A 55808-nucleotide genomic window follows, 5' to 3' on the forward strand; every position below is an offset into this window, starting at 1 on the left:
CTCAACATTGTTAAGTTTTAAATATCTTATTTAACCAAGAGAAAATGTTGTTGTTGTTGTTGGTAAATAAATAAATTCATATGCCACCCTCTCTAACTGTAGATCTCATGGCAGTTCACAGCATAAAATTACAATATAAAAAATATAAAATGCACAATAGAAATAAAAACCGAAAGAAACCAATAACCCCCTCTTTCGCAACATATTTACAGTACTGTAAAAGGGCACTGGATGTCAATCAGCCAAAGGCCTGGTTAAAGAGGAATGTTTTTCCCTGGTGTCTCAAGGTATATAATGAAGGTGCCCAGAGAGCTTCCCTGGGGAGAGCATTCCAAACAAGGGAGCCACTGCAAAAAAAGGCCTGTTCTCATGTTGCCACCCTCTTGTGGAGGAGGCACATGAAGAAGGGCCTCAGAGGGTGGTCTCATGGTCCATGTAGCTTCATATGGAGAGAGGAGGTCCTTGAGGTATCCAAACGGAATCAACAACTCACATTCTCAAAAGGGAAGAATCACAGGAATAATCAACATACACATGTAAAGATGTATACAGTAGGTACACATTGAAAAAGTGAGCAAAAAAATGATGCGATTGTTCACCAACTTGAGGGTCATTTTCCATAATAATTACATATCCTGAAATACTTTCCATGCACAAGATCACAAGAATCCCAATCTAATTATCTAATCACATGGGGCAAATTCCCATGCCTCTCTTTCACTGGGCTGGTTCAGACATAACACAACATTTAGCACTGCATAAATAAGCCTAGGTAAGTCTTAGGGCTCAAATGCATCCCCTTCATGCTCTGGCTATGAGGAGATGAGAAGCTTTCACTTGCATTTTAGAAGAACCATAACTTGCCATGTCATCTAAACCTAGACAAACAGTGGTTAATTACAGTGTACTGTATAACCATTGTCGGTAGAACAAGCAGTTTCCAACCATTGTTCATGAAGCCAATACACTACCGTGTTTCCCCTTTTTTAAGCCGTAGTCATAAAGTAAGCCATGGCAGGATTTTTAAGATTTTTAAAATATAAGACATACCCCGAAAATAAGACATAGGTCTACCTGCAGGGTCGGCGCCCAGCAGCGAAGGTGGGAACGGGGCCGAGGACGCCTCTGGCCAAAAGTTATGGGGGGGTGTCGAGAAGTTCCATTTGGCGGGGGGGGGAGTTGGAGGGAGGGAGGCACTGCTGACTGGGCTTGTTGCTTCTGTTTTCTTTTCACGTTGTTTGTTCCTGTAAAATGGCAACCCCTGGGCCAAAGCAATTGATCCTCGCCTATGTTGCTTCCCAGGGTGGTGGGAGGGGGGAAAGAAAGAGGGCAAAGATGTCGGCGGGGAGAGAAAACGCGTGAGTCCTCTCCCTTTCTTTCCTGCTTAGCCAGCTTGTGGGCAGGCCGAAGCAATCGAGCCAACGTCTCTAATAACAGAAGCTGTTCTGTCATTAGAGACGTCGGCTCGATTGCTTCGGCCTGCCCACAAGCTGGCTAAGCAGGAAAGAAAGGGAGAGGACTCACGCGTTTTCTCTCCCCGCCGACATCTTTCCCCTCTTTCTTTCCCACCACCCTGGGAAGCTTCCAGGCTGCTTACCGTACTTGATCCGGCGGCCTGCCGGGTCAGCACTGATCAGCGCTGCACAGAGCACCAGATCGAGGATCCGGTCTGCAGAGTCAGCGCTCAGCAGCGCCGTGCTGGATTGAGGAGGCGATGCTCCGTGCGGCGTTGCTGGGCGCTAACTCTGCAGACCGGATCCTTGATCCGGTGCTCCGCGCGGCGCAGCAATAGCCAAGCGCAGCGCGCCGAGCCGGCCAGCACCCTCACCCTCGCCACTGCTGCGGGCACAGGCACGGGCATGTCCCCCACCGGCGCCAGCCTCAGCAGCAACGCCAGCAGCGATGCCTGCATGGTGCAGCTCAGCCCCACGGCAGCCCCTGCGCTCCCGCTCCAGCCACCTGCGTGAGCCATGCTCTACGGCCTCGGCCCCCCGCTCAGCACCGCCAGCAGGTCCACCGCAACGTCGGGGGAGGAGGGGAGGAGGGACTTTTCTGCCTATGCCATCCGTTCTCGGCTTGGTTTGCTTAGCGTCGCCTTTGTCATATGCCACCATTGTCGATGATGTCCTCCGGTTTCACAGAATTGTGGAATTGGAAGGGACCGCGAAGGCCCTGCTATGGAGGACTATTGTGCCTCCAACTCCCCCCTGCCAAATGGAACTTCCCGACACGCCCCCCTTAAACTTTGGTCAGAGGCGTCCTCCTTGCTGTGCACCCTGAGCTAGCGGGACCCAGCAGCAGCAATGCTGGCCGCGGTAAGAAGGGGTACTTACAGTAATATTTTTTTTAAAAAAAGACACCCCCCGAAAATAAGCCATAGGCGTATTTTCTTGAGTAAAATTAATATAAGACGGTGTCTTAAAATGTGGGAAACACGGTATGTTAATCTTGTTGGTTTACGGTTTGGATGACATGCTATATTCCAGTTAATCTAAACCAGGGGTCCCCAAACTACGGCCCCCGGGCCGGATGCGGCCCAATCGGCCTTCCAATCCGGCCCGCGACGACTCCCGCCGCCCGCTGCCGCCGCCCGCTCTCACGGCGCGCGGCGCAGCGACGATCTAAAAAATCGGCAAAAAATCGCCGAAAATCCTTTGTGCGCATGCGTATGGGCCTCTCCCGACCCGGAAGAGGTCATTTCTGGTGCACTTCCGGGTCGGGGGAGGCCCATACGCATGCGCACAAGCGTTTTTTGGCGATTTTTTCCCGCCCATGTGCGTGTGCGCATGCACACAGGCGCGCACTCCCCCGCCCTCCGGCCCGCTGCGCGCGCACTCCCCTGCCCTCCGGCCCACCGTGCGGTCGGCGCGGCGGGCACCGGCCCGCCGCGCAGAAAGTCTGGGGACCCCTGATCTAAACCATAGGCATTCACCTGCCCAACATAGCTGCCAAGTTATCCCTTTTTTAAAGGGATTTTCCCTTATGCTGAATAGGCTTCCTCGCGAGAAAAGGGAAAACCTGGCAGCTATGCTGCCCAAAGGTACTTTCGAGGTGCTGGCAAATGACAGGCAGAAGGGATATCCATAAGGGCTTCCTACTACACATTCATGTGGGGAAAGAGAGGTGTGCATTCATTATTTCTAGTGAAATTTGTGCCATGGGGAAATTTGTGTTACAAATTGAGTTACATGTGCTTTTAGACTGCTTAAATCAATTAAAAGGGTAACTAATCCACAAATTGCTATAATTCCATACCAGTTGCTGGAAACTACAGGAGGGGAGAGCGCTCTCGCACTCGGGTCCTGCTTGTGGGCTTTCCAAGGGTACCTGGCTGGGCATGGTGAGAACTAGATCAGGCACCCCCAAACTGCGGCTCTCCAGATGTTTTGGCCTACAACTCCCATGATCCCTAGCTAAGAGGACCAGTGGTCAGGGATGATGGGAATTGTAGTCCAAAACATCTGGAGGGCCGAAGTTTGGGGATGTCTGAACTAGGTGGACCCCCCTGGCCTGATCCAGCAGGGTCTTATGTTTGCTCATAATCAAGCCATATTAAGCTAAATGGGGCTTACTCCTAGGGAAATAGGCAAAGATTGCTGCCTACATATTTACCTCAGATTAAGCCCCTTTGAACTCAATGTATTTAACTTTTTAGTGTAACTGAGGAGTTGGAAACAGCTGACTTCTAAGACATGGTCACAACCAGGGATTAAGAGTTACACAAATCTGGCTGTTAAAGATTGCCTTGTGTACTTACCTGAGTTTTGAAATTAACATTTTAAATCTTCCCTAGTAGGTACAGCGCTCTCCTTTAGGTTTCATAGGATCAAAGAATCGTAGAGTTAGATATCCCCCCTCAAAATAATATTCATGACAGTTTGGGGTATATATTGTGAAAACCTGGGGACCATTTTCATAGAACCCTAGAGTTGGAAGGTACAGTCAAGTGCTGGCTTGACATATAAGCTAAACAAGCTATAGTTTAGAGTGGGGCCCCCCAAAAAAATTAAAGGAAAAAAAACTGGATGTAGATTTCCAAAATATAAGATAAAAAACAAATAAAATAAAACCTACCTTCAGCAACAGTGTTGTGTAGGCTCCTATGATGTAAGTAATGGGACCCACCTGCTCCCTAAAATATCACTGTTTGCTCATTTCTATATATATATATATATATATAGGGTGCCTACATTCTGCATAGACTGGTTGCATGGTAACATGTGTCAATGGCTTTAGATACCTATTAGGTCCATAAATTACCATATACCATATATTCAACACAAAAAACAGCGGCAATTTGTTGTTGACAAAGGACAGCTGGACATATAAAGGGCCCCATTCCCTTCAGTAGTTTAGGGCCTCATCAAACCTAAATCCGGCCCTGAAGGTACCCCAAGAGTTATTTAGTCCAACCCCCTACAATGCAGGAATCTCAACTAAGGCATCCAAGACCGATGGCCACCCAACTTCTGGTTATACTGTACAGGTTTCGTCCATTGCACAGTGAAACTGATTGATCTGCCTTCTCCAACTAACAACATCGTGGCAGAAGCTCTGCTGAGTTTGGGGGGGGGTGCATAAGCGTTAATCCGTCCCTCGGAACGCTATGCTATGTTAGCCTTTAAGGCGCCACGGGACTTTTCCTTCCAGGAAAGCAATGCTCCTAACTGTTTGTCCTTAAGCGCACTTCTTTTAGAAACCCGGCTGCTCCCTGCCAGCCTCTTCCTCGCCGCTCACTGGGCAAAACGAGGCGGGACCAGCTGGCGCACCAGCGGCTGTGGGTGCTCTGCGGACTGAACTCCAGCAACCTTCGGATCCGGCTTCTTTCGTTTTCGTTTCCCGGAAGGGTAGTGCAGTAATCGGAGACCGCGTTCTCCTGCTTTTGCTTGCCAGGGAGGGAGGGAGAGAGAGAGGGAGAGGGTGGCTAGGATCGGGGGGGGGGGGCCAGAAGACTTGCTTTGCACCCAGAGCGCCCCAGCCCCCAGAGCAGCGGCTGCACCTTCCACTTCCCACCTGTAATGCAGGTAAGAGATGCTGGGAGCCTGTGGGACACCCGCTCTACACTCATCGGACCACCTGTCTGTCTCACCGGACCCCCTGTACCTCCCCACCCCCATTTTCAGTCCTCTGCGCCCAGTCTCCCGCGCCAACTCCGTTTTCTTTCTCTCCTCTCCCTCTTAACACGCATCCCAAGTTCATCGCACACGTGGTCCCCATCCCTCTTCGCGTCCCGAGCGTCAGGTTGTACCTGAGACCCTCCCACTTTCCAAGTTCCTCGTGGACAGTTCCAGCTCCCCAAGTCCTCAGATAAAGTTTTCTGAGTTGTTTCTGTTAATTTGCTTATTTCAGGCTGGAGAAACTCTGGAATTCCCCCACCCCTCCCTTCCCAGTTCATTTCACAAGAGGGAAGGAAAATAAGCTAACGTTCTAGAAGGAGAAGCATTTTGGAGGAGAAAACTGGAGGGCCAGGGAGGGGTATAATTAAATTTTAAAAAGCAAAAATGTATGTTGAAACTTAAACAATTTCTTTTTTTCCTTGGCTGAGCCGCTAAAGCTTTTCGATTGTTTTCACAAGTGACAAAGACAATTTTGGGCTGGAATACACTGTATGTCATTTGTGAATGTTGTGACTAGGCTGGAAGAGGAAGAGACCATTTTTTAAACCCAGCATTTATTTTTAGGCAGTGAAGGTTGTACATTTGAATTTCATATACTGTATAGGGAAAGCAAAGAGAAACTCGAGATTGTTCTTGAGGATGTATTGCCAGAGATGGAGAAATAAAGTGTTAGCTGGACAGTCTGATTAATATTATGTAGCAGGGGGGGGGGGAGTGTTTGTTTTTGGTTAATCATTGCTGTTGCCATGCCTGCACAATGATTAATTTAGACCATTATTTAATTCATCCTCTACTTTTCTCTATTTGTAAAAATGGGTGGGCATCTTTCAGTTTTATTTTCACTACGTGTTTGAATCTGAAACACTTTTTAAACTGTTGTGTAAAGAGTGCCTTAAGTGTTTTGTGGCACCTTCAAGACTTATCACATGTATTCTGTTTTTTAAACGCCAAATTAGATGGATAATAGACTTCAGTTCACAAAAGCTTGTTCAATAATCAATGTATAAACAATACATAATAAGGTGCTGCTGTTTTTTTGGGGGGGGGAGAGAGAAGGAAGATAACAACCAATTAATACAACATTTTGCTAATTAAAACAGCTAACAAGCCAGTCTATGTGTGTTCAGGCCATTTTTAAAGACACATAGACTTGTCTATTTACTTTGGAACAGACTTCTTAGTGTCAGTGAGAATACACAAGTATTTGAGGATTTGAGACTTAAGTTTCAAATACTGATATAGTAAAGACTTCATAAATCCATAGAGACATAGGTTAATTAGCAGAAATATGGCTTAAAAGTAGCTATAGCATCTGACATATCAGCCTCAGGTTAGCTTTTAGGTAAAGGTAAAGGGGCCCCCTGACCATCAGGTCCAGTCGTGGACGACTCTGGGGTTGCGGCGCTCATCTCGCTCTATAGGCTGAGGGAGCCGGCGTTTGTCTGCAGACAGCTTCCAGGTCATGTGGCCAGCATGACAAAGCTGCTTCTGGCGAACCAGAGCACCGCACGGAAACGCTGTTTACCTTCCCGCCAGAGCGGTCCCTATTTATCTACTTGCACTTTGATGTGCTTTCGAACTGCTAGGTGGGCAGGAGCTGGGACCGAGCAACGGGAGCTCACCCCATTTCAGGGATTCAAACCGCCGACCTTCTGATCAGCAAGCCCTAGACTCTGTGGTTTAACCCACAGCGCCACCTGAGTCCCTCAGTGCCACCTGGGTCCCTTTTACTAGCCTTACCAGATTGCAGCTTTACAATTCTATATGTCTAGTTACAGGTAGGTAGCCGTGTTACAGGTAGGTACAGGTAGGTAGTTACAGGTAGGTAGCCGTCTGACGTAGTTGAAACAAAATAAAAAAATTCCTTCCAGCAGCACCTTAAAGACCAACTAAGTTTTTATTTTGGTATGAGCTTTCGTGTGCATGCAGATTTGCACAAAACTGGGTTTAAAAAACTGTGTGCCATGTGATATGAGAATGGCGGCAGATTATAATACTATGACCATTGCTATTCATAAAGCTCTGCTATCCATTTTTATCTCACCCTCCCTCTGAGGGGATCAAGGTAGTATTTGTGGGGTTATCTCATTTTATCTGCACAACAAATCAAGGATGTGGAGTAGGCTTGGAGACAGTAAGCAGCTCAAGATCACCCAGTGAGCTGCATGGCTTAAGTCAGAGGTTGGCAATGTGCGGCCCATGGGCCAGATGCGGCCCACAAAGACTGTTTTACCAGCTCATGAGCCGCCCCTGAACTGAGCCACCCGCTCGGCAAGTCCCCCATGCGCTGTGCTAAACCAGCGCAGCATGGTGTGGGGACTTGCTGAGCGGTGCCGGAAATCGCATCTGCGTATGCCCAGATGCCAGAAATCGCTTCTGTGCAGGCACAATTTTTGGCGTCTGAGCATGCACAGAAGTGATTTCCGGCGCTGCAGACATGCGCAGGTGTGATTTCTGGTGTTGCGCTGCGCTGCGCCGGCCCGGCCAATGGATGATCTCCGTGGGAGTGATCTGGCCCATGGCTGGTAAGCCGTGCCAACCCCTGGCTCAAGTGCATGGCCCTGTCCATCATCCAACAAATGTCCTTCTACACTGCTCTCATCGTCAAGCTGCCATCGAAACAGGTTCAACTTGCTTCTGTATAGCACAGAGTGATATAAATCTTGCAGCGGGGCATGACTCAAACATAGGGAATCCAGTTTGTTCTCCCGATCTTCGGTATGTTTCTCCTTTCTAAAGGGTGAAGTGGCAACTAGTTCTTCAGGTCCCGTGGCAACATCTGCTTTGCCCCTGCAATTCCAGCCCACATCTGTTCCATCCTTACTCTACGAGGGACAAATCTGCACATTACCAGGCTGCCTCAGTGAGTAGAAGGGTCATGATGTAAGGGACCAGTGATCAATACAATTTTTTTTAAAAAAAAAGCAAGACCTGCAACAAAATGTTGCAGTGTGAGGTGCTTCTGTTTGGATACTCCATTTCTTTACCTCTCTCACCCGCTCTTCTGTCCCCCCATAACAGACAGACCACATTCATTGGCCAATGAGTGTGATCTCCTTTTGGGGGGAAGGGCACCCCGCACAGGATTTCCCCTGCAAAGTTTGTACTTCTGCAAATCTTGAGTTCCCCCAAGCCTCCTGATACAGTATCTCCCTTTTACAGATGGATAGTTTCATTTTTGGCTGCATAAGCAATGACACTCGCTTCTGATCATCACTTCTCATATGTACAAATATTTTTATGGAGCAGACCTGGGTCAGGTGATGCACTGGTCAAGCACACCTACTGCCTGCCACATTATTAAAGCACTCCTAGTGTAAATGAAGACAGATATAAGATTTTAAGAGTGGAGGGGTTGGTCTGAAAGCATTCTCAACATATTCTGTGCAAAGGCAACTTTTCTTCTGCTGGAGTGAAAAAAAAACAGTTCTGGAATTTTGCAGCTTTTCAATTTGAAGCAGGAAAAAGTTGGGGGCGGGGGGAGTGAGGAGTAGATGGACAAGAATGATGGCTGAACCAGCATTCAGTGGCTTCAAACCCAGCTTTTCTTTATACACGACATCTGTCTTCTTCACCTATTAAGGCAAAATGATCTTAAGAATATCTTGTGATGTAAATGAGAGAGAAAGCAGAAGGGGAGCTATGGTTAAATGGGATATACACTCTAACCAACGTTTCATTCAATTTTAGAGATCCAGGAAATAGAAAGCCTATTTAAGTGCATGTCTGAAGCCAGCCTGGCTCAGGGTTGTGTATTTTGATTCCAGGCATGGCCAAACTTGGCCCTCCAGATGTTTTGGGACTACAGTTCCCATCATCCCTGGCCACTGGTCCTGTTAGCTAGGGATGATGGGAGTTGTAGTCCCAAAAACATCTGGAGCGCCAAGTTTGGCCATGCCTGCTTGTACTATGAGAATGCAGAATTGATTATTTGATGCACAATTCAGCATTATAAGGACCTCACCCTTAGTTTTCTAAAAAGCTATTTCCTAGTCCACATGGCTGTGAATATAGACATGAAAATGTATAAGAACTACGTGGGAAAATCTCAGAAGCTGGTTGGTGGGGGGGAGGGGAGCATTGCCTTGTTATTTTAATGTAAATATCAGTCTCCTTTGGTTGCAGGAATCCAGCCCTCTCTGTGGAGCAAAGATGATGTGAGTCACTGGCTGAGATGGGCTGAAAAAGAATATTCACTCAGGGAAACAGAGGAAAGCAAGTTTGAAATGAACGGGAAAGCTCTGTGTATTCTCACCAAGGAAGATTTCAGATTGCGGGCTCCTAACTCAGGTTAGAGATGTTTCCCCTAATAACTCAAGGGAAATGAAGGAATTCTTACAGGGAAAGAGAATTAGAAAGACTTGGCTGTAGGTATAACACTAAAGGGAACATGTGGAAATAATGTGCAAAGCCTCTGCACTCAAAAGATGACAACATCAAAGGGCAGGAGTAAAATCATTTTGAGTAGGTCAAATATTTTGTTGAGTTTAACGGTGGGTCTCAGTTTCTCAGGTACTCAGAAACTGGGCTGTCTCGCAAAGCAAGATGGAATTTCCTGACTGACAAGGGTGTCTTTTGAGTCACCAAAAGTGGACTCTCCTTCCTTGGAGGATTTTAAGCAGGTTGGATGGTCATCTGTCAGGGATGCTTAGTTGAGATTCCTGCATTGCAGGGGGTTGGACTAGATGACCCTTGGGGTCCCTTCCAACTCTACGATTCTATGAAAATGGTGCTTAGGTTTTCACAACATATACCCCCAAACTGTCATTAATGTTATTTTGGGGGGGGGATATACATAGCGTGGGATTGATCTTTCTCTATTTATTTTCCCACAGGAGATGTTTTGTATGAATTGCTCCAATACATTAAGACAAAGAGGCGAGCCCTTATTTCTAGCCCTTTCTTTAACTCTGCCCTTCGGGATGCAGAACACACACGGGCCCAGAGTGCTCCAGAAGGTGAGTGCTATGGAGTTGTGGATTCATCTTGGTAAATTACCCTTGGCTGGTACTCCAGCAGCCATGGATTTAAATCTTGGAGTCTCACATACTAGGAGGCAGAAACTAGACTCTAAAGGTAGGAGGGGACAAGGCTTAAGAGAACCTGATCAGCAAAGTGAAGGTTCAAGTACAACCCCTGCTAAAAGGTAAAGGGACCCCTGACCATTAGGTCCAGTCATGACCGACTGGGGTTGCGGCGCTCATCTCGCTCTATTGGCCGAGGGAGCCAGCATACCGCTTCCAGGTCATGTGGCCAGCATGATAAAGCTGCTTCTGGCGAACCAGAGCAGCGCACGGAAATGCCGTTTACCTTCCCGCTTGGAGCGGTACCTATTTATCTACTTGCACTTTGACGTGCTTTCGAACTGCTAGGTTGGCAGGAGCTGGGACCGAGCAACGGGAGCTCACCCCGTCACAGGGATTAAAACCGCCGATCTTCTGATCAGCAAGCCCTAGGCTCTGTGGTTTAACCCACAGCACCACCTGCATCCCTACAACCCCTGATAGCTCCAGTTAAAATGGTCTGAGCCAGTGGGACACAGCACAAAAGGAAAAGGAGATGGGGAGGAAGGAGGAAAACCAGAAAACTTAGACACCAGTTCTTAAGAGTTCAAAAGCTTAACTCTCTAACCATAGGACTGATAGCCTGGCAGGGAGTTCCACAGAAGGGTTCAAGCAATGCCAGGATATTGGATCCAAATAAAATAAACTGCTTCCTTCAGTTTTCTTCTCTTCTGAGATAATATTTGGGATTCTTCCCATATGTGCCAAAGTCCATGCTAAATACATAGTGCTAGGAAAGAAATTTAGCCAGTTAGTCTGTCATAGTTGCTTTGGGTCCTGGGCTTACTTCCTGTTATAAGTTCATTTCATAGTATTCAAGTGACTGAGAATATACTGAGAATACACCTGGTCTCCTCACAGGTGTGAGATGCAAGTTAGATGGTCTTTCAGCTGATGGCCATTCACACCCAACAGAAAGGTTGATCATCCCTACAAGTCATCCAAGCCATGCAGAGCCGAATAGATCTCCCACCAAGATCTTCTACAGCCCTGGGTGCATCAGTCTCTCTGATCATAATTTGGGGATCAATTACAGAGGAGATATTATTTGCTCGTTTCCTGGGACACCAGCTCCAGTCAGTGGTAAAATTGCAGGTAAGCATGAATTTTCTGTGTTCCTTAGCTCTGTTGTAATAAATCAGATTATATTTGTAATTTCTGTGGAACCTTTTCTACAAACTCAAAGCGCTTTATTTGATTTTTTTTTAAAATTATAGAGTCTGTTTCAAACAAAATGTTTCCCAAAGAGGTTTACAAAAATATACGCAAATAAAACACAAGACAGTTTTGAAATATGGGGAGTAGGCAGCACTTTCAAAGGGAAATATGGGAGGGGTATTCAAGGAAGAATAGGCTGGTGGAAGGGAAGGCTTCATCCTCTTCCCTTGTCCTGTTTTCAAGCTCACTGTGAATATCTCCTCAGGGCCAGGCTCTCAAACTGGAAGGCTAAGCAAAGGGAAACACAGCCAGGGGACATTTTCAGAGGATAATTAGTGGGAGAGGTCAAGCACACATCCTACCGGCTTTCTGTTTCTCTGCTATAGCTGAAGAAGTGTGCATCCACATGAAAGCTCATACCAATAACAAACTTAGTTGGTCTCTAAGGTGCTACTGGAAGGAATTTTTTTTATTTTGTTTCCCCTATAAAAGCTTTCTTTGCTCCTGGATTACCTCAGCAAACACTGCTATGGGAACCTGTGTTTTGCTGAGGTAACATTTAGTTCCTCTCTTAGCTGCAGGCCACACGGGGTAAATGCTGAACTTTTCACCTTCTGAAAGGAAGAGAGGTCTGCTGTCGGGCACAAAATTGCAGTGTGGTAGCCCTGCTCTTCCTCACATCGTTGGTCACTTATTTGTGGTAGCTTGAAAATGCACCCTCTCCTAAATGAGTATACAGAATTGCCCAGTAAAGATGCTAACTTGTGTCATCCTAGCTGATTGAACCACAACCCTCTTTTTCTGCAATACTACAGACTGCAGGTTACTTTGGGATTACGTCTACCAGCTCCTCTGTGACAGCCGATACGAAGCATTTATCAAATGGGAAGATAAAGAGGCCAAGATATTTCGTGTTGTTGACCCCAATGGACTAGCCAGGCTCTGGGGTAATCACAAGGTACCCAGTAAGCTTCTCATGTGGAATTACGTAGATGCAGATTTTTATTTTAATCAAAGTTGTTTGGGCCGTCCCTAGTCCTGGTGAAATAACTGAACAGAAGGGATACTTCCAGGTTTAAAAACCCAACTAATAAAAATAATGCACAGTATAAATGTTATTATTGAAGCTGCCTTTAGGGTGCATTGTGTGAGCAGGCATATGGAGATATCAGATCTGCTGGTTGGTAAGAGCTCCTAGCTGACAGATCCATACCCAAGTACCGGTAAGTACCCCTAGAGTACTTACTCATGATGGGATCCCTTGATTTAGGTACAGTGATCAGGCCATTTTTTTTACTGGAAAAGTTGGAAGATTGTCATAGATTTAAAAAGTGGGTAAATTTATTTTACCCTGCCTTGGCGTTTCCACATTGCCATCAACAGCTATTATTCTTGAAATAAAGTCCACTGTCTAAAGATCTCAGCAGGTGTCCTGTTCAAGCAATAAACATAGTTTACCAGTTTATTTTATTCTAAATTCTTAGCTACAATCTAAGAGGGATTGCAAGAGGGAGCTTGGTGGGAGAGCACTAAAATTCTAACCGCAATCTGTTTTAACTCTTGCTAAAAGGACACTCAGGTTGCAGGAATGGGAAAGAGCTGCTCCTGATATGATGATGAGCCACAGCCAATTGGAATAGACATCACTGGGCTAAATGTACTACTGATGTACACTAAGGCAGCTGGTTTTTTTTTAAAAAAAATCTTATTAACTCACACTTTCAAATGAAGTTGCTCGAACCATTCGCTGCTCAACTCTGTTTAAAACAGTATCCGTTGCAATTTGTTAAGTTTGGAATTGAGCGTTCAAGCATCTAGTCCAGTGACCACTGAAGTACGATTCGGCAGGAAGATCCTATGGTGCTTTTTAGCTAACCGAGCCTCAACCATTCCTATTGCAGTCAAAGGAAACTGACTGCCAGGTGAATGAAGCCCATGATCTTTTGAATTTACAGAACCGTAGGAACATGACGTATGAGAAAATGTCAAGAGCTTTGAGACATTACTATAAACTCAACATCATCAAAAAGGAACCTGGGCAGAAACTCTTGTTCCGGTAAGAAAATAAGAGTTCAACCTGTAAAGTGAGCTCACTGGGGAGTTACTGCGAGAGAACTGCACGTTAGCAGTTCACCCAAAGGACCTTCACCCAAAGGATTAGCCCCTTAGTCAGCATGAAAAAATCAGCTATGGGCCCAGACCTACAGTGTGCTTCCAATCCAAACTGGGGACCCATACTTGTTTTGTGCAGTTTTCAGAAGACTGCTGGTGTTGGTCCTTAAACTGGATTGGAAGCATGTTCTGGATCTGGTCCCTAACCACTGATTTTTCTACAAAATAGCCAAGTTAAGCTCGTTTCCTAGGACACTTGAATGTGTCGTTTGGCCCAATGACTGTACCTTAAAGAGTGGGGTTGGAAGTGGGCCTGAGAACCAAATGGGAATATGGATTAGCTCAAAGTGTGCATGTTTGTTTCTTTAAAATTCCAGATTCCTGAAAACTCCTGGAGAGAGAAAACCTGACAAGTCTAGCGTATTTGAGCAGCTGGACAATGAAGAGCAGGAAGGAGAGGACTGGAAAGAAGATGTGCTGGAAATCTCACCATAGAACATTTGCCAAGCCACAGAAGTACTCAGAGGCTGCGTTGTGCAATGGAAAAGCTTTAAATGACTGGATGATGTGAAATAATGTTTCCAATCAGTTTTTAATCTGCTGCTGAACTGTAAGCAAATTCTGTGCTTATATAGCAGTCAGCATTTCTGTTTGAAAATGGCAGTGCTCAGAATCACATATCTATAGCCACTGCCCAGCTTGTTGCTGGGTGATTTGTAAGCCACTTTTTCACAGACCAGCCTCTTAAGATCTATAGATCCGTAACCCCATAATTCTGTTATTTTTTTGATAGTGTGTGTGTGTGTGAATGCACTCTCTAAGTTCCAAGTTCAAGTTTATTACAGCCATAGGCCCATATCTACGTAACAATACAGCATTCATCATACAACTAACAAAAGACTTCGATGAGTTTAAAGAAGCAAACAAATTAATTAAAATTAAGATTAATTCAATTAAAACAACCAAATTCAATAAAATCCAAATCATCCAAACCATAATTCAGCTTCTACCAAATAAAATTGTAAATGCACAGCACAGTTCTAGGTTCTTTTAATAAGTGTTAATATTGGTAGACCATCAATAATCATAGAGAAGTCAGTTTTCCTTTTTATAGAACAAGACTTTAGTCAGAAATCTAGCGACCATAAGGGATCTGGACGGGTCCTCATCATTCAATAGGTATACCAATTGGGTTTCCTGGGTTTCATCCGATATGTATTATAATATATATATTATTTCACAAATTGTTTTCTTCTTTAGCTTTGACATTGCTATTCCAATTTTCTGTTTGCTTTTTTACAAATGGGAAGTGGAGTCCGAGAGATAAAATAAAGGTACTCTTTTAGCATAAGCACAACTTTCCTCCCAGCCGCACAAGTATAGAACACCATCCTTCCATTACTGTGCTATGGTAGGAAGAATCAAGTCAGTCTCCCAGACACATTAATAGCAAACGCTGAGCCTTTTGCTTGCAATTCTTTTTCTTTGAAGTGCTTTCTTTTTGAAAGAAAGAGCGAGAGAAAGAAAAAGCTGCTTTTCTCTTATGACTATCAAACATTTAATTTCCAAACTAGGTGGCTTTCATTTCAGTTGCTGATAATAACTATATTGAACTCCGATCTGGCTCTGGTTGCATGCTACTATTCCTGCAAAACAATTGATGACCCTGGATAAGAATGCACATTCATGGCTGCATTGAAAGATGCATGCAGCCAGTTCAGTAAGGTCTAGACGAGCTCTGCAGTGTGGATGCAGGTGCTTACCTGAAGCAGTGATGGCATTAATTTTAGCCTCTGGACCTATTGGTCTTGCAGCCCTGCCTCCTCTTGTATATTGCTTCATTTTCTTCAAATTCTGGCAAGGCCTTCCTGCTCATTCTGCCCAGCTGGGTCCTGAACATACACCTCAAAGGAACTGATCTGAATGTACATTACTTCCATGCATGCGATCTCGCTTCTCTCTTTGATTTATTCAGGTGAAGGGAGTGGCACCCCAAACCCCCCACACGAAGGGGGGGCAGCGACCCAAAGTCTAGGCAAAATTCTAGGGAGGAGTAGGATCCTAATACGGCTAACTACTCCACACTGGTTATGTGGGGGTGACTGTACCCTTGTTAGTTACATTAGTGGCTTGCGTCCAGTGCAAAATAAATGAAATGTGACACAGTGGTTGGGGCAACTCAAGTCAGATGGAAGTGTACAAATAGTATGTTATTATTATTATTACTAGGGAAGAAGGGAGCCCAGAAAGAGCTGCTGATTTCTTATTTTGTTTTGCCCTGTGTAGGACTTTAGGAAGATGCCACAGATCTAGTGCTACCACTCTTCTAATGTTTGTTTTGGGATTAATACCTCAGACCGCAGAACCTCACATGCTGCAGCAGGATCTCTGCATACCTATTAAGCAGAATGGCATGGTATGTTAAATAGAGGGTGGAGAATGGGAATGAAGCTTAAAAGGGAACCAGAATCTGGATGGATTTGAAAAGTGCAGGGCTGGGTTTAGAGATGAAAGCTCATTTTGGATTTGAATTCTAGTGATTCTTATCTGAATTAAATACAGCCTTGTGCTAAAGTGTGCACTTAAAGAGCTCTGTTGCAGCAGAAGAATTGTTGCACTGATACCTAATGAGGATATTATCTTTTGTGTTTTCAAAACATGGCACTATAAAATAAAACGAACAGGAAGCATGAATCAAAAGATTTGTTGAGAGTGTGAATAACACATTTTAAGCATGCAAGCTGATTCACCATTCATAGATAGTGGAATTTTGTTGTGGCAATGTTCCAGTTTTACAGATGGGAATCTGAAGCTGAAAGGCAAGGACTTATGAGAGCTAATGAGCAAAAACTCCTGAGTCCCAAGTTTGACTCAGTGGACTGCACTAGCTTGCTCAACAATGAAGTAGAGTTAACAGCAAATAAAAAAATACATTGCTATATGCACTTTCATAATCAGTTGTTGTTCAATCACCATACCAAACTGCACTTGGTACCTCTAGTTACAGACACTTCAGGTTACAGACTCCACTAACCCAGAAATAGTACCTCAGGTTAAGAACTTTGCTTTAGGATAATAACAGAAACGAATTAAGTTCTCAACCAGAGGTACCACTGTAATTACTATTACCGGTATTTACTACTGTTATGCAGCAAAGCATTTGAAGCTGCTGTCTACTTGACAATGATGGGGAACACACAGGAAACAATAGAGGGGTAAACCTTGTCAACATTGAATGCTTCTGCATGTGTCAACTTGCACATCACATAGTCCTTAAAACAGATGACCTGTTTCCACAGCAGAGGCATTCTATACAGTTACACACACTATAAGACTACAGAATTATGTGGACTCTTCAGAAATGAGAGTTTATCCAATTAAAAGATATTACCTTGGATTTTCACTTTAACTGATGTAACTATGACTTCTCATACATTTATTTCTTCTGCCAACTATTCCCTCAGGAACAGTTAAAGGGGATGGAAGATAAGGAAATAGAAGTCCAACAGAGCAAAACCACAAAGTTTGTGTGGCACCAAGCTGCAAGAGAGGCAAGCTCTTGGACAATCTTTCAAACTCCGAATTCCAAAAATGTCTCTTGTAAACCTTTTTTATTCTATAATCTATATTCCATTATAGTTTGTGAAATTGCAAACCACATGAATGAGAGGTCACGCCACAATATTTTATAAAATGGATATACACCCATATATCAGACCCTAGTTGTTATACGTCACAGTAGTTTAAGTACATGATTAGATGACAAATTCATCTACTAGGCTCTTGCATTAGATAGTTCTCCATACCTGTTTTATATATCCTATCCATCAATGCTAGGCTTTAATATATTTGTGTGTTATAAACGAGGAGGGATAGGTATCAGAACAGCTACTGATGGATCAGAAAATAAAACAAAGCAGCAGGAATTCGTCACCCTGATTCAACTTGTGCCTCAAGCTGACACCTAATGCCTGAGACCGATGCGATGTAGCTCTTTCTGAATTGTTCCACTCCAGGCTACTGGTGTGGGCTTTAAAATTTTAATGCTTCTCTCTACACCCCAAATCCCTTTGCTCATGAGGAAACAAACTTCAGTTTCCCAGCATGCTATTTTGAAGAGAGAGAAAAGGAGGTGCAATCAGATGGTACACGCCCACAATGCAAGCCAGTTGCTCCTATAACTTTGCTGGAATCCATTAGCTGCAGTCAAAGTCTTATGCTCAATGCAAACTATCGCATGTAAAAAACAAATGAGTGATTACAAATAATGATAAATAGTAATCAGACTCGAAGTCAACAGCATATTTTATAAACATTTTATTGGCTGAATAGTGTACACAGTACTTACAGTTGTATCTATTAAAGACAAAATACACTTCAAAATGCAGCATAAAAAATTATAAACTTTTGAACTATGTACAAACTTTGCCTTACAGTTTCACAAATATCAATACTCCAGTCCCCATTCACAACCCAAGAAATTGATTTTTTTTTACATGCAAAATATTTGAAGATGTTTAGCCTTGGGGGTTTCTACGCCAACCCTTAAGTATCAAACCGCTTTAAATGGGCTCAATGTTCCAGTGTTTTATAGGTCAATAGAAGAATTTACATTTTTTTTCAAACCCACTCCAGCTTTATCCCTTAAGTCTACCCCCAATTAAGTATTTCATCATAGCCTGATTTTAAATTTCCAATTAAGAGTTTGCACTTGGCATTACTTCTGCTTTTAGTTTATTATCCAGGAACAGAACATTTTATTAACAAATATTTTGAAATAAGTTTGACCTACACACATGAAGTCTAAGCCATTGGTATAAGAGATCCTATCAGGACATTTTACACCATTACAGAAAAACCTAACTATAGACCAAAAATTAAAAAGGTGTCTGCACCATCTACATATAGGTATCAAAGAGCATTTTTTGTTTTTGTTTTTAGGTTGAAAAAGGTATCAATGGCTTGGTCTTTTAAAGATGCAAATGTCATATTATGATTTTACACAAAGAATTAGGAGAACCTTGATTCCCTTAACATCCCAGTCTGCAGTGATAAAACTGATAACTGAAAAGGGAAACACATGGAGAAACATCTTTAATTCAGACTATACAGTATTTCCTCCTCACCATGTCTATCAGTATCTCAGAACGTACCAATGCTTTATATTTACAACTGAAAAACAGTATTAAAAAAAGTATTCACTGTTCCTTCACTAAGACTGGATATTTTATTGTAAAACCAGTGAAAATAAACCCTAGATGACATGGAAATAGCCTGTTGAAGAAAACCACAATGGTAATCAAAGGCACCCAGGATGCTGGCAAATGCAGAGAAGCAAACAAAAAGGCTACTGGAGATTAAAAACAAAAAGGTTTAGAAACATGCAACCTGCACAAAGGCTTAAAAGGGTAAGTGCAGTTGATACAAAAAAAGCGCACACATTTGCTTACAATAACTTATGTTAGAGCACTGGGAACACCATGTACAGCATGGTGATAAATAGCTTAAACTCTGCTCCACATCTCACTTTACGTTGTTTTCACCAAACTCATTCTAGCGTTTGACATCACACTTGCGTATCAGTTGTCTTAACATTTCATTGGCTGGAATTAAGTTAGCCAATCTGAAAGCTGCACTGTTCTACTCCACCGGATAAGCAATCTCTGCTGATTTACTAGTACCAATTATTTTCTCTCAATTCCACTCTCCTGAATTATTATCTTTTTATGTCATGAAAAAGGGGCCTTGTGAAGGTGCCCATATCCAAGCTATTTCAAATCAAGTGAAGAATGATTTCTACTTTTTTTAACTAGGGCGAGCCACCTCCAAACATCATGACACCTGTTCAGATGCCATGAGATCCCTCTTAAAAACTTAACAGTCAACTTCCAGGCACCTTCTTTTTTTATGCAGCCCCTCAGTCTTGCTACTGTAGTTCGTCTCCCATCTTTCAGAGACGAGCCTCCTCCAATCCTCCTTCACTCTCAATCTCGGTAAGCAATGCAGGCTTAATCATAAGCCTGTGAATATAAAAGAACATAACATAGTTCTAGCTGGACCTCATGGCATTGCCCAAAGTAAGTAGCAATAAGGGAAGAAAATAAATCTTGGGAGAAGTGAAAAAGGTAGCAGGTGATGCTTGGCAGAAAGAAACTCCATTTCTTGTTTTGTCACTTCTCGTAATGATTAACAATCCAATAATGATAAACATAATGATAAACAATCAAAAGGAGGAAAAAGTCCCTCAGAACAGAAAACGAAGGTTACAGAATTAAGTGCCATTTTACAGAGATTATTAAATAAAAAGCTTGAGAGGACTGTTCATGTTAATTCTCATGGACAATGCAATCTGAGCTGCAGGAGGATGTTAACAACATAGGGTTTGGTTAGGGCAAAGTATCTCTCACATCCTGACTAATGCTCACAACACCGTATTTAGTGCTCTGATATTGGAGAAACAACTGCACCAACGACAGCGGCAGTATGCGCATTTCATAAGATGTGCATTTCTCAGCCTGCAGGAATAGCATGTCAGTGAACTTTAACTGACACACATTACTAGTTCTGACACCGAGATCTATCCCCACCCCCACCCCCTTCCCCCTACTACCAGTGATTGTTCCCTGGGCCACTATACAATTTCTCTGCTATCCACTGGAACATGCATGCATTACCCCAAGTCTTCTAACTTCCCAATACTTTGTGATAATGGATTAATTCTCTCACAAATAGTTGGCGACAGTTTACGTAGGACAGTATGCTGAGGAAAAACTTTCAGTGTCGTGTCAAGAGTTCTATTACAGAAAATGCTTCTGCAGTGGAAAGATGCGTTACAAAATCTGAGGTTGTGGGGAGCAGAGGGGACCAAGAAGGCTACATTGAGGGAAAAAATGCACGACAGCTCTGGCTGCTTCAAATATTATCATTCCTGTGTGGTTCAAGAGCCATGGTTTCCAAATGGTGTAACTAGCCCTATTTCAACCTGCTAGTTATTGCTGAGGCAGTGGCAGTTTCAAGCTGTGCCACACTTATTGTCAAGGATGTTAAAGCTCTGTTGATTCTGACTTTTCAACTCCCTGGTCTGAACTGGGTGGGTCCATAGGTGTCTCCATGTGCTGAGTCCACTGCAGTTAAAAGTCTAAGACAAACCACTCACTGAGAGTGTGGCATTTGTTCTTAAAACGAGAACAGGCTGTGCATATGGCAAATTTTCCCATTCAGAAGTTTGTTTGATAGGTAGGATAGGGAACAGTTCCAGAGACACAAGATATTAGTCCAGACGCTCTGTTCTGTAGCTGGCTGTTAGGATACTCTAATCATCTGTGTCATTGCTTCTTCGTTTGCCTGGCTAGGATCCTATACAGATGAGGAGGGGGGAAAGAACAGTTTTGTAACCTGCAGCCTCTTCATAATAGCATTTAAATACAAACAACAGCAGCCTGCCCTTTAAGGTAGACACCCAACTGTTTAGTGCTGTGGCTATAGCACTGAACTAGATGTGGAGGAAAGTATGGGTTTATTTGTGTTATTTCTTTACCCGCTCTTCACCATAAGGTGAAGGTGGGTTACAGCAACTTAATCATGCAATTAAAACAAGTAAAACAGTTTAGGTTAAAAGGCCTCTTTCAAGTCATCATTCTCTGCACTTATGAGGGTGTCAGAACTACCAAAGGAGTCTCTTTGAAAGAAGAAGTACCTAGTAAGAGTTTTGTGCTAGTTTATATTTTGAAACATGTCAGTCAGACAGCTCCTAATATACGTTGGCCTATCTGAAGCAAAAGGAATCAGAATATTTCAAATCAACCATGATGCAGCCCATGTAGCTAATAAGCAGCAGTCAGACTGCTTCCCCACCTACCGTGAAAAGTAAAAGCAATTCTATAAAACAAACCAGATTAGCTTGTCATCTTTAAAACTGGGGTTGAATCTTATCAGCGACAGCTTCAAGCCACAGTTTTGTGGGTCACAAGCTTGTCTGTATGATTATGCAACTAGTATTGTACAAGAGCATTATTAAGTTATTTTAAAGAGTATATTAGAAATTAAGAGTATTTTGTGTGTGCCAGATTAAGTGGTATGCACCAGTGCCCACAGTTATATGTTCCAGAAAGTATAGCCTCCAAAACTTGAAATGCTGAACCATCCCAGATCAATTCTAGTCTTTACCATAAGAGGAGTATTTTCTAAAGTGGATCACATCTCCACAGAGGGCAAAATCCAACATTGCATGAACTGATTTCCATTTGTTCAGCAGGCCTTCACCACCCTCTCTTCTCTCTACAAAATCTGTTTGATGGTCCCACAGATCTCTAGAGCAGACTGTGAAGGTGTACAGAGGGGATGAGAGGGCAGCAAAGCCCTGCTTACTGCATGAACAGAAGTCTGTTCTGCTTTTGCATGGGCAGCATTGAATACCCCCCAAAGTTACTTGTAACTTAACAGGGTTGGGAGATCTCATTGAAAGCCTCAGTGGGAACCAGGAAGAACCACAAGCACTTTGAAACTAGGTCTGCAAGCTTAGCAAAGTTATTAGAGATGTTACACAGAGGTTTACTTGGAACTGGCTGCAAATAAATTGGGAGCATATGTATCCAAACTCTGGTTAAAACAAAGAGGAAAGTTTTGCTCACCTGCATGTGGTGGGGGCTATCCTTTTCTTTCGGTGAAAAAAACCGTCCACCTTCCCCCCGCTTCCTTGCCATAGCATGACGGTGTCGGGACTCATGCAGGTATTTCTGCACAGAAAATCACAAAGTTGTAAGGATGTAAGTGATCCCATATGTGCATGTGTGTGACTAGATCATCCACTTTGTATCACAAGCAGAAAGCAGGCGCAAAATGCAAAAGAACCAGTCCAAATCTATAACATGGAAATGCAGTGAGACACAAAAGCCCCAATCCAGCTCATTGAAAGTAATAGAACTTTAGTTGTTGCTAACCTGTTCTGTTAGTTTCAGCTGGATTTTGCCACAACAAAGATTTGATGACTTGAGGTCAAAGAGCAGACAATGCCCCGCCTATTCTTTGCCCCCAAATGAAACCAAGAGGGGAAATAATTTATCTTAGTTTTAAAATAGTCCTGGTTGTGGCAGCCAGTGCCATGCCCCAATGCCTCAAGTTGATGGGGCTATCAGAAGAAGAAGAAGAAGAAGAAGAAGAGTTTGGATTTGATATCCCGCTTTATCACTACCCGAAGGAGTCTCAAAGCGGCTAACAATCTCCTTTCCCCTCCTCCCCCACAACAGACACCCTGTGAGGGGGGGGGGGGACTGAGAGACTTCAGAGAAGTGACTAGCCCAAGGTCACCCAGCAGCTGCATGTGAAGGAGCGGAGACGCGAACCCGGTTCCCCAGATTACGAGTCTACCACTCTTAACCACTACACCATACTAGCTCTCATCAGGGAACCATCAGCTGCAGCAAGTGTAAAGTTGTTCTCCAAATTGACTAGATGTAGTCCTCCTTAATAGCCCTTTAAATCGTGAGCTGCCAAACATTTTCCAAATCAATAATTTATACTATGCCTAAATGAACCCAGGTCTAATTCTGCTTCAGTGCTATAAGGAAGAAAGCTTCTGGTGGCCAAGTCCAGAAAGCATGTTCTTTGAGCCCAGTATGATTAAAATATTTAAAGTCTACTGTAACTAAGCAGAGGAAAAGGAGAGGAATATCTATACAGTAATAGAAACATAGGCAATTTTAAGGGCACAAAGTAAACGTTAATCTCTCTGCCTCTTATGAACGTTAGATCATAGCCTTACCCTCCTCTCTTTTGGAATTTTCCCTTCGGCTTCCAGCTTAGCTCTTGCTTGCCTCCTCTTCAAAATCCGATGGTACTGTTTCGCATTCACATACAACGGCTCCTCTTCAAGCATCTCAGCTCCAGGCAAAGGTATTCTCTGGATGGCTGGCACTGATCCAGCCCCAGGTACCATCTGCATCAAGGGAAGGGAAGAGATTAGTTAAAATGAATGCACCTCTCCGCACCATATTCAATTCAATGTAGTCCTGAATATACATTACAGAAAGCAAAAGATCAAATATAACTTCCTAAAATATATAAACCCCTGCTCCCATTATGAGCAAAGTAAAAGGCTGCCAAGTGGAATAAGTAATTTTTTCTACAGATTCAGTGCATTAAATTCAGCAAAGAAATGGGGTAATTAGAAAAAGGCAATACGCACCATGACCATTCCCCCTGAATTAACCACATTTCCAGCAACAGGCAGCGTCACAGTTACAGTTCCTTGTCCACTGCTGGTTGTGTTGGTGTTGGCGCCAGTCTGAACTATTTGTGCTCCAGCCAAACTGGCTGCTGGGATGGTGATCATGCCTGTAACAGGGACTGTAACTTTAAGGAACAAAAACAGAAACATACACAAACACAAAGATGAAGGGAACATAATTAGTCCCACTTCAGATTTTATTCACTTTGCCCTGAAATTTACCTGTGGATTTGAAAAAATAATGAGATTTTTTCAGAGATATTAAAGATTAATCCACATCTAAGCAAAGCATGTGCTCCTCATACAGCACAAAAATTGAGACTTCTGCCTTTGCCCCCCCCCAATAAGTGTGTGTGTGTGTGAAGAATGAGATGGAGTATGAAGGGTTTAACTTCCCCTTGGTAAATAACTGAACTATCATCACCACTGCAAGAGGCAGCAGCGTCTAGATTGGATGGCTTTAAAAGGCGATTGCATGCTCATTCATGAAGGATAGGCATATACGGTAAGGACTATCAGCCGTAACTGAGAAATAGGACTTTTCTACACAGCTGCAAATAAAACATTTCAAATGTGTTGTAAAATGCAATATACAAATATGACACTAGATGGCAAAAGTGAGCTATGCAAAATTCAATGTATTTTTCAAAATAAATAAATAAAAATAAAAAGCATTTTCACAGTGTTTTTTGTATGTGTGTAGAATCCACCATGATTCTCTAAGTTTAGCAATAGCACCTCACTGACTAATGCAACCAACAAGAAGAAATGATTCCTGCCTTCACACCCTGCTTCTGGCACAGATCATTAAGATTAGTTGACAATGCACATGAAATGAAGTGAAACTAGGATCATTCACATTCAGTTTGCACTGTCATTTATTTCTGGACTGTAACTGAAAATCCACATGATTCTGAATTTGAAGACTCAAATGTTTAGGGTCTTTCAGGGTTTTTTTTAAAAAAATATTTTGATGCTGTAAGACTGTATAAGTAACTTATATAAGTAGTAAATTATTTCATACTATTGAATATTACTTTCATCACAGAATGTCTGCTACTTTGATAGTTTTTAATTTTATTTTTCAGTGTGTGAAGTATACACAATGCTGCCCAAAGAGTACATCTAAGTTCCTTAACTTATCCTTGCTGTAACTAGTTGTATTACCTAAAGTGGTTTTTTTTAAGAAAACTCTTTCATCTGTGTCATCAAATTCTGTGAAAAAGAGGTCTATTGTTGTGTAAGTGTAAATTTATAAGGAGAAGCATATGAGGTTGCATATTTGTGCTCAGGCACACACTTTTTAATACAATCCCTGGGCTCTTCCTGGAATCTCTGAATGATCAATTTTCATTCAGGGAAAAAAAACTATTTTGGTATTTCAGGAGACTGGGACTTTTGAGTTTCATTTCAGAAACCACACAATAGACACCATAGGGTAAACATCCCACACTCCTTCGTAATTGCATACTCCTTCCTGAGTATACAAATGTTGTAACTATGAACATAGAATTGTATGTTCTTGGCACCATGATCCTAACAAGACAGGGTTAAAAACGTTAATCAATTTTAATGGCATCACCTTGGTGCCTAAAGGCTATAAAAAAGCAAACAGTATGTATCTTGCTCTGGCAACCGTCCATTTTTTTTTTAAAGAAAGTGACATAGTATACTGTGGCATGTAGAATTCCTACCTTGTTGAAGAATTGTTCCATCAGCATTAACGGGTTGATAGACAATTGTCTGTCCCTCTGCCGTCTGGGCTACTTGTTGTCCCTGAACTGCAATTTGTGGCTGTGTCTGCAAATTAAAAACATCCCATGAGATGAAACACTAAGCAATGCAAAACTACAATGCCTTGGGACTTCCTAACTTCACGTTGCAATTCAGCTGTGCCAAGATCAGCATTCTTGTTCTTTTTATTTCCCTCAGTGCCCCCTGCAACCTTCCTCTTTTATGTTACCTGTGTCTGGCCAGCAGTAACTGCTGTCTGTGGCTGCTGGATGATGATTTGCTGAGTCTGGCCCTGCTGACCCTGAACTTGCACTGCTTGACCACCCTGAATCTGAATCTGACCAGGCTGGACCAACTGAATCTGTGAAAGGAAGAATCAGCAGGACAGAATAATCAGATATATCTCATAAATCTAAACTTAATATTGACAGTATATATTAGGTTAAGACAATCAAAACATGTAAAACCAAATCCGGTACTGCTACCTTTAAAATGGAGGCAGAAATTACCTCTACTCAATGGTAAAGCAAAGATGGGAGATTCGTCTGTGCTACTTACTATATCCCATCAGGACTTTAACAATGGGACTATTAAACAGCAAAGCTAGAACAATACTTTAAAATCCTAGGAGCCACTTATCACATTTCAATTATTAACAACAAAATCTTTCCCTTTCAGTCCTAAGCAAACAAGACCATGCATATGATACAAGACAGTTTTGTAGATAAAGCAACCAGCTTGAAAGAAAAGTGGCAACTTCTTTGTCTTCCTCTAATATAGAACTGAAAAACTGGGACCCTAGTGGTGGGAACAACCCAAAGAAAATCTACAGCTGAATCAAGAGAGGAAGGCTTAAAAAACAAAACAAAAACCTTCCATTCTCCTAGGAGTGAAACTCTACAAGGGCAAGTAGCTGCGGTTCTCTCCACTAATACTTTCTTAGGCTATTGCTGTCTTTGCTGTTAGACCATAAACTGGGTTATTTAGTTTCCAGGCAGGTGGAAAATCTTTTACATATACTTGAAAAGTTTTTCTTCTCTATAATTCAGTTTTCACATTCATTTTTAACATAGGAAGGTTCTACCAGTAAAGGTCCTTCCCATCATTTCAGCACGACAAGACAAATATTTCTTCTGAATGCACCTCTACATGGCAAGAAACTAAAATTTATGAAATCCATTAATTTCTGCAAAGCAAGGTACACTGGAGATGTTACTATGAAGGGCTGCAATTCAGGAGCAATGTTCACAATGCAAAACCTGCTAAAAATTGCTGTGACCTTACACAAATACTACTGTATGAAACACAGCTAAAATTATGTTAAGGAGTGAAGGTCTCTTCCAAAGCCAATTTCCTGTAATATATTTCTATTATATATCATATTTTTGTAGGAAGTATTTCTTCATACAACACATAATTCCCATATTGTATTTGCCCCCAGGTGGTTCTTAAAAGGAATTAAACTAATGCATCAAGAATACCAATAGCTGCTAGCTAAGACAATGAAGAATAGAGCCTGTGTGATCAGCAGCATCATATATCTGATCACCAGATGATGAGGTCAAACAGCAAGTGATGACTGCTCTCGTTAAAGTGCTTAGTGAGTTTCCTTGTGGTATCCAGCAAGCCACTGCTGGCTTTTATTACAGCTCATAGATTTGGGCATACTGACCTGCTGAAGTCCTTGTGATCCTGAAACTGGAACTTGCATAATGGTCTGACCTTGACTCCCAGGTACAGCCTGTACCATGATTGGCTGACCGGTTGATGTGATCAGCTGGCCTCCACTCACTTGTACCATCAGTGGCTGGCCCTGGACCTAAAGAAATGGACAATTTCTATGAAATAGAAGTCCAATAAGCCTCTTGCATCATGCATGATCATCTACCGTTCAAGCATAGTGCAGAAGGCCCCAAACACAGCAGTAATGAAGTTTCGTTCATGCATCACCTCAGGCTCAAACTACCAGCACTGATGACTTTAAAATGTTTGGTTCAAGGAATTTCTCAAATGCACAATTACATCAAATCTAAGAGAAAGAAATAATTCACCACCAATGGCTATGCTGATAAAAAATAAAGCAAATGGCCTATATAGCCAGAGACCTGAAACTCTGTAAGGAACTCAAGTTTGCATATCTCACTAACTCATTAAACAATATCATATCCCTCAGCACATCAAATGTATTGTAGCACAAGGCAGCCTTTGTCAACCTGGTGTTCAACGGATGCTGTAGACTACAACTCCCACCAGCCCAATGATGCGAGTTGTAGGTCAAAACAGCTTGAAGGCACCACATTTATGAAAGCTGACATTAGCTTTCACAGGCCGGATCTCACTTCACTGTTTTTGGCAGTAGCTCCACATTGTTTGTAACATGTAGTTCTGCCCTCAGACATTTTGGAAAAATGGAAGACCAAGAGTGTTTTAACCTCTGCCCCTGTCTTATGTAGCAGTTTGCAACATGAAGCAACCAGAGCTCTGGGGAGAGACAAACACTACCTAATCACTGAGGTATCCAGGCAACTCACATAGTGTAAATAATTATTAATAAACTGGATATGATATGATTTCTAAGTAATATTTTATATAATTTAATATAAATGAACCCCAAGAGGTTTAAATAAAATATCCAGAGCAAAATATTACTACTTACCGTAAAAATAAATAACTAGATCGCTTAATAAACCTATCAACAGAACAGGGCAGTAAACTTTAGAATCCAGGGGAAGCCTGCATAAAAGTGTGTTTTCAATAAGTATGTAAAAAGAACTACTGGTACTTTCCAGCTCATGGACTGCAGGTGGGTAGATGTCTCAACCAGAAGACCAGCCTTTTAGATGTCATAAGGTGGCATTCCTCTGATTGTGTTATAACCAGGAAGATCTTAACAAACTGATCATGGGTATGTAAAGGGGGAGGAGATCTGCTAGGCATCCTGGTCCAAGGTTGTTTGAGGTTGTATATACCAAAAGCAATACATGAACTCAGTAGTGAATAGGCAAACAGTTCCAAGTAGTCCCTTGAAATTATGAGAACGGAGTATGACACATATAGTAGTCTTAATTTGTCTTTAGGAGCTTTGATTACTACGTGTGCTACGGTACCTTGAAACCTCAATTGTTAGCTTGTGCTGTGAGGGAAAAGCCATGGACCATTATCCTGACATAAGAAATATTATTACAAATGAATGGGCTTTGGACTATAGTTCATGTAGAGTTACATTTCATTTAGGAAATGAAAGAGTAGTCGAAAACAGAAGAAAAGAAAGCTAAAGTGAGATGTATTTTGACAAACATATCTGCTGTAGAAATCAACAAAAGTCAACTCTACCTTTCTCAAATTCTACGGTCTTAGAATGACAGGTTGGAGAGCAGAAGAGAAACAAAATATATAATCCAGGCGAAGTCAAGCAAATGCAAGCAAGCCATTTTAATTAGTTCACCACTCAGAATAATAAATTACTGAATTCTAATTCAAATGCTCTAACAAGCAAAAAAACCCAAGTCAATTCAAGCCAAATTAGAAACAAACAATACTGTACCATTCAAGAAAAGAAATAAAAACATCCACAGCTATCCTGGCATATTTAACCAAATGAGATGATGTTCACAATGACATTAATAGTTTCACAGAGCACAAACCAGGGTTTGAAATATACCTCCAATGGATGTCAATTGTTTTTGTTTCATATTTTTTTAAAAATCTAGTTTACAGATTTTCTGATTAGAACAGAAACGATCCATTATCTATACTGGTCAGGCAAGATTTTTTTATTTTTTATTTTAAAAAGTGTGTCTTCTTCAAACAACGGGGTGGGTGAGAGGAATCTGTCACTCGCTCAACATGTATAATTTCATCTGGATTTTCCTTCCCAAAGAGAGGCTATAAGAAAGGGTTACTCATCTCTGTATTTGTGAAGTAGAAGTTTCATGGATCTGGATTTGCTGCATGCATTTTTATCTGCAAGGTCAGTTCCAACCATGTTAACTTTCATGTTATCTACAGTTAGCATAAGCCATAACCGGTTACAGAGCAAGTAAACTGCCACTATTTTTCTGTTCCTATTTCAAGCCCCAGTGCCAACACAGCATCAAACATGAGGTGATGGGGCGATTCATGCAGTGCTCACACAAACACAACAGATAGGACACCACTACCTGGAGGGTCTGGACTTGCTGGCCTGAGGCAGATGCCACCTGGGCCTCAGTCTGCAACTGGACAGCAGTGACACCGCCCTGCTGCTGGGAACAGGAACAGGAAGAGCTTAAAACTTTGCAGGAGGAAAGGAAGAGTTCAAGACAAGAAACAGCCTTACTGTAGGGAGAAGGACAAGGAGTCCTGTGAAGGGGAGCTATCTGGTTCACCTCCAGTGTTTGGACCGAGACACAGGCTGAAAAAAGAACAACACTGTACTGCTGCTGCCCCCAGGATAAATATAAAAGCTCTTCAAAGTTCCTTATAATGAGCTGCAGGTTTCATGAGGAGCTCAAAAATAAAAAAAATAGCCCACCGAAGGTCTTTATACTCTCAAGAATAATTCTGAATACTTTCTTGCCACATGGAGCCTAAATCAGTGCAGCCTTAACACTGTGGTGTCAGGACTTTTCTCAGAAAAAAGCACATACACATAAGAAAATGGTAGCAAGGTAAGACAAAGGGAAATAAAAGAGTCTACTATATTTTCCAATTCATACTAAAACAGCACCTATTCCCTTAACTACATATTGCTACACTGTTTTTTATAGCTTAGAGTTGGGTTGAAGGACATCTTAATACAGTACTACACAAACAGGATCGTAACATCTTTACAAAAATGACCAAAACACCTACCTACTACGAAAAAATAAAAGTCACCAAAGATTTCATTGAGTGATGCTGCTGTCACTTAAGACTGCATAAGTCACTAACTATTCATTTTCCCGTAGACTATAACAAAATTTCATAAAAGTAACAGCTTACACACTGTTGGAGCAAACTAGAAGAACTTTGGGGACTGGATGGGAACAATCTGGAAAAATACAAGTTTGAAAGACAAAATGTCCTGCAATTATTTATTGTGCTGCATATTCTTAATATTTAAAACAGGTATGGAGTTTTGGAAAAACACACACACCTCTGAATAAAGTAATAATTAGCAGTGAAGAATCTATTCTTGTTGGCCTCTAAAGCAAAATTTAAGAACCAAATGCATGAGTTAGCCACCCCAAGTAAATTTACACACCTGTTGCTGAATTTGTCCAGCCTGCACCACAATCTGTTCTGTTGAACTATTGCTGTTTGCTGTGTACTGCTCCATTGTTTTTGTAGTGCCAATCCTCTATTCAGTCCTCAATTGGAAACCTAAAAAGCAGAGAAGATTTCAAACAATGATCAAGATCTGAATACACTTATGATAACTACAAATGTGTTAGGATACCTGAGCAGAGTCCTCCTTTCCTTCAAATAATTCCATTATTAAATAAACTTCAGCACAATACATTTGAGATAACTCTTGTGCAGCCAATACAAATAGTGAATGTGGCTATGGAAGGGCATTTCAGAAAGACAAGCTTTCATCTTTCTTAAATGGTTAAGTTTCATTTTTGTTTTCTATACAGTTTGGCTTAAAGTTTTCACTTAAAAGCACCTTAGGCACAAAAGATTTTAGATTCTGCATACCCAGATTGTTGCCTGGACATTTCATATAATCTGCATACTACAAGATCCTGTCATTCTGTATTTTTGTGCTGTTTGTGTATATTAGATACTCTGTTCTTCTTTTATGCTGCTTTTGAGATAATCTGTATGTATTGTGTATCCCTAATTATTAGGATTGTATTTATATACAGTGGGACCTCAGTTTACAAACACAATTGATTCTGGAAGTCTGTACTTAACCTGAAGCGTACTTAACCTGAAGCGAACTTTCCCATTGAAAGTAATGGAAAGTGGATTAATCCGTTCCAGACGGGTCCGCCGAGTATGTACTTAAACTGAAAATACTCAAACCGAGGCGTACTTAAACCGAGGTATGACTGTAATTAATTTGATGTTTATGCTCTACAGATACTGTATTATGCTACATTTGTGTTGTATGTTGCAAACAATCCTGTGGTCTTCTGATGAAGGGTGGCACAATTTTTTAAAAAGACAAATAAACAAATTTAATTGATTTACAAGGCTCTTTACAACTTGGAACAAGGATACCTTAAGAACCCCAACACGTTATATTCCTGAGCAGTCACTGAGGTCTTTGAGAGATTCACTGTTAATGCCTTTCCCACTAACAGTTCAGATACACATCTTTATCTACCAAGAGCTGTGTTTTCAATAGGTTGAACCAATTCTGTGGTGCTTCCTCCCAGATGGGATCAGACAGGACCCCTCCCTATTGAACACCTGGTGTTTGGTTAATACGTTTTCTGTAGGCAATTTGAGTTTTCTGATCTTATAGTACACTGTGTAGAAACTGCAGTATTAAGCAGCATTTACAATTTAAAACACCAAACACTGTTTCCATGGCCTTAACCCAACAACCTCCTATCCAACAATTTCCCATCTGAAAATTCAGATAGAGCCACCATCAGACCAGGCAACAAACTGCATTCTAAACTATTTCAAAGTAATAAGGTTTATAACACACTCTGTAATTTTCTCTCCAAAATGCCCTGTTGCAAATATTTAAAATGCTTGCAACAAGAATAAATTGCACCCAAGCTGATGTGACAGAGAATTCAAAGTGATGTTTCAGGCAATAGGGATCGGGGTGGGGATGGAATGCATGCTCTCCTAGCCCTGTTCCATCCAGTGCTACTCAACTCTGGAAGCTGCACCACCAGCAGTGCTTTTCTGTCCTACAGGTAACATCACAATCACAAGACTACATAGCAGAAATCTATGCTGCAGCTCTTCCCAAAATTGGGGCGAGACTGATCTGGGAAGGAGTCTATTGCAGATTCTGCTCATGTGTTGTGGGTCTCCTGAAGATACATTAGCAGTGGGTAAAGAGTACCCTTCAGGGGGTTCCATGCTGCACAACCAATGTCAGAATGGACTTACTGCTTCTGCTTCTATGGTAACCTGGAAGCAACTCCAACTATGGAGTCTCCTTCCCTGACTTCCATGCCATGCTGAATATCTGCATGCTGATCTACCTACTTCTTCTTTTCCCCTCAGCATTACTGCTGTCTGGAACCCAAGCAGGGCTAGGAGAAAACCACTGTCAAAGGCAGGCAATCAAACCCAGCTGTTAACCTACTGGAAACTGAAAGCTGGAGATAAATTTACTTTAAGCTTAAGCTCACACTCACCAATTGGGAGCAGATACCTAGACTGAGCAACCTCCAGCAGAGCCAAGCTGCAAAGTAAACTGTGAACAAGCAACAGCAGGATCAGAAAGGTGTGATAGTATTATTTGGGTGGCACTTCAGTTTTTCTGAAGTGTTCACATCACCTCAGGATTAATCTTGGAGTTGGCTAAGGAAGCAATCCAAACACCTGTATAGCAGGCTTAAGGCAGCAGCCTAGCCTCTGCCGCATCCACAGCCCTACTGCTCATGCTGGTGAGCCACCTAGTTCAGCCCTGCCCCTGTTTGATGTATTTCCACAATTTCCAGCAGTAGCTTTGGCCTGTCAACTGTTTGGGTGGGTGCACTGACGTACTCCCTTGCTGAAAACAGAGCTCCTTGGAGGGACACTTCCACCTCATCCAGATGATCTCCAGCATAGCTGATAATGAGCAAGGGTGCCCTGCCCATGCATTCATTTGGACAAAATTTGGAGAGCAGGACCCCAAAAGATGGCATATATTTTAAACCATGTAACTAAGTTGATACAATACAGGCATCCCCAAACTGCGGCCCTCCAGATGTTTTAGCCTACAACTCCCATGATCCCTAGCTAACAGGACCAGTGGTCGGGGAAGATGGGAATTGTAGTCCAAAACATCTGGAGGGCCGAAGTTTGGGGATGCCTGATACAATATATATGCCAACTGTCTTTCAGCTGAGAGGTCAAAGAAGGGGCCTTAGATGTTGCTGTTACTGCCAAGTCTTCACCTCTTTCTTTGTTTCCAGCAGAAGAATGTTGCAGATTTCTAACCTTATGAAGATAGATTGGCAACTACCTACTGCAACAACTCAGGGTGGATTACATTTTAAATTTCAATCCTTGCATTCTCTAAAAGATCAACACAAAGCTCAATAAACATGGCCACCAAGAAAAGCTTGATAACATTACTGCACTAAATCTTGAAAACAAAAAAGCAAGAAAAATATAAGGTGGTAATGTTCCATGTAGGCATAAGAAACTCCATAGATTTATACTAGATTTCATTTTTACATCATTCATAGGATAATGAAATCATTACCATAAAACCCAATGGAAAAATAATTGAACTGCAAACATGAAATTCAGGCGGATGACAGAACACTCCATTGTAATGCAAACATGTCAGCTAAGATGAAGTTTAATGCAGAAGTTTTGTTTTTTTGCTGTAGGAAGGACATCACAAAACCACCTCACCTCATCAAATTCACAAAAAAGAGACTAAATTTCTAATATGAGAGAAGAATACATGCTATAAAAAGATACTGAAATCTAGCATGACAAATAAGGGAGAGATGCCTGCCTTTGTGTAGCGAAAGGCCCTATCACTTGCAGTACTGGGTCTCAGCGGAGAGGACTTTTTTATGACAAAGGCCAGAGCTGGGCCCCAAAACAGGCAGGAAGGGTTCGCAAGGGACCCTGAGCCCTTTGGTCTTAGGTTGCCGTGATCAGCGTCCAAGCTAAACTGACCTCGTTGGGCAGTGGTAGGCAGCCACACGCAGGGTGACGAGTCCCACACTGGGTACAGCCGTGTCAGCTTGGAGGGAGAACCGGAGGCCGCTTTCCCCCTTCCAGGAAAGCCACCCCCCATAACGCGACTTCCCCTGGGTTCCCCACACTTTCCTCCTCAGCAACCTCACCCCCAACCCAGCGAGGGCCACAAAAGGGCATCCCAGAGGTTTCTCCGGCGGCCCCGGGAGCACCGCGCCAAGGGCGGAACGGCACGGACTATCCCTCCTCGTCGTCTCCCCATTGGGGTGACCCTCCCGGCTACCCCATCCCGCCTCAGCGCACGATCCGGGCGCCCAACGGGCCACGTCCACTCGCTGCCCCAGCGCTCGCCCAGCCTTAGCCCGCGCGCGGCCTTCTGACTGGCCACTCGGCCCCGCCAATCCCGGCTCTTGGGCCGGCGCTCGGGGGCTCCATATTGGCTGCTCGCACTCACCGTGCCTTGCTCCCCCGGTTCGGGTCCCGCTCTGATTGGCTCCGCCACCGGTCCCCGAAACCCAATCAGCGCCTCCACTCAGCCGCCGCGCAAAATGGCGCCCAACCCCCGACGCTCAACAAAGAGAAGACGAGGGTGGCCTCCGCGCAGGCGCCGCAAGAAGAGCTCCTCCCGCCGAAGCTTGCGCTGCTTTGAAACTGCGCGCACGCGCTGTTGGAACAGTCGTGCGCTCCCTCGTTAAGTCGCCTCGTTGCCTTCTACTTTTAGAAAGCTTCTTTACGCATGTGCAGGGCAGGATAATTTGTGTCTGTGTTTCCTATGGTAATTTGTGCTCTGAGGCGGCACCATAGAGTTCTCTGCCTAGAAAGGCATACGTGTAGGTAGCTGCCATTTTGTATCTTGCGTTTACGGGAAACGGGGGGGGGGCTTCCCCTCCGCCGGCCAAAACAGAGTGGAGAGCGACGTTACACGTTTGCCCTTACACGTTGTCGGTGGCGGACAGCGCCGCTTTTCCTCGGGGGTGTTAGTAGCTTCAGCTTTTGAAACAGGCGAAGGCGCCTTCCGTTGTGGAGACGCCTAATAGCTCAGCAGCCGTTAGGGCAGGTAGTGGGAACGGGTGTCAAGGGGGCGTTCCCCGCTTTTATTTCTCATTTACCTCAGAAGGCTGTAGGCAGAATAATTATACCGAAACTCTTGGGAGGCTATCTGTAACGTGTTAAAAAGAGCCCCCTAAAGTAAAGCCGGGGGGGGGCTTATTTGATAACACACACACACACCCGCCACAGGGTTTTCCGTGCCTGGATTCGTATTTATTGGGGCTGCTGTTGCCTGTCATTCCAGTTCGTTTTTCCCATAGGAATTTCCATTTATTCCCAGTCTTTACACCTGAAGAAATCCTGGAAAGCCCTCGATGCTATGGCTGCAAAAGGAGAGCGAGTGCGTAGTGGAGTCTTTTCCCCTCCATCTTATAATTCAGCAATTCTGTCTTGCTGGTGTTGGTGTTTAGTTCTCGTAGCAGGAAAGCGGGGCGTCTTAATTGTAATTTTGTGCAATCCTATAGTTGTGATGTAAGGGGGCGAAAGTTTAGGTATTTGGTTTTGATGGTCTATTAAGCAAATGTATTCTCAAGACTCACAATTTGCTTGGTACGCTAAACCTGATAATGAGTCCAGTACTGTACTGGACTCGGTTGTTTCCCTTAACACAGCCTTGCATCGAAAGCGCCGCGAAAAGGTTCACTGGTGCAATATTGGAGCCGTAAAGTTTTGGATCCTGTCTGACTGTGACTGCCACCTAATGGGCTCGTCAGGAAACTGTTCACTCAATTGGCAGTTTTAAATTTAATATAAATAGGCATGTGTTGAACAAGTCCTGTAGTAGTCATTACTGTTGTCTTTCATAGGTGGTGATGAAAGAATTCTATTCATTTTCTTGTAAGCTTTAGGTTACAGTACAGTAAATGATAGAATACGTTCAGATCGACACACACACCTATTCACAATCTGACAGTTGATTATTATTTTGGAAATGGTTCTCTGTCAGTCAGTCATGTTCACCTGTTCTATCCTTGTTGATCCTACACCAAATGCCTTTAATAGAATAAAACACCAAGTATAAAATGGCTGGCATTTTTGCAAGTTAGTTTAAAAATGCTACTAATTCTCATGATGTTTCCCTCTAGCTCTCTCCTCTTAAAAAAACAAAGCAAAACAAAAAGCTTGCCTGATAGCCATGTTTGTTTTCAGTCATTTGGCTGAAATTTTCCATTTGGCCTTGCTGCAAATATATCTGCCAGGTTTTCATAATCCACATTTTATAATGTAGTAAACTTAGAAGATTCAGACTCTTTGGGATAGGTATTCGAGTTTTGAATCAGTGGGATCCTAGCTTCCAACTGTGCTTTGGGCGTTTTCCATTTTGGCCTGTATAAGAAATTAATTCTCCCTGATTGTCAGACTTTGATAGCACTCAAAAGAAAGCTGTCCAATTCATGTTCTTTTCTGAGGCTGCAATTTTAAGCAAATCCCTTTGAGAACAGAGTGGCTTCTGTGTAAACATAATGAAGGTCCGTCTCATAGACATGCATCTTAGTATGAACAGAAGTTCATGCTTCTTTTGTTGTGAGTTTAGCTTTGTCATTCTTGTAGCTTCCTGTGTGCAGTAGGTCATTAGTTGGAAATTGTCTGAGACTCCCAGCAGGAAATACTGTGTGTGGTGATTTTAAAAAGCTTTCATACTGTTTGTGATGAATGTTGACATTGGTTATAGAGTGGAACCTCGGTTTACGCCTATCTCCGTTTACGAAAACCTCCATTTACGAACGCCACGGACCCGGAAGTGTTTACATCCGGGTTGCGTGGCGTCGGATGAGCAGACGTGATCTGCGCAGCTCACACATGCGCAGAAGCGATCTGTTCTGCGCATGCGTGCGCAGAAGTGCTCTATCCGTCTTTCGCGCATGCGCAGAAGCGTGCCTTCGGCGAGCGAATGCCTCCGCGGAACGGATTGCATTTGCAAAGTGAGGTACCACTGTATTGCAGACATCAGGCAGCCAGAGGAAGACTGGCTATTGCTTGCTAGTCCTGAAGTTCTTGTACTGATTTTGTGTTAGGTAGTACTGTTTCTAAATGGAATCACATAGTTAAAACAATTAGTGGCTCAGGGGCGTACCCAGGATCAAAACTAGGGGGAGCAAGTCGTTCAGGGGCGGGGCCAAGGCACGGGAGGGGAGGGGCCACAAAGTGGGAACGTGGGCGGGGCTACGGGATAGAAGTTTCATCCTGGGCACCGCCCCAGGGGAGAGAGCGCGTGTGCGGCCAGGGGAGTCACAATAGGGGGGCCCCGGGCTCCACTTTGTGGGGGGCAGCGCGGCGCCCCCTCGCCACCTCCACTGACGGCTGCCCCGCCTGAGTAGGAGAAGGAGAGAGGGAGGGCTGGCCGAGCAACCGAGAAGCTGCGTGCTCGAGTTTCCTCCGCTTCCCACAGACTCGGCGGGGGCGCGAGCTGAGGTCCGCCCTCCTTTTCCTCCATCCCTCCCCGGGGGCAAGGCCTGGCTCTGCGGCTTAGAGCCCCTCCGCCTCCTGCTGTGAAGCCCCCTCCCCTTTCTTATCAACACTTTACCATAAAGTTCCAGGATTGGTTAAAGATTGTGCTGCAAACAGATTTCAGAATTCTTTAGTCCTAGCACATGCCTAAGTATAATGAAGACAAGAATGCATTGATGTGGATACTGGCAGCACAACACAATGCATGTTTACTTGGAAGTAAGTTCCACTGCCTTAATGGGGGATTTACTCCTAGGTGAATGTGCATCGTTCTGAGATGGTAATATTTGGAAATTCATCAAAACAAGCCTTAATTATTGTGTTGGGACTTACTTGGAGTAAAAATGCACAGGATCAAAGGAAGGTGTCAGTGACTTAGATCAGCGTTTCTCAACCGCTGTTCCGCGGCACACTAGTGTGCCGCGAGACGCTGGCTGGTGTGCCGCCATGTGCGGCGACGAGAAGGGCGATTTGCAGCTCGGCCAGGCGGCAAGCCACGTCCCGGTACACATGGCTGTTGCGAAAGTTGCCGTCCAGGGCGCTCTGCACGTCCGCCTCCCCCCAGATCTCCAGCAGAGCCCGAGTCTCCAGGTCCGACCACAGGATCAATGGCAGGCAGGCGGGGGCCAGCCGCCCGCCTGCCTCGCCGCAGCCCCTCCTCCTGCTGCTCCCCCTCTCAGCGTCCCCGGCAAGGCGGCAGTTGCGGCGGCCGAGATCCCATCCCTTCTCTCGCCGGCGGCGCCTCACGCGCCCCGCTCTCCACTTCTAGTCCACCAACCGAAACTTTCCACACGCAACGAACGGGGCCGGCGGCGGCGGCGGCCTGACGGGCCTGGCTTTCCTCAGCCTCGTCTGCGGCTGTCGCTCCCTCGCCTCAGGCGGTGGGAGCTCGGTGGTGGTGGCGGCAGCGGAGGAGGCTGCGCTTCGAGGCCCATCGCCTTGCGGAGGCCGGAGGCCGCGGGGCTCGGGGAAGAAGCGGCGGCTGCCGAGAAGAAGGCGGGCGCCGAGGCCGAGCAGCACCGGCGCGGCCTCTTTCCCCTTTCCGCTCGCTCCCCGGCGGGCTCAAGCCGGCCCGGCGTCAGCAGCGCGCATTGCGCTCCAGCTGCCCCCTCCCCTTCGTGTGCGCGCACACTCACATCCATCCACACACACGCCAGTCGCCCAGGTTCACACACAAAGCAGCGAGGGTGTCTGTCGCACAACTTGGTGATGGTGGGAAGAGGGGGGCAGGAAGGCGAGAACAAAATAGGCAACGGTCTCCTCCCGAGGAAAAGGCGTCGCGTACCTATAGGGCGGCACAGAGTTGGTGTGCCTCGTGATTTTTTTCATGGAACAAGTGTGCCGTGGCCCAAAAAAGGTTGAGAAACACTGACTTAGATGGTGGCACTCTTTGTGATACTGAATGTTGCCTGGTGTTCTGACTCAAATGCCTTCTTTTTTTCTTTTTTTCTATCCTCAGATCATGTACATAAAGGGAGACCTTTTTATGTGTCCTGGAACAGACTCCCTTGCTCACTGCATCAGTGAGGATTGTCACATGAGTGCTGGCATAGCTGCCATTTTTAAGAAGAAGTTTGGTGGTGTTCAAGAGCTCTTGAACCAGAGTAAGTAGTAAAGGAAAATTAATGCCTTATGTATAAAAAATAGAACCTAGGTTCTTAATACAGTCGTACCTTGGAAGTTGAATGGAATCCATTCTGGAAGTCCGTTCAACCTCCAAAACGTTCAGAAACCAAAGCGCAGCTTCTGATTGGCTGCAGGAAGCCAAATCAAATTATATATTGCCTACTTTTTATGCCCTTTATGAATAAATGTGTTGAGGTGTGTGTGTTTGTATGTATGTATGTATGTATGTATGTATGTATGTATATGTATGCAAGCACACATTGGGGAGTAGGGTGCCAAACTGGGTCTTTGACCTAGGTGAAAAAAATCCTAGTTTTGGCTCTGATAAAGATGTTCTAATTTGTTTTAGAAAAGAAGACTGGAGATGTGGCTGTTCTGCAGAGAGACAATCGATATGTGTACTATCTGGTAAGAGCAGGGCACATGATAGGAGTTTGGGTACACAAACTGATTTTAGCAGAGAGATATCTGTCTGTATTAGTATTTTTGCTTCTTCATTTGTGAGCGAAAGATAAAAACACCCTTATCTTAAAGATAATCTTGCTGTGATGCAACTTCAGCAACAGCTTTCACTTACATAGGCCTTTCATTAAAAGTTCAAGTGCAAACTGTTGCAGAAATTGAAGTTGTTTGAGTGGTATGTTATTTAGTAAATTTCAGAATAGTCTGTACCATCCAATATTCAGATGATCACAAACAATACCTTTGCTTGAAATCTTATTTGAAAACACACAGTGACTCAAGAAGTGGATGTATTCACATTCCTATTATATCTGTCTGGAGCTAAGTTGGGAACTGTGTTAAATGCAATTTAGCATGGTATATTTCTTCCCTTTTAATATATCTCTTTACATATTTACATAGACAATTAGATATCTTCTCTTTTTGCTGTTATACTATGCTCCATTAAGAAGTTCCTGGCTGTGTGAAATTTGTTTGTTTATTCAGTTGAATCATATTCTCCAAAAACACTCAGGAGCTGAAATATTTGCTTCCTTGTTTGTAAATTGCATTTGTAATTTGAAGTATGTCTGCCTTTTTCTGTCACATTCTTTCAAAACAGCTATTTACAAATACGTATCAGCAGGAGTAGTATGGTTAAAATTTTGTAACAAAAAAAAGTGTTTTCAAAATATAACTTTGCAGGAGCCTTTAAAAATAAATAAAACAAACATAAATAAGAATATTTACCTGCAGAATCTCAGTGTTTTTAACATCACAGGGACCAGGTTTTAATTTGTGTGTGGCAGCTATAATGCCATTTACACGTCCCACTGACACTGGTGCAAATTGCAAGTACTTAGTCTTGGGACTGCAACTGAAGGCCCAGATTTTAGCAAATTTTAACATGTCTCAGTTTGCTAGTCCAAGTAGCCAAATTAATGATCTAGATTCATGTGATCTATCTTTGGTTAGTATCAACAGTATTGGCTAAAAGTACCTAATATGTAAAAGAATTTAATATAATGCCTCAGCAACACAATCCTTTAAGTATCTACTTAGAATTATATCCCACTGACATCACTAGTCTCAGGTTGTACAAGATTTCAGCCTAAGACTGCAATCCTAAATATGCTTACTAGACAGTGGGTCCTATTGAATTCAATGCAACTTATTCTGAGAAGGCATGTGTAACATGGGATGTAAAGATGCCTAATCAAAAGTATGGCTAGTCTGCATTTAACCTTGCACTTGCTTTCAGATTACAAAGAACAAATACTTTCATAAACCTACCTATGGCAATTTACAGAAGAGTCTGGAAGCTATGAAACTCCACTGCATGAATAATGGCGTAACTTGTATTTCTATGCCCAAGTAAGCAAATTTGATACTGGAAAATTACCGCCACATATTTGGGAATATTCATATGATACATATATCTTAAATAGTAATTTTTTTATTATTTTTGGAAAATTTCAAATGCTTTAAAATGTATTTTTGACTGTGGAACTGAAATGCATGATGAAAAGCAAATTTCCATAGTAAGTCCCAAAGACCTAGGAAACAGATAGGTCTAGTTATTCCTAACTTTTAGACATGGAAAGAATTTTGTCCTGTATAAAAGGTAGCTACTTGAAACATCTAAATAAAACTATTAGGGGGTTGCTAGAATTCATTATTCTATATATATTTACAGATGGCATATGTGTGAAAGAGATGACATTTTCTACTTCGTTTAAGTTTACAGTCTAGAAATTATGGAGGAGAAAATGAAGATATTTGAGGCCAATGTATAACACTGTGTTTTGGAGCAGATTTATGCTTTTTGAGAAAACTCTGCTCGGACCACCTCTGAGGTGATAAAAATATTGTGGAAAACAAAAGCAATTGTCAGAACTAAAGCCTGGAGTATTATATAGATGATATGCTGAGAAATCTAGACATTAGTAATATTTAGATGATCCAATAATATGTCTGTTTTAGCTTGCTAACTTTCTTGCATTTGAGTACATACTTTGCTGGAGTTTTGAGGGCAACTAGTTATTTATTTTATTTTTTGTTGCATGTGTAAATGGATGTACATCTTGTTCTGATGTTTCATTCAAATCTTGATTTGGTTATTGTTCAGCGGACTTTGTGTTCTCTTTGCATGCCTGTTCCCTCCCTCTCTTTTTAGTTTATGCTGACGTCTAATCTGGATGTAAGTACTTCCAGTCCTGCCAATCTAGCAGTTCGAAAGTACGTCAAAGTGCAAGTAGATAAATAGGTACCGCTACAGCGGGAAGGTAAACGGTGTTTCCGTGTGCTGCTCTGGTTCGCCAGAAGCGGCTTTGTCATGCTGGCCACATGACCTGGAAGCTGTACGCCGGCTCCCTCCACCAATAACACGAGATGAGCGCCGCAACCCCAGAGTCGGTCATGACTAGACCTAATGGTCAGGGGTCCCTTTACCTTTATCTTACTTCCAATTCAGATTTGGTTTGCAGTAATCATAATTTGCCTGATATGGATGTTATGGCATACAATCATTACAGTAAAGCAGGAAGCAAGAGGAAGTCAAAATATGCAGAAAGAGGAGGAAATGCAACTGCACATAGCATAGCCCATTCATGATGCCTTGACCATTATTTCTTCATGACCTCAGAACTGGGCACCAATTCATGACTGACAGACCTGGTGTATTCATTTTGTGATGCTATTTGTATGTGAGACTAGTAATAATTCTAACTGGCTTTGCTTGGGAGAAATTACGAGTATTATGATTAAACTTGATGCTACAGAATAGCAATTTTTAGGATATTTCTCAAGGGTGAATTGGCAAGAATGAATGTGTGGAAATACTTGGGCATTCTTTATCTTCCAGGATTGGGTGTGGACTTGACCGCCTGGATTGGAATAAAGTTTCAACCATGCTTGAAGAAGTATTTGAGGATACAGATGTTAGCATTACAGTTTATTCTCTGTAATTATTAGGGCAGTTTCTCTGTTAATACTGTTGTGACTGATTTGGAAGACGATGATGGTATGATCTTGTTTCAGTTTTCTTTACTCTTGCAGACATTTCTCACCATTACTAGTGTCCAAGTATGGACAGTGTTTTGTAGAAATTTACAATTGGATGTATCTAGCCAGCAGATGAGTGTGCTTTACTCAGCAGACAAACTTACAAATTAAAAACAAAGAAAAATAAAGGATTTGCATAGCTGTGTTTTGGTTAGTGTAGCACTTTCTGCTATGCAATCATGTGTTTCAGAATAATGTGAAAACTATGGGACCTCAATGGTTAACTGTTGCAGGTCTTATATGCTCTGTTTAAAGTACTGTAATTAGATTTTCCTATTCTGTGTAAATAAAATACCTTTTCCAAGAGAGTGAACTGTTTAATTTTTGAAGTAGTGTTGTATCTCTTTGTGCACATGCAAGGTCTGATATGTACATCTACTTCAGGGCCGGATTTAGGTTTGATGAGGCCCTAAGTTACTGAAGGTAATGGGGCTCTTTATATGCCCAGCTGTCCTTTGTCAACAACAAATTGTTGCTGGTTTTTGTGTTGAATATATGCTATATGGTAATTTATGGACCTAATAGATATCTAAAGCCATTTGCACATAACAAAATATGTATTTTATCAAAGTAATTGTTGAACTGAAATACAATTAAGAAGTTTATCTTATATTTTGGAAATGTACACCCATGGTGGGTTTTTTTCCTTTAAATTTTTTGGGGGGCCCAAGAGAGTGGGGCCCTAAGCTATAGCTTATTTAGCTTATACGTAAATCCAGCACTGATCTACTTCTGTTGTTGAAATTATTGGGGTATCCTGCATATGTATGAGGTCTGTGTGTATTGGCATACTGTACATGTGGAATTCTGGATCAGTTCCATTTAGTCCATTTGTTTCATAAACCAGATATTGCTGAGCAGCAAAGGAACACATCAATATTAAATAACATGATTAAGCAACTATTAAAAATACCTCTTATATATCTGACATGGGATTTTTCTAAGCCTTGCCCAAAACTACTTCTGCAGCTCTTGTTCTTGCCATACATGGTCAGAGCTTTCAAGGTTGCTTCTTGCAGAAAAATGAAAGCTCCTATAACATACAGTAATACCTCGGGTTACGAACGCGATCCGTTCCGGATCGCAGTTCGTAACCCGAATAGTTCGCAAACCGAGCGCTATGGGCGCCGCCATTTTGCGCATGCGCAAAGCGCGCGTTCGCGCGCGCACGGCTTATGCGCGCGCGCGGCGAAAACACTTCCGGGTTTGCGCAGGTCGTAACCCGAACTGTTCGCAAACCGAGGTGGTCGTAACCCGAGGTACGACTGTATATTAAAATAAGCGTTTCCCTTAGATCTTTATGTGCAATAAATATAAGAAGATAGGTATTATCCAATTAGCATATTTCATTAAATTAACTGAATAGTGTGTCCCTGAAAGGATATAGGTACCAAAAAGAAATTGTGCAAAAATAAAGAAAGGCTCTGGGAGCAAATTTTTCATTTCCCCATATGTTTAATGTGGAGAATCTGTCACTACTGTGGTCCTTCTGTTGAAATCATCAATATCCCTTTTATGCGATCTTCACATATTTGTATCACAGAGCATTTTGCAGTACATTGATCTTGGAAGGGAACTTGTAAATCTTTATTAATTGCTTTATTAACTAAGATGTCTATGCCAGTGTTCCCGAACTATTTTTCTCATGGACCACATGAAAATCTCAGAGGGTCTTGGTGAGCCACTTAATATTTTTTCTGCCTGTTGTAGCACACTGTGCTAGATGCAGTATGCTTTTTAATTGTATTTTTACTGACACATCATGGACCATCTGAATGAAGCTTGCAGAGCACTGGTTCCACAGTTTGGGAACCCCTGGTCTATGCTATTACACATATCTCATCATATTGTAATACATTCTGTGATCTAGAGAACCCCTTTAGGCAGATGCAAAGGATTATGTAGGTCTACCAGAATTTTGGCACAGGATTATGTAGGTCTACCAGAATTTCTCCTATGAGCTGTTCCTTGCTTTGCTTCAGAGGTACACCAGCTGTTTCCCCAAACTGGAGCTGGTATGGAAGAATGACCATGCTGAAAAGAAGGATTAAAGCTGCCACACATGTTTCTGGATTGGGACCATTGTTTCTTACCTTTTGGGCGGCAATCCTATATCACTTTACTTGAAAGTAAATTCCATTGAATGTAATGGGATTTTCTGCTGGGTAGACATGTAAGGAAGCTGACTGTTCAAACAAGTGAATCTGCAGAGCGTATAGCAAGATTTGGGCATAATTCTAAGTGAATTCTAAATGAATTGTCAGATAGTGGTTGAATAGCAGGACCTACGTATACTTACGGTATTTTATGTTCTCTTAAAGAAGTTCTGAAATGATAAAAGAGCACCACATTTGCTAAACTTATTTAATTTGCATTATTGTTTTGGTAAGCTCTTTGGTGTGGTTTGACTTGTTTGTCAAAAGTTTTCAGTGATGAAAAAGCTTTGCACTGCAGATTGTTAACTTCATTCCATATCATTATGCTTTTTCTTCCCATGTGAGCAGCAGCACTGCAGGTTTATGTATTTCAAACAACCAAATGCCTACATGCAGCATAATAAATGTATTTTTAGTCAGCAAGGCGACATGTCAACCAGAGACTTGTGGTGTTGTTTTTCTTTTTCAAAGCAGCTCTGGAGGACCGAAGGGGGAGTCCCAGATGTCAAAGTATATCATGTTTGTCTCTCCATAGGGTTGGCAGACTTCACACATGCTGGCCCTGGGGAGAGAAAGGGAGACTTGAGTTGCTTTTCTCAAATGTATGGGGCTTTATTGCTCAAAATAACCAATGCCTCACCAGTTTGTTCCTCTTGCATAATGGACAAAATGATATAAAATAGCTCTCCTTTAGCTTGGGGTTGGGTGTTTGCCGGATGTTTTTCTTCACCCCTTGCCAAGTTCCTAGAATAAATTCTATGTGGCACATCTTGCATTTTAGAATAAGGTTTTGTCTTAGAATGAGGTGCCTAAGATTCCTGTTGACATTTTATATGGAAGCTGGTATAGGACTTTGATTGTATACTGATGAGGTTCCAGATGAGGTTTGATGTAATGTCATGTGTCTGTTTTATTAGCATTTGTTTTCCATAATATTTTAATCTGTTTCCTTTTTTCAATGCCTGTTTTAAATAAATGGGATTCAAAGTAATGAATCTGAACAGCAGGGAAAATGTCTTTTGAAGTATGCCTCTAGAACTTGTTTGTTGTATATTTGATGTATAATATAATAAGATTACCTGTTCCGACAGAGCAGCAGATACAGCCCAGGGGATGGGGCCATAGCTTAATGGTAGAGCACATGGTTTGCATGCAGCAGGTCCCAGGGCTCCTCTGAAAAACCTATTTATTGAGCATTCATTCTGATTTGATGGCACAAAGCTAACATGGAGCTTAGGCTATGTTTGTTCTCTTTTGTACATTAGATCTGCTTTGCTTCTGGGGTGGTTATACGACAGTGAGCATTCATCCTGAACTGCTTATAGGTGTTTATATATCTTCCCATTGCTCATTCATTCATCCAAGATTTTTCAGTGCATTTCCAACCGCAAAAAGTCTTTTTTATGTGCATTTGTCACATTTGGGTGACACAGTGTATTAATCCACTTTAATTGCACAAACCTAAATTTTCAGTATGTGCTTGAATCCCTTCTGCAAAATAGTGATGGTCTGGAGGCATGCCCAGTTATAATTCCTGGCATTTCTAGGTAGAGTTGGGAAAGGCTCTTATTTGAAATCTTGGAGAGCCACCACTGCAAGTCATTGTAGGCCAAGGTCCTCTGGGCCTCCATATATTGTTAGATTCCAGTTCCCATAAGCTCGGGGTGTTGGCTAGGCTGGCTGGTGTTGGGAGTGCAACAACACCTGGAGAGTCACGGGTTGATATGGTTTGAATAGGTCTAAGCCAACTTTCTGTTCAGATGCTACACTGAGGACACCTGCAAACCTGCTGCCATGTGGCAGGACAGTTGGTCTTCCACATATGCACAGGAGCTGCGTAGGGCCTCTGCCATACAGAAATGGTTTTGATAGGCATCTAGACCTCTCATGTAGCTTATGAAATGGACTTCAGTATGGCTCTTCTGAAATGGGGAAAATTTAAAAAATGTATCCAGCTCTTTGCTTTATCTTATTAACATTGGAGAGAACAAAATGTATTTTTTTCATGAGTTAGATGGTCTGAGAAACTACTCTAAAAAGGAGAAAGCTTTTCGAAATTAGTTTTCAGAATTCATTACGATACTATACTTACTTGAACCTCAGTGCAAAACTTCAGCAAGCTTTTCTTCATAATATAGGAAGTTCTCTTGAATGTCCTCCCAGGGTGTAAATGCCTTAGGTTCCTCACCTTCCTCCTGCTCTACAAAATTCTTCCATACATACTCAAAGTCTTGAGGCTTCATGATTCTCATTTTACAGCCAGCTGCCTTCATTTTCTTCAGAGCAGCTTGGATGTCAGGCTCTTCCCACATGAAGAGACGGCCCGTTATGATGGAGAGCTTCAGGTTCTTGTTCTTCTTCAGTGCCTTAGTTATCTGCTCAGCGCAGCCGACACAGGGGCTAGAAGAGACGTACCAGGTAACGTTGTAGCGTAGGCCAGATTCACATGTGGGCAAGATGGTATTGAAGAAGGCATCTTCAGCATGGGCTGCTGCATGTTCATCCTCCAGATAGCCCCGTAAGGTTTTTGACTCCTTGCCTTGAATCTCTATGATGTAGCACAGGAAGGTCTTGTTCCGGCCTGAACTGTATTCTACATTCTTGAACTGGAAATTGAAAAAGAAGGCTGGAAGCCGTTCCCTGTATAAAAGAGTGAAAGAAAGCCTCAGTGTTACACACCTAATAACACACAACCTCCTTAATCCATTGATTTCAGTGTTATTGGTGGTGTTAAGGTAATTTTGTAACCATGCTATTCCCTTCTAAGGCCTGAGACATAGAAGAATTGGGCAGTGACTAGATTTCCTGAAGATATTTAATTCCATGTTCAAGTAATTTGGAGGTGTATGGTAGAAGTTGGTGAAAAAGCTTTGGTATAACCACAAGGGAGTTGCTATTGGAATTGGGGAAAAGTTGGCAGAAATAAGTCGTCAGATGTTTCCAGCTTAGAGGGCGGGTTGTTTTTGCATCAGCTGTTTTTCAAGTAATCTGTTGCTGATATACCCAAGCTACCATAATTTCTCCTTTTGTGGTTTTAAAATTATTTGAAAGTAAGTATCTACAAACTAATGGTGATATATTCACCTGCCTGCTCTATGTTTCTATATTCATTTAAATCTACTGGTTGTTAAGATTTTTCGTTTCTTCCTTTACTTTTCTAGCTCCTTTCTTGTATCCAAGATGCCTCATCTTGAATTACTCTTGGTGTAATGCACGCACGTTAGCACTTAATCCCAGATTTCTACCTCTAAGAAAGAACCTTCTCTGACCTTTCTGCAGCAAGCTTAAGTTCAGACTCTGCTTGACTCATAGATGGGTCAAGATTTGGGATCTTCCATGATAGTTGCACTCTTCATTGCCTTGTAGAAGCTAGTCATTCTATTGTGTGGGATTCAGCTAGCAAGTCCCGCTAGCAGAAGCCAGCACGGGCTCCTGCTAGCACAACAGGGCTTCCTCCCCTCTTCTCCACCCGCATGTCCCCTTTGAGTGTGTGAGAGAACCCTCTGAACAGTGCATGGGAAGCAAAGAGGAGAATGTTCTGTCTGACAAGCTGGAAAGCTTGCACTGACAGAACTCTTGCCATAGCACTACATTGAATTTCTCCCACTGAAGTAGGAGAAGCATATCCAACCAGCTCTCTGTATATCCATTCTTCTGTGTGGGGCTTCAGCATTTCACTTTGCTCTTTTAACAGAGTATTAAGTTATATGATCTAACTACGTGCATCCATTTCTCTCTCTCAAAGCCCCATCTTGTAAAACTGGGCTCCACTGTATTTCCTACCAGGTGAATTCATCTTCATATTTCTGTCTACCGTGTTTCTCCTAAAATAAGACGGTCCTCAAAAATAAGCCATGTCAGGCTTTTCATTAGTAGAATAAATATAAGACATCCCCCGAAAATAAGGCGGGGGGGGGAGCAGGTCTGGCAAGGAAAGGAAGGCATTTAAGCGCCTTTGGAAGAGCCGGCAAGAGGCAACAGCGCGCTTGCTGGCGATCTTCTTTTCATGCCACTCGCAGTGGCCGTCTCCAGCGCCGCCGCTGTGCTTTGGGCCTTGGCGCGTGCCCACAGCCACCTCCGTAGCCCCTGGGATTACCGTCGCTGCAGCCGCGCTCCTGGGCGCTCTCGGCACTTCCCCCGCGGCCGCCTCACTGTGTTTTGCGGGGGTGGGAGCCGCTTTGGGGAGCGCAGCGCAGCGCGAAGAGCCTGGTGAGAGGCAGCTGCGGCTGCAGGTGAAGCCCGGGATCTGCGTGGGCGACTGGGGACGAGCGCCCTGAGCGCTGCGGCGGTGGCGAAGAGGCGCCCGATCAGCTGAGAAGTGGGCTGATCGGGCGCCTCTTCGCTACCGCCGCAGCGCTCAGGGCGCTCGTCCCCAGTCGCCCACGCAGATCGCGGGCTTCACCTGCAGCTGCAGCTGCCTCTCACCAGGCTCTTCGCGCTGCGCTGCGCTCCCCAAAGCGGCTCCCGTGCAGCCGCCTCTTGCCGGTTCCTCCGCCGCCGCTTCTCTCACAGCCGCCTCTGCGGCTGCTTCCTGCTCCCCGGCTCTCAACGGGTCCCGTGCGGTGCGCTGCTGCCGGCTCTCAACGGGTTGGGGCTCGGCGCAGCATGCTGTTGCCAGCTCCCGCTCGAAAAAAATAAGACATCCCCCGAAAATAAGCCGTGGTGTTTTTTTGGAGGAAAAATAAATATAAGACGTGTCTTATTTTAGGAGAAACACGGTATGTACCAGATGTAAGAGGCTCTTGGCCTTCAGAGGCTCAAACTAAATCAATTTCTCTTTAAAGTGCCATAGTTTGGTTTGTTAGTTTACAACATCTTTTCTGGAATTGCTCAGGTTCACTGGCTTCAAAGGAAGGATAATTGAACATGCAAAATGAATGGCAAATTTTTAGGTAGCATTAGGGTATACTAGACGTTGCAAGCTGATACAGTCGGCTGCAACTCTTATCATCCCTGATCACTACTCATGATGGCTGGGAGTGATTAAAGTTGTAGTCCACAATATTGGAGAGTGCTAGATTGGCTACCCCCTAGACTTTCTAGGATTTTAAGTGCCCGGTACACCCATGAAAACTGTTTGCTCGTTGTGGATGCCAGTATAGCTGCACTGTTTGACATAGTGCTTATGTCTATAGTGTCTGCTATGTTCTGCTTAATTGCAAATAAGTGGAGAGTGCATATTCCAGTGTGTGTGTATTCTAAACTCGGTGCTGGAAAATACCTGAAACAGATCTTGCCTCAAGGCTTTGAAGCCTCTGTCCTTAGCACTCACAAATTGTAGCAGATTGCTTGTGCCCCCTGCAGCTCTGAAATGCTTAGTTATTCATCACTGAAAGGGCAAGGGGAAAAGAAACCACATGTCCCATAAATCAGCCACAGACGTGCACGTCTGTGACATAGTTGCCTTTCAAGCTATCTTGTGTGCTGTTCAACTTGCCCCTAACAATAGCTGTTCTCTTCTAATCTAACAGCGATTCAGAATGCTCAAGGGACTTCTACAACACATTAAAATTCATAGTTCATTGAGGCTAGAAGGGACATAATAGCTGTGTGACTGACTTACTTCCCCAATTTGTTGCGTGAGGTTAATTATTTCTTTATTGCACATTTCTGTTCATTTAAAGAGGACTGAGCATATTATATATGTGAGTGTTGGGAAATACATATATCCATGTTTTACCAGTGAAGAAAATGAGCTATATAAATCTTACTGCCTTGGATGACTCCTTGAAACTAGAAGCTAGACATTTGGATATTTAGAGCTCTGTTGTAAACGTAGTTAGATCCCCTCTGTGTTACCTTGTCCCCTTACAGGAGTACTTTTAAAGTTATTCCCATGCAAGGAATACTTGTGGAAAATATTGGAACTGAAATTCCAAGTTGATTTATGAGGTAGTGCTGGTGAATTTATTTTCCTTAAGATACCTCCTTAAAAAAATCTCATTGCTTTGCGGTTCTAATATTCAAATGTTGTGTATTCCTTCTAAATAGTGAGTCTGGAAGCACTCTCTTAGATTATGGTGATGTGCAACAACCCACTGTTTCTTGTCTATCAGGCCCCATTATTTTGTTTATATACCAGTAGTTTTCTAGCTTAACTCCATTTGTCAAATTGTCTAGGAAACTAGGAATGTATGAGCCAGTATGATGTAAGAGTGTCAGATTATGACTTGGGGAGATCTAGGTTCAAATCATTACTGTACTCGCTGTGAAGCGCACAATTTATTAGCTTAACCTTTTTCATAGGCTTGTTGTAAGAACAAAGTTCTGTGTGTATGGAACTGATCGAACACTATGAAGAGCCAAACAACATGCTGCTTGCTGTCTTGAGGGACTTTGGAGCCACAGTATCAGGTATCCTCATGATCATGACAGCAGTCTGCCATTGCCAAAGAGAAGGGAGCAGGATTTGCACTTTGTGTTATTCCATCCTTTGGTCTGAAGCTATTTGTCTGATGGTTTAATTTCCACTGCAGAAGGATGCAGTGCAAATTAATGTATCTGTAGGAGTCTCATGAAATGTACATGGCAGCTTTAGGAAGAGTTAGAACACTATAGAAAGGGATAGGAGGATATTCTTAATTATAAAGATTGGTCAGATTCTCAGTGCAGGTTCCACAGCTGCTACACCTGTTGGGGACAGCATCAAAAAAACCCTGGCAAGACACTGTGAAGCTTTTCTAATCTACAAATGGCAATTGAAATGCTTGAACTACCATGGGATAATTAGGCAGAAATGCTGCTATGTTTGGTGTTTTTAATCCCCTCATTAGCTAGATATCTGGCTTCATCAGGCTGAAGCTTATAAATAAATAGAAAATTTGGTCTGAGATTCCTCTTTGCAGCTGCAGGGGTTATGTTGTTTTAGAGCACAAGATATTTAAAGAATAATAATTCTGAAGAAAAATGCCCTGCTTGTTTGGCTGCAGATATTCAAAGCTTTGATGAGACCACTGAATCATAGTGTATCCTCTTATATTTGGTGCATGCAGAGTAAGCATGTGCTTGGGTACCAGCAAAGAAGGGGCACAAAAAAACAGATTTTATTTTTGAAGAATTTGACATTTGACTTTTTTTAAAAAAAAGGTAGGCATCATGGGAAAAATCAGACATTTATTAGACTTTCCTGCATCCACTCCACACTCTTCCCCCATTTTTCTGTTTTATTATTTATTCTTTATCACCACCTAAACCAGGGGGCATAACAAAGATCTAAATAATGCAAGGAAATAAGATCCCATCATATGTTGCAATAAATCTGTTTTATTTTTGATATTTTTTGAGTTCTATGTATTTGATTATTATTTTTCTTACAGACACACACACACATGGGTGGGGAGATATGGTTTAGTGTTCTTACGTTGAAATACATAAAACCCAGCCAGATGGGTGGGGTATAAATAATAAATTATTATTATTATACATATGGGGGGCACTAATTTTTTCAGTGCATAGGGTCTCTAACAGTTTTAATCCAGCCCTGCTTGTATTGACCAACCTTACCCATGGAAAGCCATTAATTGAACTTAGAACTGGTTTCAAATTTCAGCTCACTATGAACTCCTTTGATCTTAGGCAGATAATACCTTTTTACCTTCTGCTTCTCATTTGACAGAGATGAGAAGAACTTTGGAAGTACCAATTGCAGTTCATATGATTATGTATCCGGTGTATGTTTTCTCTGCGAGCCTGTTTTGTTTCAAATCAATATTTAGTTCATTTTTAAAAAAAAACAGTTGAAATTGAGCCTACTAAAGCCTAAAAACCAGCAACAAGAAATTCTTTGGAAAGAATGCTTAAATATTGTAATACTAAGTGGCAGTACTGTATCAATATCTGAGCCTGTGAACACAAATGTCTCTCTGAAACACTGGGCATGCTGGATCTATATAAGATACTAGTTTAAATTATACTGGCAGAATGCCTCACCTCATGCAAAGGCATGAATTCTACCTAGCAAAAGCATTACAATAAGTTACAAACAATGAGCATCTTCAGAGCAGAATATGAAGGTTTTAGTATTCGGCTTAATGGCTTTGTATACATGACCTTGCTCCAGTGAACTCCTACTGCTAGTGTTCGAACTGAAGTCGTGTATATGTGATGTTGGCACAATCCACATCCAACCTGTAGCTTCCTGAGGAATGCTGCTGTTTGATGTCTTCATTCAAACCAGCTTCCATCTGTCAATTTTAGAAATGTAAGCCACATTACCTTGGTTAAACTGAGATCTTTACATTTTAGACAGCCGTTATGCATGTGCAGATGACAGCACCTGAGCAGCTTCATGAATAGGGTTGGGTGGGTTGCAGGCATGGGGAAGCCAAGCAGGCAGTGGGCATCAGGTGAAGACATCCCTGCCCATCTCTGGTATGTACATCAATGAGCAAGTGCAATTTGAAACACAGCAGGGCAAAGCAGCCTTGCTGCCTTTTAAGCCACTAATGTATAAATTGCCAGAGTTCCTTGTTGTTTAGTCAAGACCTACTACCTGATCCTTTTAATTGAAGATACCACTTAATGCTGAATAGGCGTCTAACTGGTTTGCATAAAAATCAGATCAGTTGTTCAAGTATTAAAATATAAGCATTCAAAATTAAAATACACAATAAAACAATATAATTAAAACATTAAAATAAAAACATCCATAATTGAAATGCACAATGAAACAAGCCCATATGGCATAGCTGCCAAGTTATCCCTTTTTTTAAGGGATTTTCCCTTATGCTGAATAGGCTTTCTCGCGAGAAAAGGGAAAACTTGGCAGCTATGCCATATGGTCGCGAGGTCAAAGGAATGCCTCTGTAAACAGGTGTGTCTTTAATATATGCACCATGATCATTTATGGCACAATCCAGTGCATGTCTGCTCAGAAGTTACCGTAGCTCCAATGGGACTGCCAGGTAAGAGTGTAAAGTAGGATTACAGCCTGGGACACCTAATCCCAAATAATTCAGCAATTAGTGGTGTCAAAAGTTTATATTTACAGTTTCTCTTGCTGCTATTTCTGGTAGAGACCAAGGAATGAATAGCATTTAGTCCTTAAACCATAGCTCCACCCAGAAGTGGCTTAACTCCATAGAATAGAATGAGATGATAATACAGTACTCATCAAGAGAGTATAAGTGTATGAAACTCGCAACCAGGAGCCACCTAGACTCTGGATGATAACAAAGCATTGTCTTCTTGGGGATTAGCACCTTGCCCTATTCATCTGCATTTACGTAGTTGGGTGGGCCTCATTCTTTTTCTCTACAACACCAGTACAGAGCATAGCGAAAAACAGTGTTGCGAACTCAAATAGCCAGCTAAGCTATGATTACTGCAAATTCAGATCCTTGCTTTAAAGTTTATGACCACTTTTGATTTGTTTCGGGAACTGAATATCGGGGCATAGAGATCATGGTAAGAGGATAAAGGTGTATAATATTGATGAATTCCTCACTACATATTGTAGTTGAAGTCTTAAGTATCACACTTACATGGTACTGTGATAAATATTATTAATGCTTAAAGACAGCGGCTCAAAAGATTTTTCTAGATGAATCAATCTCTATGATTAAAGATTTTCTGATTGCATTATATGCCTGCTGTGTTGTATAAAAACCCGTTAGATCTCTCAGATGACTTAGCGTTCACCTCTGGTCTTTTCAAACAATTTGATTTTATCTGCCTAGATACGAACCAAAAATTGCAGCTATAACTCTCCGTTTCAGAGTTGGAATAGATGCAAAGTCCCTCTAGTCCTACTCAGAAAGTTTCCTCTTTTTTCATTTTAATGAGGCTGCATATGTGGAAAAGGTTAACCAAATGCATGACATTCTTGCTGGCTCGTGGGAGGCTACACAGCCAGCAACCTCTTGCAATATGATTAAGCCCACAGGTGAGCATTTTCCCCACTGAGGGAGAATAACAGTTTCAGTGCCATAAATGATAATCATAAAATAAATACTTGCTGTGAGTTCATCCTGTTTGAATAACATTGCACCACAAAGCTTAGAAATAATATGGGTCCTCGTTCAGAGCAGTAAAACCTTGAACCTGAGGCACACCCTTTTTTAAAAAACAACAACAAAACCCTGCAAACATTGCGGTGGCCAACTTCTGCAAAAAAATCTTCTCTTTGTCTTCTGTGTTTTTGCTGCCATTGAGTATGGGATAAAACAGACCTCTTACCCTGTTACAATTTCGAAGGGTGGCAGCTCCTCCAGCTCCGGTGGCTTTTCGGCCTCCTCTGCATTCTCTGCGTTCTCTGCATTCTCTGCATTTTCAGCCTTTTCAGCCTTTTCACCGTTCTGGGAGGCTTGCGGCTGCTCCTGCTTCTCAGCCATCCTGTTGCAATGGATGTCCAAAGGCTACAGCAGGGGCCAAGAGCTGTGCTCAGGCTTCAGATGCAGAAATGTGACAGGAGGTGGTGGTGGGGAGAGCTGGAAGTTCCAGCCCTAGACAGTTGTCAGGAGCTATATATGGAATGGCAGTAATGACAGGGTTGGGTGCAGGCTAGGATGACTCCAGCACTCCTCGGATGTCACCTCTTCACTTTCACTCTGGCTGTGGCCTATCCCTTGCCTCCCTTTTATATTTAACTATGAAGTGACGAGTTCAGTGTGGGCGGATGATGGATGGAAAATCCTGGATGCAGAAGTAACCTATTTATCCCCAGCCATGACGGAAAACTGGCTTCAAGCAAGGCTGGCCACTGACCAATGTCCCTGGACAGTACGCCCTCCTCCTGTCCTCGAGGGACCACCCTTCCAGACTAGACGAAGGAGGAAGGCACAATGCCATTGTTAGCATTTTTAAAAAATGCACCAGT

At 42.7% G+C, this 55808-nt stretch overlaps 4 protein-coding genes across 37 annotated transcripts; 2 read left to right on the forward strand and 2 right to left on the reverse strand.

The window, feature by feature from the left end:
* Positions 1-4725: 4725 nt before the first annotated feature.
* Positions 4726-16150, forward strand: ETV7 (ETS variant transcription factor 7). 3 transcript variants are annotated; one of them, XM_088674177.1, is made up of 9 exons: positions 4892-5024; positions 5350-5503; positions 7857-7980; positions 9243-9407; positions 9953-10075; positions 11042-11275; positions 12154-12296; positions 13294-13394; positions 13828-16150. In XM_088674177.1, the coding sequence occupies exons 4-9, from the start codon at positions 9344-9346 to the stop codon at positions 13943-13945; spliced, it is 783 nt and encodes a 260-aa protein (XP_088530303.1). In that variant the 5' UTR covers positions 4892-5024; positions 5350-5503; positions 7857-7980; positions 9243-9343; the 3' UTR covers positions 13946-16150. The 3 variants fall into 3 exon arrangements, with proteins under 3 accessions (XP_034978469.1, XP_088530302.1, XP_088530303.1); XM_035122578.3 differs by lacking the exon at positions 5350-5503 and having other exon boundaries at positions 4726-5024; XM_088674176.1 differs by lacking the exon at positions 5350-5503 and having other exon boundaries at positions 4755-5024; positions 11096-11275.
* Positions 16151-17752: 1602 nt separating this feature from the next.
* Positions 17753-34796, reverse strand: NFYA (nuclear transcription factor Y subunit alpha). 25 transcript variants are annotated; one of them, XM_088674170.1, is made up of 10 exons: positions 34663-34796; positions 30634-30752; positions 29570-29650; positions 27082-27228; positions 25639-25770; positions 25370-25475; positions 23634-23782; positions 23211-23384; positions 22081-22185; positions 17753-19470 (listed from the first exon to the last, which is right to left on the reverse strand). In XM_088674170.1, the coding sequence occupies exons 2-10, from the start codon at positions 30706-30708 to the stop codon at positions 19459-19461; spliced, it is 981 nt and encodes a 326-aa protein (XP_088530296.1). In that variant the 5' UTR covers positions 30709-30752; positions 34663-34796; the 3' UTR covers positions 17753-19458. The 25 variants fall into 25 exon arrangements, with proteins under 25 accessions (XP_088530296.1, XP_088530291.1, XP_034978463.1 ...); XM_088674165.1 differs by having other exon boundaries at positions 23634-23800; XM_035122572.3 differs by having other exon boundaries at positions 17753-20806; positions 23634-23800.
* Positions 34788-43144, forward strand: OARD1 (O-acyl-ADP-ribose deacylase 1). Of its 8 annotated transcripts, none has more exons than XM_088674178.1 (6): positions 35081-35265; positions 35539-35598; positions 39166-39310; positions 39682-39740; positions 41035-41147; positions 42637-43144. In XM_088674178.1, exons 2-6 carry the CDS (start codon positions 35578-35580, stop codon positions 42737-42739), a joined length of 441 nt encoding a protein of 146 aa, XP_088530304.1. In that variant the 5' UTR covers positions 35081-35265; positions 35539-35577; the 3' UTR covers positions 42740-43144. The 8 variants fall into 8 exon arrangements, with proteins under 8 accessions (XP_088530308.1, XP_088530310.1, XP_088530304.1 ...); XM_088674186.1 differs by having other exon boundaries at positions 35084-35184; XM_088674182.1 differs by lacking the exons at positions 35081-35265; positions 35539-35598 and adding an exon at positions 34788-35038.
* Positions 43145-45186: 2042 nt separating this feature from the next.
* APOBEC2 (apolipoprotein B mRNA editing enzyme catalytic subunit 2) lies at positions 45187-55547 on the reverse strand. The gene is made up of 3 exons (XM_035122689.3): positions 55169-55547; positions 47085-47632; positions 45187-45554 (listed from the first exon to the last, which is right to left on the reverse strand). The coding sequence occupies exons 1-2, from the start codon at positions 55321-55323 to the stop codon at positions 47092-47094; spliced, it is 696 nt and encodes a 231-aa protein (XP_034978580.1). The 5' UTR covers positions 55324-55547; the 3' UTR covers positions 45187-45554; positions 47085-47091.
* Positions 55548-55808: the final 261 nt, after the last annotated feature.

The sequence above is a fragment of the Zootoca vivipara genome, chromosome 7 (genome assembly GCF_965207765.1).
Source record: "Zootoca vivipara chromosome 7, rZooViv2.hap1.1, whole genome shotgun sequence".
In the NCBI taxonomy this organism is placed as follows: domain Eukaryota; kingdom Metazoa; phylum Chordata; class Lepidosauria; order Squamata; family Lacertidae; genus Zootoca; species Zootoca vivipara.

What these genes read in the sequence shown, in the direction of transcription:
- ETV7 (XM_035122578.3), top strand. An exon ending in ATTGCGGGCTCCTAACTCAG is followed by an intron (nt 9,408 to 9,952) that starts GTTAGAGATGTT and finishes ATTTTCCCACAG; the next exon opens with GAGATGTTTTGTATGAATTG. An exon ending in GGGCAGAAACTCTTGTTCCG is followed by an intron (nt 13,395 to 13,827) that starts GTAAGAAAATAA and finishes TTAAAATTCCAG; the next exon opens with ATTCCTGAAAACTCCTGGAG.
- APOBEC2 (XM_035122689.3), bottom strand. Translation starts at nt 55,323, where the DNA reads ATGGCTGAGAAGCAGGAGCAGCCGCAAGCCTCCCAGAACGGTGAAAAG. An exon ending in CCCTTCGAAATTGTAACAGG is followed by an intron (nt 47,633 to 55,168) that starts GTAAGAGGTCTG and finishes TCTTTTATACAG; the next exon opens with GGAACGGCTTCCAGCCTTCT.
- OARD1 (XM_088674178.1), top strand. Translation starts at nt 35,578, where the DNA reads ATGGCTGCAAAAGGAGAGCGA. An exon ending in TCAAGAGCTCTTGAACCAGA is followed by an intron (nt 39,311 to 39,681) that starts GTAAGTAGTAAA and finishes AATTTGTTTTAG; the next exon opens with AAAAGAAGACTGGAGATGTG. An exon ending in ATCGATATGTGTACTATCTG is followed by an intron (nt 39,741 to 41,034) that starts GTAAGAGCAGGG and finishes ACTTGCTTTCAG; the next exon opens with ATTACAAAGAACAAATACTT.
- NFYA (XM_088674156.1), bottom strand. Translation starts at nt 30,708, where the DNA reads ATGGAGCAGTACACAGCAAACAGCAATAGTTCAACAGAACAGATTGTG. An exon ending in TGGAACAATTCTTCAACAAG is followed by an intron (nt 23,801 to 25,369) that starts GTAGGAATTCTA and finishes TGTTCCTTAAAG; the next exon opens with TTACAGTCCCTGTTACAGGC. An exon ending in ATAGCCCCCACCACATGCAG is followed by an intron (nt 20,807 to 22,080) that starts GTGAGCAAAACT and finishes TCATCTGTATAG; the next exon opens with GATCCTAGCCAGGCAAACGA.